At 49.0% G+C, this 71,303-nt stretch overlaps 1 protein-coding gene and 1 long non-coding RNA gene across 3 annotated transcripts; both read right to left on the bottom strand.

Moving 5' to 3' along the window:
- Positions 1-31,642: 31,642 nt before the first annotated feature.
- LOC114701256 lies at positions 31,643-62,374 on the bottom strand. Of its 2 annotated transcripts, XR_003735803.2 has the most exons (7): positions 62,229-62,374; positions 37,595-37,790; positions 35,528-35,594; positions 34,080-34,172; positions 33,044-33,126; positions 32,395-32,949; positions 31,643-32,282 (listed from the first exon to the last, which is right to left on the bottom strand). It is a non-coding gene; the product is annotated as an uncharacterized LOC114701256 (long non-coding RNA). The 2 variants fall into 2 exon arrangements; XR_005093070.1 differs by having other exon boundaries at positions 34,080-35,594.
- Positions 62,375-64,246: 1,872 nt separating this feature from the next.
- On the bottom strand, positions 64,247-68,456 carry Sox1 (SRY-box transcription factor 1). The gene has a single exon (XM_028881297.2). The coding sequence runs from the start codon at positions 68,432-68,434 to the stop codon at positions 67,259-67,261; it is 1,176 nt and encodes a 391-aa protein (XP_028737130.1). The 5' UTR covers positions 68,435-68,456; the 3' UTR covers positions 64,247-67,258.
- Between the last annotated feature and the right edge of the window lie 2,847 nt (positions 68,457-71,303).

Genomic DNA, 71,303 nt, shown 5'->3' with positions numbered 1-71,303 from the left:
CCAATGGCTCCAGAATCCGACCAAGTGTGACTCCCCTGAGATTAAATCAACATTTCATCTGTCCCTGGTCAGTCACACTAGTAAACATCAGTGGCATTTTCATCGAGAGGGGTGGTTGATATTCTTTTGCCTTGCTTTGCAACTTGGGCACTCTCTGTGTATCCCGGCAATCCTCCAGTCTCTGCCTCATAGAGTGCAGGTGGGAGGCCATGATGCCTGCTGCTGGTGTAGCTTTGTGAAGGTCTGATATGGGCTAATGAGGATATGGGCTAATCTCAGTAGGGGAGCAGCCTCAGGTGGGCATGTTTGTGCAGTCCATGCTTTGGGCAGGTATTGTTTTTAGCTAAAGGTCAACCATTTGTTAACATCCACACTAGGAACAGGGGAAGGCCCTGCTATTCCCATGAGTCTGAAGCACTGGTGTCCTTGACATGGCCGAGCTCATGTCAGTGACACATGCTCACTCAGGACTTCATCTGCTCCCCACAACACCTCCTCGTCTAGATAATGCTCTTGACAGTCTGGCTCCTTCACTTGCATGTATGATGTACATATATACCACTCTCCAAGCAATGCACCTAGCAACCTTGGACACCTGCTCCCCACACACACTTATGATGGTTACTTGTGCATCCATTTTCAACAATAGTAAGAGTTTATTCTTTCCTAGTAACCATCAAACTTGGTGTGTATTCAAATACATTCTCAATGTATTCAGGTACGAAGAGTGGAAAGGTCAGTTCGGCCTGAGCTGGTCTTGGCTATATGTGCAGAAAGACAAACTGTCCTCAAAGTTAACTTAATAATCTGATGTTTATCATCTTATGAATCAGATGCATCATGGGAAAGGTCATATAAGGAGAGCAAAGGTCTGTATGATCTAAACTTGTCAATCAGAATGAAGAACCCGGATCTTAGCAGATCTCAGCAGGTAAGTATTTGCTACCAAGTCTGATGACCTGACTTGGATCCTTGGATCCCACATGGTAGAAGGAGAGAACTGACTCCTGCAAGTTGTCTTTTGACCTCCACATCCTCGTGGAGACACACATGAACCCTAACATACAAACATACTCAAAATAAATAAATACAAAAAAATTAAAATGTATTTTAAAAACGACTCCTTCTCTTGATCCCCACAAAAGGGAACCCCAAACAATGATCAGGGCCCTTGAATGTCTTCACTCATATGCCCACTTTCTTCTTTTTTGGTTTTTCTAGACAGGGTTTCTCTATGTAGCCCTGGCTGTCCTAGAACTCACTCCATAGACCACGCTGGCCTCAAACTCACAGAGATCTGCCTGCTTCTGCCTCCTGAGTGCTGGGATTAAAGGCGTGTGCTACTACCACCCAAATGGTTCAGACTTTTGTTTTGTTTTGTTTTTTGTGGCTTTGCTCTAAATAAAATTCCCTTCTACTTTTGCAAATCCATGTCAGTCTTTATTTGGATTCTTGGAGAAAGAGGCCGAGAACTTGGAAATACCTGGAACAGTGATAATCAGAGAGGCCTTTGAAAACTCTCACATCCGTTTTTAAGCAGGCTTTGCTGCATTTCTTCTGGGTTCATGCACAGAGACATCTCCAGCGTCTCCTGGCTCACCAGCAGGATCTCCCACCAAGACCTTGAAGAAACACTTTTAAGGGTAGCTTGGGGCCATTTGTAGGACAGAAGCTCTCTAGCTGCTACTGCTGGCTCCTGTTGCCTCTGCTTTCTTCCCCCTCCTCCCCCCTCCTCCTCCCTCCTCCTCCTCCCTCCTCCCCTCCTCCTCTTATTCTCCTCACTGCCCCTGCTATTTTGGGGCCCCACTGAGCTGCCGTCACATTGGTGCTCGAAAGCTGGGTTCCTGCACACACCCCATCTTCCCCAGTTCAGTGTGTTTGTTGGTGTGGCCACGGCTAGAGTAACGGACTTTCTTTGCACAGGAAAGACATTGAGACAATGTCTTGCATTGAGACAGGGGACCACGGTGGTTTTGCTGGCTTAACTGAGCAGCCTTGCTGACCATGGAACGACCAGTGCTGCAAACAGCCTGTGTGTCCATGGTAACAAGCGGTTCAACATTAACTTTTCAGGATCTAAAGGAGGTAATTACTTTCTTCTCTACGTTTGTGTGGTTCATAATAGCAATAATACTGTCCCACCCCTAGGCCAGACAACTCCTGGTGACTAATGAGCAAGTGGCCATTTTCATTTATGTGTTTTTTTCTTAAGGGCCTTTGATTTCACCCCAGGACTTTAAACTCGCCTGGCCACTTGCTAACTGCCAGAAAAATGTCCCTGTAGGTCGTGACTGCCTCCACACTCAGGGTTTTAAAACAAAGAGCATCCTGCTGTGTGGCCCAGGCCTGCTTTGCGGTGTTTATGAAGAACTGGCTCTAAGCACTTCTGAGAGACAGCAAGTGAGGTAACCGACGATAACAAAGGAACAAGTCCTGTCAACTACCACAGTACTCAGCATTGGAGAGTTGTCTGGCCCTCAGGTTCCACAAAGGACACCGGGAACACCTCTTCAGGGTGCTCATCCACCACCCATGACGCACGCAGTAATCCAAACTCTCTTAGCACGCGCACCACCATCAGATGCATGCCAAGTGTGGGGCCAGCCGTAGGGATGCGTTCCTTCATCAGGAAGGCTGGGTACTGTATTGAGTCACACACTCCGTTGAGGGACTCAGTGCCTGGGACATGCTTGCAATCTGTTGAAGGAGACCACCAGGATGGCAAGGAATGGAGAATCCTGTTACAGAGCCTGCATAATCCTTCCGAATGTTGCCGATACAGGCACAGGATCCTGAGACTGACCGGATGTTTTTATCTCCATTGCTGAATCAGCCACAGCAGTCCACACTACTCTCCCTGACTGTGCAGGATGCTCCCCCCCAAGACTCCTTAAGCTGCTTGAAAGGTCAGGGTCGCTGTCTGCTTACAGATAAGCCTCTAGGGAGCTGGAGCAGACACCTGGGAGATCTGCAGCTCTTATTTTTTCATTAAAAGAGCCTAAACCTTTGGGGCTGAGTTTTGTGGGCCAGGTAAATCTCCCAACTCCCAGCAGGGTTTGCGATAAAAGCCTTTTTCTACATATGGTTTGAATATGACATGTTCCCTACAGGCTTAGGAGTTGAATGTCCCCAGCTGGTGGCACTAATTGGGGAGGTGATAAGAACTTCAGGTGGCAAGGACTAGGGGGAGCAACCAGGTCTCTGGGGAGCAAGCCTTCAGAGGTTCTTTCTGTCCCTGGGTCTTCCTTTTTCTCTGCTTCCTGCCTGTCATGATGTGAGCCATATGTTCCTACAACACATTCTGCCTCACCACAGGCCCAGAACCAAGAGCCAAAGATTATGACCAAATCCAAAGATAATGACCCAAACCTGGAAGCCATGAACAAAAGCAAACAGTTCTGATATGTGGATCATTTCTTTGTCAGGGCCACGAAAGCAAAGGTACCCACACTCCATCACACATGTCCACGAGGGTGGGGTGAAGAAGGGTATGCATTTGCCCGTCCTTCTGACCTCACGGTATGTTGGTGGAGTAGCTGCGGGCCTTGGAGAAACTCAGATAGACAGCATGCTCTTTTGCACAGTTGGTACTTAGAGACTGTTAGCTCGTCACACAAGGAATCCCTTCCTGAGAACCCGAAGGAGCAGCATTCACCAACACGGGAGACAGCTGCCCCCAGATCAACACTTGGTCCTCAGGTGTCCTAATGGAGTTGTTACGTGGCACTCGTAACTCTGTAGAAGCTGCACCTACCCGACCCTCCCATGGGCGTGGAGAGATGTGTGAGGATCTCTTGTCCTGTTTCCTGGAGAGACACTAATGAACATCTATTTACTCATGATAGGATGCCAACAACAAACCAAAATAAATAAATAAATAATAAAAAAAGAAAGAAAGAAAAAAGGAAAATTGCACCCAAGTCTAACTTGGTGGATAGGATTATAGAATCATTTGTAAGAGGACTGCTGAAGGGTTGACCCTATGAACCTGCAGGAGCATGATTGGTTACACCATGAAGAGAAGCCCTGCCCTCAGCAGCCGCTAACCTCTTACACACCTTGAACAGGGGTGAAGGCCTCATGTGTCTACAGCGCTGTCTCTTAAGCCCCTCCCTTCCCTCTATGATTGAATACTAACAGGCTCGGCCTTGGGCAGCAGGTCTTGTGTGGGTAATCACAGCTGCCGAGAACTCAAGATACCCAGAGGACAGTGTTCTACAACACTCCATTCCTTCTCCCAGCCCTTACATCCTCTCTGTTCTCTCTTCTGCAGGGATCCGGGAGCCTTGGAGGAGATGACACAGGCATCCTATTTAGAGTTGGGTATTCAACAAGTGCCTTTTCTCTGCACTCTGACCAGTGATGGGTCTCCATGGCAACTGCTATTTACTGCAAATCTTAGTTTCCCTAAATGTGGTAGACAGTAGCAACCATCTGGGGTCATAAATACAAATATTTCAAAGGCAATTTCACAGATACAGCATATCCCTTTACTAAAACGACAGTGGCAGTTTCCTCACTGTGTCCTCTGGTCTCCCAAAGCACAGACTATTGGCAGGGTTTACAGTACCGGGTGGGGATTCCATCCTGTGGCACAGGCCTCAAATCCAGTTGGAAAGCAGTCGGTTATACGCCTAACAGTCACCCCACCATTGCATCAGTAGGCACAGCTTTCCAGGCATGTCGATAGTGTAGCATGCAAGATCTGCAACCCAGCAGGGCTGTTTTTAACAAGTCTCCTCCAGCAGCCTACAGAGTGCCTTCCAGGAAAAACACAAGCCAGCCAGCAAGGAGGGAGCCCCCAGTTCGGTTCCAGCTTGGTTTCTCATGTCCTGCAATCAAAACACATGCATGTATTCAGCAATAGAACCTTGCCATCTAGTTTTGGTGGGCAAAAACCAGCACTCTTATTTGGGGGGGGGGGCTCTGGGGCCAACAACACTTAGGGAGTAGCCCATCTGTGGCACTGGAATTTGTGGCTTCTGGTAGTGTCTTTTTGAACATACACAGGGCACTTTTTTTCAAGCTCCTTAACCATTGTTCTAATGTTTACAGGCACAGACAAGCTGTTGGGGGATTTTCCTCATTCACCTTGTGGGGTGTCATCTGTGTCCTACAGAACCATCAAGCTCCCAGGAACACTCTAACTATGTTTGGCCATAGCAGCAGTCTGTGGGATTTAGATGTGCTTGCACATCTCTGAGGTGCTCTCCTAAATCTGTCCAACATGGTGGAGCGAAGCAGGGCAATACTTTGTAATGAAACCTTTTTACGAAGAGTGGGCAAGTGCAGACCACTACCCACCCTTGCAAGCAAGTGTTGCCTGGTTTCTGGAGTCAGCAGCTAAGAGGCTCCTAAAGGAAACATTAGCAAGATCTGACACATTGTGAAAAGGTTCACCGTTTGCATTGTTTCCCCAAAAGACCCTTATTCAGGCTGATAGTGGTGCCCCAAGCCTTTATTAACCTCAGCGCTTAGGAGGCAGGGGCAAGCAGATCTCTGTGAGTTCAAGGCCAGCTAGGACTACATAGTGAGATCCTGACTCAAAAGAAAACAACCAGACAAATCAGTGTTCAGTATAGCGACATGGATAGCAGGCACTCTCTTAGTTAGCCTTCTACAATCTATTCATTCATTCCCCATGATCTCCAGGGGATTCATAACAATGTTTTGAAAGATTTATTATATTATATATGTATGCATATTTTGCTTGCATACCCTAAAAGTCCAGAAGAGGGTACTAGGTGCCCTGAAACTGGAGTTACAGGTGGTTGTGAGCTGTAAGGTCACATACATACAGGTGGTATGGGTGCTGGTTACTGGACCCAGGTCCTCTGCAAGAGCAGCAAATGCTTTTAATCATTGAACTATCTTTCCAGTCCTCAGAATAAACCAATTCTGGATTGTCGTCGTCTAACTCTGATGCATTCTTCTGAGCACTGGATACCTCCCCTGTGCTTGAACGTAGAAGTGAAAACTGTGTTTGCTCAAAGTGACTCGTTCTTACTCAGTGCCAGCTGACAGACTCAGAAAGGGGATATTGAAAGTCTTAGCTGCCAGATCTGGGACCCCTTTTATTTATCTATTCATCTGCTGCTAAACAGTCAATTGATTCCAAACCTGGGTTGTAGTTAGTAATCAGGAGTGAGCCTTTGGAGTCTCTTCAACACACAGGTTTTCTGGATGCTGGAGTAATCTGTTTTTCATTTTTCATACAGGACCATATTATGGTATGTTCTCCAGCAGCTGTCTGCATTCTGCCAACAACGGGCAAGAGTTCCATCCTCCCCAACAGTTCTTGCCCTGTTTTCATGTTCTCCTCACTCCCTAGATGACATTTTAGTTGATTAAAATGCTTTTAGAACATTCATAAGGCATACCAGTTTGTTTAGACAAAAAGTTGGAGGCTAGCCTAAAGAATCTGTATCTGTATCAGTATGCATTTGGAGAGCTGTGAGGACAGGGAATGCATTTGGAGAGCAGTGAGGACAGGGATGCATTTGGAGAGCAGTGGACACAGGGATGCATTTGGAGAGCTGTGAGGACAGGGAATGCATTTGGAGAGCTGTGAGGACAGGGATGCATTTGGAGAGCTGTGAGGTCAGGGATGCATTTGGAGAGCAGTGGACATAGGGAATGCATTTGGAGAGCAGTGGACACAGGGATGCATTTGGAGAGCAGTGGACACAGGGATGCATTTGGAGATCAGTGGACACAGGGATGCATTTGGAAAGCAGTGGACACAGGGATGCATTTGGAGAGCAGTGGACACAGGGAATGCATTTGGAGAGCAGTGGACATAGGGAATGCATTTGGAGAGCTGTGAGGACAGGGATGCATTTGGAGAGCAGTGGACACAGGGATGCATTTGGAGAGCAGTGGACACAGGGATGCATTTGGAAAGCAGCGGACACAGGGATGCATTTGGAGAGCAGTGGACACAGGGAATGCATTTGGAGAGCAGTGGACATAGGGAATGCATTTGGAGAGCTGTGAGGACAGGGATGCATTTGGAGAGCAGTGGGGACAGGGATGCATTTGGAGAGCAGTGAGGACAGGGATGCATTTGGAGAGCAGTGGGGACAGGGATGCATTTGGAGAGCAGGGGGGACAGGGATGCATTTGGAGAGCTGTGAGGACAGGGATGCATTTGGAGAGCAGTGGACACAGGAATGCACTTGGAGAGCTGTGAGGACAGGGATGCATTTGGAGAGCTGTGGACACAGGGATGCATTTGGAGAGCAGTGGACACAGGGAATGCATTTGGAGAGCTGTGAGGACAGGGATGCATTTGGAGAGCTGTGAGGACAGGGATGCATTTGGAGAGCAGTGGGGACAGGGATGCATTTCGAGAGCTGTAGTGGGTAGCCATTCCAGCTTTGGTCTGGAAGTTCCAACCCCCATTGAGGCTTCGGTAACTATCACACCTACAAGGCAGGGCCAAGGGAGGGCCCTGAAGAACCGAGATCAGGATGCCCCGCGCTCTCTTCCTGCTTGGACCCTGGACGCTAGAGGTGGACCAAGGAGAGTTCTCCAGAGAACACCACCAGACTCCGCTGCGTCTTTCCCAGAACCCGCAACCTACCTACCTCTTCATTTGTAAGTTACGCCATTAAATAAATCTCCCTTTTAAGTACGTGGAGTGGCCTTAATAATTTCACCAATAGAAAGCAGTGGGGACAGGAATGTATTTGGAGAGCTGTGAGGACAGGGAATGCATTTGGAGAGCAGTGGACACAGGGAATGCATTTGGAGAGCAGTGGACACAGGGATGCATTTGGAGAGCAGTGGACACAGGGATGCATTTGGAGAGCTGTGAGGACAGGGATGCATTTGGAGAGCTGTGAGGACAGGGATGCATTTGGAGAGCAGTGGGGACAGGGATGCATTTGGAGAGCATTGGGCACAGGGATGCATTTGGAGAGCAGTGGACACAGGGATGCATTTGGAGAAAAAAACATTAGAGAAGGCAGAGAGGGAGGAGTGAGACTGACCAGAGGAAGGAAGATAAGGAAGCAAGGCCGAGGGAAAGTGAAGAACACACTAAAAGAAGCCCCTGAGCCAAGAAGCCCTGGCTGCGCGCTGAAGTTCTGTCTCCGTCACACCTGGAGACCTCACGGTGCAGCTCAGTACAGTAACGAATTACAGGACTGTATACCCCGGAGCAAGGGGATGGTTTACTATTGGGGCAGCTGGGAAGGAATCAGAAAGGGAAATCTTTCCAGATGCTTCGAGGCCTCTTGCTCCACGTCCTGTGGTTCAAGGTTCGGTAGGGTGTTTGAGGTCTGTTCAGCCCAGGTCTTCCTGAGGCTGGGGTACAGAGACAGGACACCAGCATGTCAAGAAGCCAGCCTTGTGCTCACAACGATAGTGCTTTGTGAGCACACCAACAACAGTGCACTCCACGTCTCCATCTCCCATGTGTGACTTGAAGGCACAGAACCACACCATCCTGCCTGCAGGGAGAGCGTTGTTGACAAGGACCCAGCTCAGAAGGGTTAGGGCGAGAAGCAGGGAGATGGGCATGAACTGGAACAACCTCCTGGGTTTCTTCAGGCACCAGTGAGGGATATGGTCAGGATACACAGGGCCGGGCCAGCCTGTGTTCCAGGTCCGGTGACGAGTGGTTAAGCAAAGGTCAAGGGCTATCCATGGCAGTAACTCTCCTGAGGTGGCTCTGACACTCTATATATGAAGGAGGGATAGCAAGAGAAACCAGAGTCTCAATCGGGAGAGAAGGAATTGGAAGAAATTGGCCAGGCTAAGAGGTCAGACAGGGATCCACACATCCCAGAGCCGGAGCATTGTCCTGCCATTCCAAACCCATATATTGTCACATTAAGACCCAACATGGAGAGCTTTCTAGGCAAGTTTTTTTTTTTTTTCTTTAAGATCCTTGAGTATATTTCTATATTACCTTTTCTAAAAGCAGAAAGTAGAAATGAGGCTATGGCACATACACTTCTTTAAAAGAAGTAGGATAGATAAATGGAACATAAAGAGAAGTGTCTACCCCTGTGGCCGGTGGGCGATAGGGCTGTCAGATGGTCACTCTTTCCCGTGAACTTGACTACATTTGGAATCACTGTGGAAGCGCATATGTGGGTGGGCTGTGGTTTAGTTAGAATGACTATTTGCTCTTACAAAACACCGCTACCGAAAACAACTTGGAGAGGAAAGGGTTTATTTCATTTACACTTCATATCACAGTTTATCTTGGACATCAGGACAGGAACTCAAACAGGGCAGGAACCTGGAGGCAGGAGCTGAAGCAGAGGCCATGGAGGGTGCCACTTACTGACTTGTTCCTCACGGCTTGCTCAGCCTCCTTTCTTATTGAACCCAGGACCACCAGCCTAGGGGGGTGGCACCACCCACCATGGCCTGGACCCTTCCACATCAATCACTAATTAAGAAAACTCCCTGCAGCAGGAACTTATGAGGCATTTTCTTAATTGAGGTTCCCTCCTCTCCGATGACTCATATGTCCAGTTGACATAAAACTAGCCCCCACAGTCTGCGAGGGTGTTTTCAGGCAGAGACAGACCTACTGAGAAGACCTACCTTGAGCATGCTCAGTGTCATCTGGGGTCCGGGAGTGAATAAATGGGAGGAAGCCTGCTGCACATGCATGTTCGTCTCTCTCTGCTTCCTGACTGTGGATGCAACGTGGTTGGCGGTCTCGTGTGCCCACCACTGTGACTTCCCTGCCGTGAGCATCACTGTGAGCCAAAATGAATTCTTCCTTCGTTACATCGATTTCGTTAGATATTTGGTCACAGCAGTGAGAGAAGGTGATAATACAGGTGGAGACGGGATGAGAGGGGTGGGGAGGGGAGGGGACAGGAGGGGAGGGGAGGGAAGTTTCTTGGGTAGCTTCTCTTTTAAAACAATGGTTTATTATTCTGTGTGCGTGTCTGCCGATGCATCCCTCACTCGGTGCTTCCTCTGCTCCACACAAAAACTGGCAGGCATGGTTGTCCTAGGAAAGGCTGAGGAAGCCCTTGACCAAATACACCAAACCTTGATAGAGAGCCTCAGCAAACCAGGAAGTTTTGTTTTGTTTTGTTTTGTTTTGTTTTTACCAAACAAAGCCAGTCTGTAAGCCTGCAACCATCTTGCTGTAGACTCTGGAAGACTTCCTTAAAACACTGGGAACGGGCAGGATGTGGAGGCCAATGCCTGTACTGTCAGTATGGGAGACGCCAAAGCAAGGAGATTGCTGTATGTTCAGTGCCAGTCTGGGCTGTACAGCAAGATCCTGTCTTTAATAATAATAATAATAATAATAATAATAATAATAATAATAATAATAATAATAAAACAATACAAACCAGACCAGAGCCAGGTAAGGCATTTAACCTCACCACTGTTTCTATTCAATATTATATGAGAATCTTTCCTCCTGAGAATAGATAAGGGAAAGAAAAAAAATGCATGGACTGTAAATGGTAAAAACCTTACATCTCTTCACCAGCGATGTGATCACTTTCATAAAAATGAAACATTTAGGTGTTTATATCACAGAATAGAGGGCAGAACACGCGTGTTAAAAACCTCAGGATGATGAAAAAGGCTTGCATGTACAGTTCAGTACCTGTGTGTGGATCAGAAGGCAATCTCAGCTGGTCACCCCTTTGGAAACTCATCTGCAGATATGAAACTGGTCCTGATCAAGCCCTGGCAGGTCTCTTTTGTGGCAGACAAGCTGGTTTGAAAGTTTACGTGGAAAGGCAAGTTATTAGAATCAGAAAAATAATTTTGAAAAAGCACAAAATTAAGACTACCTAATCCCCAAACTCAGTCTTACAGCTGCGACCATCAAGACAATGCTGTATTGGCAAAAAGACAGACAGGGATCGATTCCCAAGGACGGAGTCTAGAAATAGACTCACACAATTGATTTTTGACAAGAGTACAAAGATAATTCAATGGAGAAAAGAAGGTCCTGTCAGCCAGGGGCTCCACAGCCGCTGGACGCAGCATGGAAAACAAGCCCTCTATCTATAGCTAGAAATTGATCACAGACATAAATGTAAAACACAAAACTGTAGCAATTTTAGGGGAAATGTAGGAAAAAACATTGTGTTCTTGGTTGGATAAACTGTTGTTAAATATGATGTGAAAAGCATAATCTATAAAGGAAAAATTAAAATTATCAAAATTGAAAAGTTTGACTCTGCTCAAACCACTACTAACAACACAGGTGAGAGGTGCAGATTATCCCAAGATGTTTTTAAATTACTCCCCGACAAAGAGCTTATGCAAGATATAGAAAGAATTGTCAAAGTCATCAATAAAACCAAGCTGCCCAGTGCTGAAGTCAACTAAATATTTGAAGACACACTTTACCAAAGAAAAGTCAGACAGAAAAGCAAGCCACACCTGCACAATACCAATGTCACTGGTTCATGAAGTGCTGCTGTGTGTAATACTCATAGTCTGCTTTCCGATGGCTAGCTTTCTTCCTCGCAGTGTGAAGTGTTGGTGGGGTTGCAACGTGACCAGAATTCTCATGCAAGGCAAAACATGTCTCCAAAATACTTTCCAGAATTCTTCTGAAATTAAAATTAATCTTGCAAGAACTTGTGGTCTCGAATCTACACAGTTAACCAGAAGAAATGAAAGTATGTGTATACACGCACACAGGCACACATACACATCACTTTAACAAATGCTTATGACAACTTTTTAAAAGCTTGTCTTTTGGAACTATCTCTGCCGCTCAAGTGCTGGGATTAAAGGAGTGCACCATCACAGCCAGCAGATTTTAATTTTTTTAAAAAAATATATATATACCCAATGGGGAAAATTTTAGGGGGAATATAGAAACAAACAAACATTGTATTCTTGGTTGGATAAAATGTTCTTAAATACAATGTGAAAAGCATCATTGATAAAATAATAATTAAAATTATCACAATTAAAAAGCTTGGCTCTGTCCAAATCACTACTAACAGAATAAAAGTAAGACACAACCCTAATTGCAGAGGGGGATGTGCTCTGTGAGAGAGTGAGGCAGTCTCCCAGGTAGGACAAAGGAAATTAAAGGCTGTTTATGCCCCCCCCTCCGTGTGTGTGTGTGTGTGTGTGTGTGTGTGTGTGTGTGTGTATGTGTGTGTGTGTGTATGTGTGTGTGTGTGTGTATGTATGTGTGTGTGTATGTGTGTGTGTATGTGTGTGTGTATGTGTGTGTGTGTGTGTGTGTGTGTGTGTATGTGTGTGTCCTCTGAGACAAAACATTCCATCTTGGAGGGAAGCTGTGAAGACTCAGGATGTTCTAAAGGGGGGCTCATCAGATTTGGGGATAAACAACTTAGAAGTTTCAGAAAGTCCCTGAAGCCAACCAAATCCTCTAGATCCACACCTCCCCAAGCTTATGTGTACAGTATGGACTGCTTAGAGACATCCTCAGACAAGCCCAGCTTCATGGAGGACTCTCTCTCTCCAACCTGAGCTGCCTGCAAGCTGTGCAGGATTCAGGCTTTTGTGAGCTGTCACCCACAGCAGGGTGGGCTTTGGGGGTTCAGCTGAGTCACTTCTGCTTCTGTAAGTGACCCCTCACCCATGCTTCTGTTTAAAAGCCCAAGAAACTCATTGGTTCACCATGTTGGGTGTTGTTATTATTATTACCTTGGCCTGTCATTGGTTCCTGGTCTGCTTTGCTTTCTGTTGCTGTGATGAAATATCATGAACAAAATCAACTTGGGGAGGAAAGGGTTTACTTCAGTTCAGAGTCCTCCATGAAGGAAAGCCGTGGAAGGAACCCAAGCAGGAACTGAAGCAGATGATTCCTTATACCTCCCAGGACCACGTGCCCAGGTGTGGCACTACCCACAATGGGTTGGGTCTTCCCACAACAATCATCAATCGAGAAAATGCCTCATAGATTTGCCCACATGCCCACCTGATGGAGGCAGCTCCTTAATTGAGCTCCTCTCTTCCTAGATACAAGTCTAGGCTTGTGTCAATTGGACAAGAACCGAACAGCCTCGTTCTCTATGTGGGGTGAGTAGATGTTTGTCCATGTCTGTCCAGGAATTACTCCCCAGTGTGGAGAGTCTTGATTTCACTATGCTCACATACAGTTCACACTCACAGAAACATCTGTGCATGCTGACACAGTCCATTGTTCTCACTCACCTACACACCACACATTCACGAAACACTCGCCCCTGGCACAGAACAAAACTTGGGTTTTGGAATTGTCATAAGAGCAGCCTCATTATATCCATCATCTCTTCCTGCTATTTCCTAAAAACAGCTGCAAAATGCACTCTGTGCTGCTTGATGCAAATATCCAGAAGGCAGCAGCAATTACGCGGCTCTTCCACACGCCTTGAAGTGAGCGGGGCCAGAGAGCGCCGTGGCTGTTTCTTCCTAAGTGACTGTTTTTGGAGAATCTAACAATGACTGTGCAAATCTTTGCACTGGGGGTTTTCTAGAACAACCGTGGTACCTGTAGCACCCATGGCATAGAATGGCAGCTGGCGTCTGAACTCTTGGAAAGAGATGCCAATGGAGGATGGGGGAGCTACAGGAAACCGGCAAACCCCAGGACCTGTCTGTCCCCAAAGTCTTTGGCCACACATTGCCACTCACACACTTCCTGGAAGGCCCACCTGCTGTATGCAATGACTGTGGAGTCAGAACTTCCAGAGACAACCCATGACCTTGAGTCAAGAGTAAAGTGATCGACGCCTCACATCCATGAGAGCCTTCATACCCATACTGCAGTACCACAGCTCAGGACTTACACTAGGACTTCAGGGCCTGGAGAGACGGCTCATCCCTTACCAGTGCTCACCGTTCTTCCAGAGGATGTGGCCACACGACGGCACACAACTGTCCAGTTCCATGTGTATCTGACCTCCTCTTCTGACCTGCCTGGGCATTGGGCAAGCACATGGTGCGCATACATTTGTGGAAGCAAATGCTCACACAGTAAGTAAATCTAATAATAATAATAATAATTATTATTATTATTATTTTAAACAGAGGCTTTTTAGCTCTTGGCACCAGAGTTACAGACTAGAGGCAGACAAGTTCCCACATACGAAAACTATGGATGAAAGTAGAGTTCATTTTTCCAAAGACATTGACCAAGGCAATGTACTGCTTTTTCAAGTTCACATACCCTGTGTCTGTTTGCCTGTCTGTCTATCTGTCTATCTGTATACCTATATCATTATGCTTCTCACAAGTTGTACCTGCAGCCCTGGCAGCTGGCCTTGGCCTCCTGGGGGAGGAGATGCATCTGTAAGGGGTCTGGTGTGCCTTGTAGAAACTGCCCCTTCAGGCGGCACTGGGTGATAAGGTCAGACCTATGCATGCCACCTCTTCCAAGGCCCCCGAAATCTGAGACCCTGTGGTGCCCTGTGGAAAAGGGATTAATCTCTCTCTGACATTGCAAGCTAGAGACCGAAAGCCACTGCTGGCAGATTTGGGATTTAGCTTCATTTCTAGTCCTCGCTTTCCTTGGTCTCCCTCCTCCCTCCCTCCCTCCCTCCCTCCCTCCCTCCCTCCCTCCCTCCCTCTCTCCCTCCCTCCCTCTCTCCCTTTCCTCTTCCCTCCCTCCCTTCCCCTTTCTAACTCTTCCTCTTCTTCCCCCTGCTCTCCTCCCTTTATCCACTTTTCTTTCCCCTCCCTCCCTTCCCCTCCTCCTCCCTCCCCCTTCCTCCCCCTTCTCCACCTTCCGCCCTCCTCCTCCCTGCCATTTCTCCCTCTTTCCTCCTTCTCTCCTCCCTCCCCTTTCCCCTTCTCCCCCTTCCCCTTCTTCCCTCATTCTCCCTTCTCCCTCTCCCTCTTCCTTCCCCTTTCCCCTCCCCCTTTCCCCCTCCCCCTTCCTCTCCTCTCCCTTCCCCCTCCTCCCCTTCCTCCCTTCTCCTTCCTTCTTGCCCCTTTCCTTTCCCCCTCTCTCCCTTCTTAAGGTCTCCCCCTCTTCACCCTCTCAGCAAGTCCACCTTGTGCAGAGCGCTGCCCTCAGTGTGGCAGACACAGGTCACATTAAGACGGGTCCTGCTTTACAGCGTGAGAGACAGAAAAAGAGCTCATGATCACACCGTTTGACAAACCCCGGGGAAGCAGTCAGAGGCCTCTAAGTGGGTCAAGTGCGAGCCCGAAGCAAAGATCCTGCCATAGGTCTGAACACGGAGGAAGAGGACAGGCCACGTATCCCCAACCATCCCGGGGGGAGCAGGGTCCATCCACCCGTTGAATGCTCCCCAAAGTCACTGGCGCCTCTTGAGTTTTCGTAACCAGATTGCCCATTTTGAAGCGTGTCTCCACAGATCTATTTAAAGTCCTGTCTGCTGTGCAGTTCGCATTTGATATACGAGGAGTTTTGATTTCATGTCTCATTTATTAGCCTTCATATTCAAATTCAGAATGTGTGATTTCGCTCGGAGATCTGCAGAGGACTGGGAGTGCAGTGGGACGCCTCTCACCTCAGGTGGTGTCCCAGTCTGAACCCACTGGAGGACGGGCAAACGTGGCCAGCAGCAGCCCCTAGGCCTGCACCCAGCCCGGGGCCCATCGTGTCAGCTGAGCCCTGAAGCTGCAGCTGATGTTGAGCTCATTAAGGACCCCGAGGCCATCCTGGCCTCCCCTGCAATCTCAGGAAGGGGCAGCTTCCCAAGAGGACCCTGATTGGGGCTGGCAGGGCCCAGCGGGGGTCCAGCAGCTCGGTGTGACAATGCAGGAGCTCCTCTGCCTCTCTGCTCTGTGAGTGGCGGGCTCAGGGCCTGAGTGGCAGTAGCCAGTGCGCTGCCTGCTCCGGAGGACTCCAAGGTGGGGCTGCCCATGATGCAGTTCTGAATCTCATCTCCTTCGCCTGATTGGCAATTACACTGCCCTGCTTGCTGCAATCAGATCTGAAATCAGCTCTGCCTGTCACCGACTTGCCTTGCACCCCTGGAGCAGCGGCCCGCGATGCACCAGAACTGAGGGCTTAGAATAGGTAGCCCGTTCGGTCCAATTTATTCTAAAAGCCCACCACCCAGGAAAGAAGACCAAGTAGGAGGGTCAGGAGCTGATGCCTTACCTGCTGGCGCAGGGGACTAGGGAAAGGATGTTGATGCTGTGTCTGTGTGTGTAGATAGATGCAAATACAGTGAGCACTGATACAGCTTTCTGTCATCAAAGATCCCCCCCCCCCCCCGCTTTCCTCCTTCCCTCCCTTCCTTTCCTTCTGTATCCCAGAATGGCCTAGAGCTCACTATGTAGTTGAAGGTGACCTTGAACTTCTGGGAATACAGGTGTGTATCACCTGGCTCTAGACAGTGCTGAGCCCAGGGCTTCCCGCATGCTGGAGTAAGGACTCGCCCGACTGAGCACCAGCTCCAGCATCTGCCTGTGCAGAGCTTCCTAATGCCTCTTGAACCATGGGCTACAGAGTCCTCGCTGCTTCTCTGTCACCTGCCAACAGCACCCAGGGTGGTCCAGCCTCCCTAGCTCACCCACGCTGGCTGCTAAATGCCTCTCCTCAAAGGTCAACTGGGGCATTTCACACTGTCTGTGTCCCCCAGGGCATCCCTGAGTGGCAGATGGCATGGAGGTGTACCCTGATCAGGCCTGTTCAGCCCCTCACCTGGGGAGGTAAGGACGTCAGCTTGCCTGAGACCTCCCTGCCCCAGAACTTGAACCAGGTGTGATTTGGGGAACATCTCCTGGCAGGTTGCAGGGGTGAAGCCAGCTGTCCACTTCTTCACAAGCCACTTCTCTCAGGCTGAGGTCAGCTGCCTTCTGTCCTGGGAGCCCTGCCCTGGGCACTGAGTGTTCCACCCCTGCCTCCAGTCCTGGAGACTATACATCCTCTAGCCTCCCTGAAACCAACCCGCTTTTCAAGATGCTGCCTTTTCTCTTTGAGACCATGTCTGTGGGGGCCCCAGCACAGTGCTGCCAGCCCACAGTACTGATGCTGGTCCTCCAGGTTCTGGGAGTGAAAAATCTTAGCTTAGGGAAACAGAACCAGACCTTAATGCGTCTGGGGAGAAGTTTCGATGGCTTCTGAACACCATCCGGGCTTTGTGGGCAGTTTCTGGCTGTCTAGTCCCTGCTGCTGACCTCACATGGTCTTGGCTCTTCTGTGTGCCCTTGATCTCATTCTTAAGATGTCATTCATGGCCTGAAGAGATGGCTCATTGGCTAGAGAGATGGCTCTGAGGTTAAGAGCACCGACTGTTCTTCCAAAGGACCCGGGTTCAATTCCCAGCACTCACATGGCAGTTCACAACTGTCTGTAACTCCAGTTCCAGGGGACCCGACACCTTCACACAGACATACATGTAGGCAAAACACTGATGTTCATAAAACTGAAAAAAGAAAAGATGTCAGTCATGCTGCATTGAGAGTTGCCTGCTCAGAGGGACCACATCTCACCCAGACTAATTACAACCGCACTGGTGGTGTTAATGGGGGCCCACTTTCTGAGTGTGGAGCAGGGGTGTTAAGATCTTGTACCTGGAGGGATTTGATGACTCAGCCCAGAAGTATGCTGCCCTGCCAGTCAGAGCTCCCAACTCCCTTTCTCTGCTGCTCTCTTAGTTCCAAGCCTGGAAGTCCTGTCTTGTGTGAGAAAGTCCCTGGTCCTGACAGTGCACTTAGGAGCTCCGCCCAGCCTTCATCTTTCCATCCTCTTAGGATTGTCCATATGTGTGGTCCTACATGTAGTTAAAGTTTTCCTGGTCTGGCCTGGCTCGTGGTCAGGACAAATCTCTCTCACCTGTCAGTCCTGCAGTCGCTTGGACCCAAATAAACACACACAGGCTAATATTAATTAAAACTTCTTGGCCATTAGCTCAGGCTTACTACTGACTAGCTCTTAAACTAAACTCTTAATTTATATGTTGTCACGTATTCTGTGGCTTTACCTGTGTGCTATTACATGCTGCTTCCTGGGCGGCAGGCTGGCGTCTCCTGACTCAGCCTTCCTTTTCCCAGAATTCTCCTTGTCTGCTTATCCCACCTATACTTCCTGCCTGGCTACTGGCCAATCAGCGTTTTATTAAACCAGTGTACAAAAGCATTATCCCACAACATTTACCCTTTTCTGTTTAATTAAAAAGGAAGGTTTTAACTTTAACATAGTAAAATTACATATAACAGTTATCAAGCAAGAATTACAGTTACAATATATAGTCTATTTGTATTTGGCAAAGTCAAAGAAAATATTTTGTTTATCCTGTATTTGTGAGTCTAAGATTTCATATCTATCTTATCTTTTATCATAACCAAGGAAAATTATAACTATCTAGTCTTCAATTACATCAAAGACCTCAGAAGGATATAATACTACCTAAGTAAATAAGAAGTGCATTGTAAGGAACTTCCAAAAATCTAGAATGACAGAGACAGCTGCCTGCCTGGACAGTCATCCAAAGTTCCTCTGTAATGTTGGGGCATCCATGTTCAGTCCATAGGCCTAGAGTCTCTCAGTCACTTCTCTCTGTAGAGTGACTATCCTTTAGAATGTCTGGCAGTTTCTTCTTTGAAGCAGGAACCTAAAGGACCATATCACCTTGCAAAGTTCAGTGGTCACCTTCCTATGGGTCCTGCATGTCCAGTTGATACATTTTGTCAAGCAGTCCAGGCAAGAACAGTTTCTTGTCCAACTGGCTGTTTGTGCTAAGAAGATAAACTCCATGTGGAGTGTCTTTGATGCCCATCTTCCTCTTTGAAATAAATCAGTGCTGCCAGGAGCAGACGTGTCTCACTGTCCAGAAAGTTTTTTAAAACATTTAAAGTGCCATATTCTGACATTTAAAGTGCCATATTCTGGCCGGGCGGTGGTGGCGCACGCCTTTAATCCCAGCACTTGGGAGGCAGAGCCAGGCGGATCTCTGTGAGTTCGAGGACAACCTGGGCTACCAAGTGAGCTCCAAGAAAGGCGCAAAGCTACACAGAGAAACCCTGTCTCAAAAAACCAAAAAAAAAAAAAAAAAAAAAAAGTGCCATATTCTGTAGGTCTTTGAAGTATTTGAAGATTACCTACCTAATTGAAATATATCTATGTATACCTAGAAAACTTAGCTAATATGACTATAAGTTTGATTATCATAGACAACTAATTATTAATTTCTATTTCTCAATTATGCACTACAATTTCAAATGAGTTGCACAAGCAAAATAAACAAGAGTAGAAATATACATACAGTATAACAAAATTAACTTTAAATATGTACCAATAAACTAAAATCTATAGCAATTTAAAACAAGTTGCTCTTTAAAAGTAGATTCAATAACCTACCCCCTTATCCTATCCTATATATATCCTATATTTCTATATCACCTACAAGCTGATGCTGAGTCAGGGATAGAGGTGGTGTTTGTATCTGGATGAAACTGTATGGGGGTCAGGGTTCTGTGTGAGTTGACTATGGGGGTCAGGGTTCTGTGTGAGTTGACTATGGGGGTCAGGGTTCTGTGTGAGTTGACTATGGGGGTCAGGGTTCTGTGTGAGTTGACTATGGGGGTCAGGGTTCTGTGTGAGTTGACTATGGGGGTCAGGGTTCTGTGTGAGTTGACTATGGGGGTCAGGGTTCTGTGTGAGTTGACTGTATGGGGGTCAGGGTTCTGTGTGAGTTGACTATGGGGGCAGGGTTCTGTGTGAGTTGACTAGGGGGGGCAGGGTTCTGTGTGAGTTGACTAGGGTGGGCAGGGTTCTGTGTGAGTTGACTATGGGGGCAGGGTTCTGTGTGAGTTGACTATGGGGGGGCAGGGTTCTGTGTGAGTTGACTAGGGTGGGGGCAGGGTTCTGTGTGAGTTGACTATGGGGGGCAGGGTTCTGTGTGAGTTGACTATGGGGGGGGCAGGGTTCTGTGTGAGTTGACTAGGGTGGGGTCAGGGTTCTGTGTGAGTTGACTAGGGTGGGGGCAGGGTTCTGTGTGTGTTGACTATGGGGGGGGCAGGGTTCTGTGTGAGTTGACTATGGGGGGCAGGGTTCTGTGTGAGTTGACTATGGGGGCAGGGTTCTGTGTGAGTTGACTATGGGGGGGCAGGGTTCTGTGTGAGTTGACTAGGGTGGGGGCAGGGTTCTGTGTGAGTTCACTATGGGGGTGCAGGGTTCTGTGTGAGTTGACTGTATGGGGGGCAGGGTTCTGTGTGAGTTGACTATGGGGGCAGGGTTCTGTGTTATTTCTGGGGCTGTGGTGGGGAGCAGTGGAGGATCAGAGCTGCTCACCTATGGGCAGCCAGGAAACAGCAGAAGAATGGACCAGGGACAAGGACACGTCCTCCATGACCTACTTCCTCCAGCTGGGTCTGACTTTCTAGGTTTCAACCAACTTCTAATAAATAATGCCATCAGTGAACAATCAAACATGGACTTTTGGATCATTCCAGATCCAAACCAGAACTGTCTGATTCCACCTCACTGAGGAATTCTAATTTCAGGGGCCCCTTCTCTCAGCATCTGTTTATTAAGGACAAAAATATCCATGTTGCATTAATTTATTTATTATGGAGACAGGGTCTCATGTAGCTCAGGCTGGCCTCAAACTTATGTAACCGAAGATGACTTTGAAGGATGGACTGACTTGATCCTCCTGCCTTTATCTCCCAGGGGCTGAGATTACAGGCATATGCCACCATACCCAGCCTCATTTACTTATTTACTTTTGTACACACGTACATCCTACCAATACTTCAAATATTTCAAATCATCTCCACATGTGTACTTTAGAGATGTTGCAGGCTGGCCTCAGGCCACTGGGATAAAGCACATTGGATGGTAAAGGAATTTTCACACAATGGTTTGGTTTCCCAGTGCAAATAGAGCACATGTTTGCCCCACAAGTGTGCAAAAAGAGAAACGGGCGTATCTTAGTGCAAAACATTTTTCAGCTCAGAAGAGCCAGCAGTTAGCCAAGCTTTGGGGCAGATGACAGCCGTTCCTGGAGCGGCTGTTTCCTGTGTATTTCTCGGTTCAGCATTGGCGGAGCACAAGTCCTCCTCCCAGTCACTTCACGCTGTCATCTAGACACCACCGAGGGTTGGAGGACAGTGGATGACACACACTTTGGGAAGGTGGTTGACTGTGGTGGTACTGTGTTCCCCAAAATATTGTGCACCCTAATAAACTTATCTGGGGTCAGAGAACAGAAAAGCCACTAGATACCTAGGATAGGCAGTGGTAGCGCACGCCTTTAATTCTAGCATTCCAGTGGCAGAAATCCATGTGTTCAAGGATACAGCCAAGCGTGGTGACTCACGCCTTTAATCCCAGAAAGCGAGCCTTTAATCCCAGGGAGTGATGGTAGAAAGCAGAAAGGTATATAAGGTGTGAGGACAAGAAACTAGAAGCATTTGACTGGTTAAGCATTTGGCTGGTTAAGCTTTTAGGTTTTGAGCAGCACAGTTCAGCTGAGAACCATTCGGATGAGGACACAGAGGCTTCCAGGCTGAGGAAACAAGATCAGCTGAGAAGTTGGTCAGGTGAGGTTAACTGTGGCTTATTCTGTCTCTCTGATCTTTCAGTTCACCCCAATAACTGGCCTCAGGTTTGATTTTATTAATAAGAACTTTTAAGATTCCTACTACAGTAGACCATTTAGTACAAGGGAGAGGAAGTTAAGTCACTGGGGCCGCATCCTCACAGGGGGTGTTGAATCCCCAACCCTGCTGGTCTTCCTCTTTTGTTTCTGGTCACTGGGCCTCTCCACAGGCCTGAGGACCACCGGAGCCCCTGAAACCACAAGCCAGAATCTCTTCGTCTCATTGGCTGGAATTATCCAGGATTCTGTCAGGGAGAGGAAGTTGGCTAATGCATGTTTGTAAAGCAACATGGAAGACAGGGAGAGTGGAAAACAGGCGTTGAGCCACGTAGATCCTGGATCCTTTGAGCCACGTAGATCCTGGATCTGAATCCAGTGATGCTCCAGATTCTTAACCAGCAAGGTCAGGATCTGAATCCAGTGATGCCCCAGATTCTTAACCAGCAAGTCAGCTTTTATGAGGTTAAAAACTGCCTTGTGGGGCATCTGAGAACTGGCCAAGGTGACCCAGCTGAGGGCACAGGAAGTGCTGGCATGTTGACTAAGATCATGTGACCTGAGCACCAGCTACAGGTCTGAAAGAAAAGCTTCCCAACTTGCCTCAGCTCAAACACGATGAGCATTGTTTTGAAATGTGATAATTAAAACACCAAAAAAATTCAACAGAGGGCCTGGAGAGATGGCCCAGTCAGCAAAATACTTGTCAACTGGTACATGCTTCACTTCCAGAACATAGGTTAAAAATGGCAGTACACACCAATCAGGAGGCTCTCAGCCCACCACTCCGGTCAGTAAGACTCAGATTCAGTGAGAGACCCTGTCTCAAAAAATAATGTGGATGGTGATTGAGAAGGACACTCTAGGTTGATCCATGACTAACACACACACACACACACACACACACACACACACACTCACAGATGAAATCAACAAAAATAACACAAGTGAATATTTAAACGCAAATTACACATTTGTGTTTTAGTACCAGTTTTTAATTTAAAGCCCATCACAGTGGGAGAAGCACTTTATTTTACCAAGATAATAACCTTAGTAATCAATGTTTTCATTAAAAGCCTGGAAAGCACTTCTGAGCCAGCGTGGCACACTCACGCGGGCCCTACTCTCTCCACCCGCTCACAGAAGTACTTCAGCAAACAGAATCACATTCAATTAGTGAGTGCCATCTTTGAGACTCACCCTCTTCAAGTACACGCACGTGGAGGTCACCCTACCGTGCCCCCTCACGAGCTCCCTCCCGACCTGGCACCCAAGTGTGTGCCCCCTGTTCCACACTGCCCTCGCGTTAAGCCTGACTTCACTTCCCTCCTCCAATGAATGGATCAAGACACACAACCTCCCTTTATGTGTCTCCGTCTGTCTGTCTGTCCAGCAGCATGAAGTCCAATCTCTCTCCCGATCCCAACCCACCCCTTCCAGAGAGACTGCCCTCTCCATTCTGCTCTGCAGGCTTGGGCTTTGGCCCTGCACAAACACGGCCTCCCTTGATGCCCAGCTCCAACCATGCCTAGTTCCCCCTCCCTCACAGGCTTCTTAATGCTTCTCTTCCTGCCCACCCACCCCGTAACAACTTCCTGCAGACGCCTTGCTATCCACGCCTGCCTCTGTGCCTTTGCTAATGCTCTTCTCCCGCCTAGAATGATGTCCTTCTGCCTGTCCCGCTTGGCTGAGATTCCCGGAGCTGCGGTGCCACCAGAGCAAGGTGACCATGTTTCTCCTTGCCCCCCACAGAAGCGCTCACTATTACAATCGTTCTGGAGTCCCTTAACCCATATACCCTCCTGTATTATCGAAATGAAAGCAGACATGTGGGGAGACACAGACAGCCTCGCAGGCGGGGCATCAAAAGGCCTTTTAAACCTCAGCAGAGAGCCGGGCGGTGGCGGCGCACGCCTTTAATCCCAGCACTCGGGAGGCAGAGCCAGGCGGATCTTTGTGAGTTCGAGGCCAGCCTGGACTACCAAGTGAGTCCCAGGAAAGGCGCAAAGCTACACAGAGAAACCCTGTCTCGAAAAACCAAAAAAAAACAAAACCTCAGCAGAGGTGTGGAAAGCCTGGACGGAGCCCACAGCCCTGTGCCGACTCTTAGACGAGGTCCTGGTGTTGCTGCATTCGGTGAACCAACCGAGAGGTCACAAGATGGCTTAGGAAGGGCCCTGCCAGTGAAGCCCAGAAAGGACAGCAAAGGCTTTGATTCTAGGCTTGCCCCTTGGAGTCTCCTGAAGATGTGACTTTCTTCACAATACTTAATTTTCGTTAAGTAAGAAGAGAGATTTCTGCCAGCCCCTGTCTCACAGACTCGTTGCTCCCCACATGTGAGGGACGCAGGTGGTTAAGCACAGACACCTAGACACTACAGTGGCCCCAGAAGAGACGCTAGGTTTCCTAAGGACATGGGTTCTCCGAAGCCAGTTTGCAGCAGACAGGAAGTAGAGGCCTTCAAACCTAGCTGGGGCAAATTTGAACTGTCCAGATCCTTTCCCTACCCAAGCAATCGGGTGTTTTAAGTTTTAAATGTTCTTTATTCCAGACCCCAGCCTCCAACTTCTTTGTTTTCTATTTCTGTCCTGGCAGCTGTTTCTGCAGCATCCACATCCACCGCAGCTGTGGCTAGTTGCTTCTCTCGCCTTCCTGCCATGGTGCCGCCGCCGCCGCTGCAGGAAGCTCAGTGGCCTTCAGTGGATGCTGCTGCTCTCCTCCATCGCTTCAGCTCTCACTGCACGGTCAAACATTACCTTCCCATCAGAAACACAGTTTGGCCCTGAAGGGGAGATCATAGTGCTTCGTGCCACTCAGACACACAGCGGCATCCTCCAGGGTCCTAAGCTCCCGGGCCACCTGACTGCGATCTTGACATATTCTCACTGATGTCTGTTGTGTTGATGTCTTGAGAAATAATACCTGTGATCATGAACAATTCAAATACCTCTGGAACATGGAGCTAGTTAAGTTTGGTTGGTCAGAGAACAGGGACTAACTCCAACTAGGATTACTGGTTTCCCAAAATGTTACTAAGAAGCTGGCTAGTGAAGAAAGGCCACTGGCCTCTGGTCATGGTAGGAAAGCCTGGAGAACAGTCTTCCGGGCCTACACAAGCTGGTCCAGGTTCCAGGTCATCCTTGGGAGAGACATTCTGAGGAACTGGTTTGATGCAGATGTCGTTGATGAGGGGATTCAAGGCCAGGGGCTCTCACAGTGGTGTTGGCCTCAGGGTCTTGATCAATCTCTTCCAGAATGAGAACAATTATCCAGGCGGCGTATCCTGACTCTGCTGAGGATTCTGTCCTTACATGGAATGTGACTTGGGGTGGGGGAACACACACACACACACACACACACACACACACACACACACACACACAGAGAGCTTGGTGAACACTCGAAGTATATATAGCTAGAATCATGGGAGCTTTAGATATGTCTGCTTTCCTATGCAATTTATCTTACTTGCAAAAACATTTATAATTTGCTTACTGCCATATTAAAATCTAGATAAGACCCGTTTACAGGAGGCCCTCGTTCCTTTCTTATCTGCTTTTGAGACATCTTGTAATAAGACTTTCCCCCCCGGTCTGTAGTGCTTTTTCAATTTTTCAATCAATGTAGCTGACACCAGATAATTTCAACACAAGGGACATATAACACCGGCCCCATATGAGCGGTGACCTAATTTAGTGAATCTTGGGCTGTTTATCCACACTATCTTGCCTGTGAATATTTGAAAGTGCATAACCATTGTAATCTCCGGGGAGAAAAGGAAAATGGAAGGCCCACAGAAGTCTCCCTGGTCTTGAAGGTGATGAAGCAAACGGAGGCTGTGATGCGCTCGCTCAACAAACCCGCGCATCAGTTAACTGGAATTTTAGTATGTGGGATCTGTACACTGCCCCTCTGGTGCCTTCTCCCTTGCTCTGTCCTCTGTCCTTGCTCAACACTCTGGATGCTCTCAATCTTCCATGGTTCTGGGAAAGTGGGGCAGTGGGATGGGCAATGGTTGAAGTCTGGGTGTTTTTCTTGGCAGTTATGTGGGTCAGCGTAAACGAGAGCAAAGATGACGTGTCACGGACAGAAGCACCTTGCCCAAGGACGTGCCAGCCATCCTGTATGTCCAAGGCACCATGTGGGCTGCTAATAGGAGGCCAATGTCTTCAGCAAGACATGTGCCCCATTTGAAGGTATTTCCTTAGCAACTACTAAAAATGTATAGTGTGGGGCTTGGGTTGTAGTTCAGCTGGTAGAGTGACTGTCCAACAGGCACAAGGCTCTGTGCTCCATCCCCAGAACTGCCTAAAACTGGGCATGGTGGAATACACTTGGAATCCCAGCACTCAGAGGGGGAGGCAGGAGGATCAGAACTTCAAGGTCAGCCTCAGCTGCACAGTGGATTAGAACCCAACCCGGGACACTTGAGAACCTGTCTTCTGCAAACAATAACACATAGACAGACAACAGTGTGATTAGAGACTAAGATACTTCTATTCATTTCTTACTAGTTAAACAGAAAATCCCAAGAATAATATTTGGCAAGGAATGCATTCCCCAAAGAAACCATATCAACTCATCTATCCATAAAATGTTGACAGTGTTTGGTATTTTATAATTTTTCTCTTAGTGATACAGAATTCAGCTGAAATCAGAAGAGTAAATGGATGTACAAATAATGGACAACAGAATAGCTCCTTTTATGATGAAGAATAATTTTAATTTTATTCAAATCATATCTGAGATATTTCCAGTTATTGGCATAGTGGACTTAACTTCACATTTTCCTGAATTGTTTGATATTGATTATACAACGCCCAAAATAAATATGTTGAATATATTGTACATACTCCAAGCCTTATGCATGTAAAATTTTCATGGCGTATTTTAGTAGAATATATTATAGACAATAAGCTTGGAGCAGTTTTTTTTTTCATTTGTTATTACCAAATGACAAAACAAAATTTCTAGTTTTTACAAGTTCACTTCCAGACATCTAGTATCTAAAATATTATATAAAAGTTTAATATCTTTAGCATTAAAGTTTACTAGGACTAGCAAGATGGCTCAGCATATAAAGGCACTTGATACCAAGCCTGATGAATTCAGCTAGATCCCTGGGACCTACAGTGGGAAGAAGAGAAATGACCGCTGAAAATTATCCTCTGACCTCCATGTGTACCATGGCATGTACACCTCCCCAAAAATGAATAAATGTAAAATAAAAGTTTACAAACATGTTTCCTTGTGGCCTCCTTGGCCCATGTCTGATTTCATACGTTCTAAAACTTTAAGTTAGCCAAGAAAAGAATTTCTAGAAGGAACTCATTCCTGGTTGTGATAGACCTTTTTCACAGAAGGCAAATTGCTCTTCAGAATTCTTGTTTTATTTGAGTTAGACCTGGTGATACATTTTCAGGAAAAAATTAAAGCCAGAAGTATCAACTGCTGACTAGAAGTTTGGAAATAGCAGAGGGTTTCCTTATAACGCCATAGAACCCACAGAGTGACTCCGACAATCAATATTCCTCCACCATGCAGCATTAGCAGCAAGATTCTTCAAAAGTTGCTGCAGGGTTCATGGATTGCTGGCTGAGATCACAATGTAACTAAACTGAATTAAAGCTAAAATAGAAAGAATATGATTTAAGCAATAAATATGAGGCTCTTTTGCCTGGTCCTGAAAACAAGGAAGCTTTGATTGTTGTAAGAATAACTTTGAAAAGAACTGGGAGGGACTTCAGCTGCCCCCTGCTGGGTTTCAAGCCCAGGCCTTTTCCCCACTTCTTCCTTTTCCATTTCCTAGAGGATCCTGGGAAGACCAAAGGAAGCGGGCAAAGGACACAGAGCCAGTGAAGGGGAGTTAGCAAAGCCACATTGACTTCCAAGTGCAGTGGCCAGTGACGCTCACTTTAATAATGCCTTTTATTTAATTCAATATATCTCACGCACAGCCATTTCTGTAGCCAACATCACAAACAGTCAGTGAGCTCTTCCTCATTCCAAATCTTTAAATCCAGGGTGTGTGATATTCTGAATTTTGGGTGCTTAGGGACTTTAGGCGGGGTGGCCAGCTGCCCTTGTGAATAACATGGAGTCTGTGTGGCATTCTGAGGGCAAACCCGGAATAAATACAGATGGAGAGGACAAATCAGGAAGGACAGGAAACAATCTGACAGGCCAGTCAAGTTCTAGGACAAAATCAGATCCTGAAAGGATAGAAGGAAAGACCCTTAGACTCACTCACTCTGCCCTGTGTGCCCAGCCCAGGGTTCTTCAAGTTCTGCAGCCTGGAGGTCAGGTACTGAGTCCCGATGAACCATCCAGGGTTCACCTGGACCACAGCTGTGGCGCTGGGGAATGAATGCCCTGTGCTTGAGCGGGAGTGAATTCACTTGTGAATCTCAGGGTCGATGTCTGGCACCTGTGTGTGCTAGTGTGCGTGGCCAAGTGAGGAAAAGAGCCCACGTGTGTGTGGAAAGGGGAGAGAAGCCTGGGTAAGCCCAGGGCAGCTCCCCAGAAATGGGGAGGGTCCTTTGGCAGAGACTTGTTCCTGGCTACCAGCCCTACCAACCCTCCTTCCCAGGACCCCTGCAGCTCTTCAGTAGACATCCTGAGCATCTACAGGGAGCCAGGTACTGCTACATGCCTAGAGCCCGCCTTGTCCATGCATTTTATATCACGCTGGCCTCTCGTGGCAGTGGTGTCCATGGATGCCCTAGTCTCCCTGGTTTTGGGCAGCCTGGAATGCCCAGAGACTCCAACCCAAATCAATAAGCCTCATGGTCTACAGGATCTCTTCTCTGCTTATTTTTCCACCATTTTTCTCGTGTTTCTAAAACAATATTTTGTTGAACTTTGCATGTATCCAAGCCCTCCCCATTCAGGCTATCAAGAATTGGGAAGGCTCCTTGGTAGGGTTGGGTACACGGGGGAGGCCATACTCAGTGCAGGGGGACATGCTCTGCAACCTTCCTGTCTTGGGGCTGATCCCTCTAGAATCAGTCGGTCTGGTGGGTTTCTGGTGTTTCCTGGGAACTTGCTCCACCCGGGCAGAAGGCAGAGAGAGAACAGTAGCAGAGTCCTGTGAGGAGGCAGGGGACACATCAACAGAGCAGGATGCCTTAGGCAGGTGACACTAACATTCAGTAGGCTGAGACAGGTGGATTGTACTGCGTTCTAGGCCAGCTTGAATTACAGAGTGAGACCCGGTCTCAAAACAAAACAAACAAACAAAAACAAAAAAAGAAAGAAAGGAAGGAAGGAAGGAAGGAAGAAAGAAAGAAAGAGAGAGAGAGAAAGACAGAAAGAAAGAAAGAAAGAAAGAAAGAAAGAAAGAAAGAAAGAAAGAAAGAAAGAAAGAAAGAGAAAATGAAAATGCAACACACTAGAGGTCCCTGGAACCAGTTATTGAAGGGGAGGTGGAAGCCGCCTTACCTGGACCTTTGGGTCTCCTCGGTCTCCCTGAAATTCCTCCCCATTGGGCTGGGGGCCTGGAGACTAGAGGGATGTACTCCCAGGTTCTGGCAGAAGTCAGTTGTAGGCCACCCACTACTGGGTCCCCATGCTCACCTGCCACCCCAGGAACCACCAACCTCTGGCCCAAGAGCATCCTTTCCTGTCTTGGTTTGGGGGTCGGGGGCAGGGAGAGAGGATGGATGGATGTGAACTACATGAGCCCCCGAGTCCCCCTCTGAAGGGACTCAGAGTTGAGGTGGTTTAAGAGTGTTGAGCCAGTCAGTCAGCCTGCTTGCTTCTCTAGAAAGTACAGCTTGGCGTTCAAGCTAATAAAAAAGAGGTCAGCACCTGTGGCAGGCAGGCAGGCCTGCTCCATCTCCTCATCCTGACTCCTCTCCACGCATCTAAACTTGCAATAGCAGCAAGAGAAAACAGAAAAGCCTCAAATTCTCAGTTGTTGGAGCCAGACACCCCCCCCTCCGTCCCCCCTTCAGAAGCCCAGGGACAGTTTGCAAAGTTTTCAAATCCTCTAGTAAGAAGCAACCACAGACTTTCTCCTGCCCACACCCTCCTCCTGTCCCCGACAACAGAAGCAGCTTTGGACTTTGCAACTTGTCACAGACAGAAACACTCAAGAGAAGGCTGTTCATGAATTCGGGTCGTATAATTTTCAGAGTCTGATGTCTTGCAAGGATGACATGGCTGTGGCAGCCAGGGGTCCGGGGCGGCAAGTCTGAGCAGCTGCTCCGGGCTCTGAAAGGCCCTGGACAATGGGCGCACTGTTCCCAGGGCAGGCCTCCAACATTTGCATAGACGGTTCTGCCTGGTTGACCAGGGGCTGTCCTGCTCCGCATTGTCCACAGATCACTTCGAGATGGCAGAGGTGACAGGACTCAGGTGAGAGCCACAGTGGGTTGACGTCCAAAGGGCATGAGGAGGAGCTGTCCTGGGAACCTCGGCTTGAGCTGGTTTGCAGGGAGTCACGTGGTCGCTTCTGGAGATTTCCTCCCACTGTTGGTGGGGGGGAACACTGACTTTTAAGAGGATCTTGCAGGGTCCAGTTAGGGGAGCATCCCCGGGTACCCCTTCGTCTCTAACAATCTAAAAACGTGACGGACCAATGGGTGTTCACTCTTGGAACGCATGTTCCATGTGGAACTTACTATGCCGCCGAAACGGGGGGGGGGGGGGGGCAAGGCTGTCACAGTGTGAAACGGAATTTCCTCTTCTCCTGAAATGACATCTTGAAAAATTGACACCAAGGTGGGGGTGGGGGCGGGGCGGCAAAGCCGAGATGTGAAAATACTCCACAGCAGAGGGTTTACCTCCAAGCGACTAACCAGCCAGGCCAGAAGCAGTGCTGGTTTTCACAAACCGGCAATGGGTTTTGACACCTCCAGAGAAGTCGCCCCGGCGCAGCACCTCGGGCACCAAAATGATTTTTCCCGCGGAGCTGATGTTTTGATCTCAGCTGAGAAAGTTTTTGTAGGCCCATGCTTCCTCTCTGGAGCTTTGATACCACAGCCCACCACCTTCAGCTCCAGTAGGTAGGATGAGGGGCTGGAAAACAAGCATTTATTTCCACGCCCACAGTTCCTAAATATTGCCAGTTCTTTGCTTAGAGAAGCAGGACTCTGAAAGAGGAAATTCCAGGGGAGGGGCCTAAGGCGGAGCGGCGGGTGGGGGTAGGGGGGAGGTTGGAAGATCAAGATGGGAGGGAGCATTTTTCTGCATCTAAATAGGCCACGGTCTGAAGCGTCTACAGCATCATTTCTGTCAGGTCAAAAGGCTTTATTCCCACAGGCAGTTTTGTGCCTCTCGCAGGCCGGGGTCCCCACAGGTCTGTCTCCTTCTCCTCCCCCACATCCTCTGTGCGCCTCTGTGCCTGCTCATCACCACCCGAGTCCAAACAGGTGCTAGCAACGGTGCCGCGTTCAGATCTGCAGGGAGCTGGCCGGCTGCTGGCCCCGGGAGAGCCTGGCGGATGATGCTTTCGAGTTCCCACCCGTTTTGCACTGCGGCTTGCCGCACCGCTCATCTTGGGAATATAGCGATTAATCCAGCCGCAGGTTTCCAGATAAGTGACTGCAATGGAGACTGTTGGCGAGAAAATAGACAATTATCCGCTGTTAGCTTTACATAAAGATCGCATTAACTCAAATTAGTTATCAGACAAAAGAGCGTCGGCAAGCGCGCCCTGCCCGCCCGCGCCCTGCACGCGGGCACCTCGGGGTGCAGCCGGGCAAAGCCTGGGGTTGGGCTGGGGCCTCACGACGTGAGGCTGGGAGTGGGAGGACGCAGAGGGGGACCTAGGCTGCTGTGCTGACCTGGATGCGGTGGGAAGGGGCTGCCCACAGGGTCGGATTAGCCCGCCCCTGAACTCCAGCGGTCCCACTTCAGTCCGTCCCACGCTCGTCCCTTCTGCAAGCTCTACGCGCCGAGCCAGCCTGTCAACGCGGTCGGTAGTTCTTTCGTCGCTAGCAGGGATGTGATTTAATTACCCTAGACGTGGCTCCGCGTTCTCCACTGCCCTGCTAGGTGCACCGGACCCACCTGGTGATCCACCCCTTCCGGGCCACTGTCCCTCCCCACCGCACTTTGCGGAGCCCGCTCTCCGTAGGATTTGCAGAGAGGAAAAACGAAGAGCTGAGGGCGAGGGGATGGGGGTTACAAGACTTGGGGCGCGGGGGGGGGGGGGGGGGGGGCTGAGAGCGGCCTGCGGCAGGCACAGGCCAGTGCGCTCTCAACAACCGAAGTTACGCGCTGTCGATGCACAGCGCATCTTCGCCACCCTGGTTCTCCTGTACCCCCTTATCGTGGACACCAGCTTTCAGGAACAAGATAGATTTCACGGACCGCTGTCGGTGAGAACAAACACAGCGCCCAACATCCCGATGGGCTGCAGCGCCCAGCGGGGTCCCCACTGCCGTAGGCGCACACTGGCGGCGGTGCTTGCCGCCCGACCGGCCTACCCGGCCCCGGGGTCCCCGGCCCCGCTGAATAGGGCGGATAATGACCCCCGGTTCCCAAGGCAGGCTCTCTGCTGCCTGGTGAGCCTTGGATTTGTGTGGTCCAAGCCTTTCCCAGCTTGTCCCATTCTGTCACCGGGATAAGGGGCTCCCTCGGCTCGTTTGCACCTGCGTCGCTTTTGGCTCCTTCAGGAATGCGCTGAAGCTTGTAATCAGCTTTGTGAAGCCATTGAGTGCACGGCTGAGCGAAACTTCCAAAGCTCGAGGAAAACTGGCCGGCTGAATAGGAGCCAGCATGGGGCTGCTCTCCAAGCCTCCGCGCTGCCAAATTCCAGCAGAGCGCCTCACAATCGCCTTCCCCACACTGAGAAAAGTGAGAAAAGAAAAGCGAAAATACCAGTCACCGGGGTTAGCTGTTTGTTCCCAGATTAATGGCAAGCAGCTCCCTCCTACTCCACCCCCTCCACAAAGCTCACCAGTTCAGGAAATATGACAGGGAGGGAGGGCAGTTATTAATAGCTCCCCAACTGATGTCACTCCCCGGGCGGGGGTCTTCTGGGGCTCTGGAGGGTCCTTCAGTCTCAGTTGCTGAGCTGAGCTCCAGCGGCCACGTGTGCCTTAGGCCTAGTAGTTGAAGCGCATCTCGGCTTGAGCAGAGAGCTGTGGCTGAAGCCGCACAGAACTCCCAATCTAGCCTGAAGGCTCCAGAGAGGAAACACCACTGACCACCTCACTCCTTCTACACCGGCCCAGCAGGGGCCCGGCCACTCTGGCCCCTCAGCAACAGGTGTCCTAGGCCTCCCTTCAGAGGAGCAGGGAGGTAGCACTCCAACTTCCAAGACTCTGTGCTGGTCTTGGTGACTCCAGAGACGGAGGTGCCTGCAGGGGCACAGCCACAGCAGCTGTGTGTCTCCCTGCTTCAGGCATCTGTGCTGTGGTTTCTAAGAGTCAACTCCTTCAGACAAGTATCTCCATGTGCCTCACAGGCCGTGGCTCATTCTCCCGCACTCCAGATGAGTGAAAGCTTCCCTCTGGAAAACAAAAAATCCTTGCCAGCCAGCCAGCTGACAAAAGACCAGGCCACTTGGAAAAGGCAAAGCCATCCTTCTCAAGGTCCAGGCATACCTGCATTCTGGGTGGTTGCTCATCTAGCCAGGGCTCCTCCTTGTGCAGCAAAACCAGGCTCTAGAACGGTGCATGCAGTGTTCCTGTGGAAGAGGCACAGATGCCCGCTTACTGCCTGGAGGCTGCCTGGTCCCTCTCTGAATGTGGCCCGCTAGGAACCTTCGGAAAGGAAACCTAGAACCCTTTCTCTGGATTGCTCACGAGACCCTCTACTCAGTAAATCCCTGTAGGAATCACCTGGAGAAGAGAAAGCCGAGGCCACATCGTGACCTACACATAAAAACTTGCATCACAATGGCTGTGGACTTTCTTAGCTAATTAATCCCTTCCACCCTTCCTGGGAGCACAGATCTGGATGTCCGTGTATGCCTTCCAGCAAAGAGAAGTTCAGTCCTGTGGGGTTCTTGCTGTAATACCTTGCTTCTGTGGGGGCCTCATGATGTCTGACTGTGGCTCTGTGCTATAAATAGTCCCCTGGTAGATCGAAAGGCTTAATGGGCCTCTTTAAATACCTAACTTATTATAAAGCCCTGGGGAGAATAACATTAACAGGCAGGGAGGGACAAGAATCACGATCCCCCTGTAGAAGTCCTATTACAGTGTTCTTGGTTGTTCTCACGGTGCAGAGTGGGCCGGCTTTTCCTATTTATACACCTGAATGTGCGGTGGGGGATAAAGCACACCAGAGAGTGTGAGAGACAGCCTGTGTGAGCAAGGAGGAAAATGAACTTAAAGAGGTCGAGGGGACTGTCCCAGAATTGCTCAGGGGCACCCTGGCTGCTGTCGGCTCAACGCGAAGGAGCATCACCTGGAGCACTGTTTGGCTTCTAAACACGCTTCGCTTCGTAGTCTGGTGGACAGGCAAGGAAGCCCTCCCTTTCAGACAGACCAGGAGGGGCACAGTCCCCCAACTTGGCACCGAGAGCGAATGGGGGACTCAAAGAAAAGTGAAATGACTCTGAGTGCCCAGACGGTGTGTGCTCACTCCACCGAGATGACACGGAGCTGTTTGAACATCCCAACGCGTGCCACCCACCTTGACATCCAAAGTTTACTTTTTTATGGCGAAGTTCGACTCGACATGTTCGGCAGCACCTCGTCTCCACTCTCAGTAACAAGTCAGGAGGATCTGCAGCAATTCAGAAATTAGTGAAATTTTATTCCTGGTGGGGGCACTGGATTAAGAGGCCGGGAGAGTGTGAAGCTAGTCAACGTGTAATTGCATGATAAGGCTCTCACGAGGAATTTATTGGCCAAGTTGCTATTTCTATTCCTTCCTAATCTCGTTTAGCACATGCGTTCTCTGCAATCTGTCTTCATAATCTCCTGTAGCAGAATGGCAGCCAATGGAAGCCCGCGTGTTTGGAGAGTAGACGAAATATGCAGAAGTGCGATAAACTGATGCTAATTACCCGTATTTAGGACACGGAGTGCAGAAGATCAAGGTTTACAAATAACTAACCAGAGCCAATGATGATGGCTTCCTTGTGTGGAATATATCGGAGGGGACCAGATAAGGGTTTCACGGGCAGCAGGGATTTATTGGTCAAAGGCTGTACCTTCTACTTCCCCACTTTTATATGGCAGTAAATTATTTCGGCTAAATTCACCAGGACATCACTCTTTCATTTGGCCATGTGCCGCGACTTGCTTGCTCTTTGTGTCCATTCAATGCAAATCCTTGTAGTTTAACATCAGCTGATAAGAAACAAATAATTGAAGTCATAGGTAATTCCCTTTAAATCGGGCATATAGGAGGGTCCCAGGAAAATTGAGACGAGGTGAAGGGCAGGGGCTGAGGGGAAGCAGCATCACCTTTAGCCTCAGACCACACGCCAATCACCATGAGCTCACCGCCTTCGCTTCTTCAGGCAGCATGGTCTGCTTGCCGACAAGAAGAAAGACCCACTTCCAACATTGTACCAGCCGGGGCAATGCTCCTGTCTGGAATCCTGATCATCTAAGGATGACCACCAAATAATATCGAAGTACAGTATTTCTCCCCTCACCACCCCAGCACGACTTAGTGTTTGCCACTGGCCCTGTTCCTCTGTAACTCCTGGCTCAGAGAACAGACACGAGAGGGCTCAGGCTGGCGAGCTGGTGCCAGGTGGAGGGTCGTGGTGAGTTCTTGGCATCACGGTGGTTGCCTCCCATGGGCTTGAGAGGACATCGGGCAGTAACCCGCTGCACACATGCAGGTTCATTTTAAAACCTGGGTGTTAACTAAGTATAGCCAGTGGCTCGCTTCATTCTTGGAGAAATTCGAGGTTCTTGTCTGTAGCTCTTTGAGTTGGTCGTGGAGACCGCAAAGTGTATTCTCTGCTAGACCCATGTGGTGAAACAGTATTGAAATACAAGGAGTCGTGCTTCAGTTTGGGGATATGATCTTACAACACCTACATAAAAAAGGTATTAGGAAGGGAGCTGATCAAATTATTTTTCATTCTAGATCACATGGACCACAGATTATGTTGAGCTTACCTCCATGGGCACACACCTTTCCTCTGTATTCCAACAAGCCTGGGGCATGTTTCTATTCCATGTATCGCTGTGAAAGAAAAAAAAAATTCCAGAGACTTGTGCTGAGGCTAAGGGTACGTCAGTCTCTAGAGGATAAAAACATTTCATATGTGTATCTTAGAACCCAAGGCAACTGGGATGAGAGGTTTAATTAACTGAATAATGAGTCTATAATGTGTTGCCAAAAAAATATCTTTAAAAACATGTCCATTGTTCTGTGAAAGTTAACTTGTTATGAATTAACAACTGTGCTAACAACAGTGTGTGGTTAAAAGGCCGTTGTTGCACATGCATTCTAAAATCATTCATTCAGCTGGACATGGTGGCATGTGCCTTTAGTCCCAGTACTTGGGAGGCAGAGGCAGGAGGATTTCTGTGAGTTTGAGACCAGTCTGTTCTATTGCATAGAGAAACCTTGGCTCTAATAACCAAACAACAACAACAACAATAAATTATTCATTGAGGAAAACAAATATTTTCCCATCAGCAATAGTCAAGTGGGGGGTGTGGGGGTGGGGGGGGAAGTACAGGTTTTCTGGAAAACTTGCCGATTACAGAACAAGTCCATTGCTCAAGGCATTGCATAAGTTCACATTCTAAGAAGCCCATCACTCCACACAAACATCCTGTGCCAGAGTGAAGTGAGTTACCTGGGCCTGAGGTTGGCTTTTGATTTTGACTTAGATCTCCAGAGCCAATGGGGTAATGTCGTCCCTCGATCCGATCCATCAGCTTTCCTCTCTCAGCTACAGGAAGTTAACTCACAGGTCTGACTAGCGTCCAGCTCCTCCCTGTATGTGTGTTTTTTTTTTTTTTTTGGTTTTTCGAGACAGGGTTTCTCTGTGTAGCTTTGTGCCTTTCCTGGAGCTCACTTGGTAGCCCAAGCTGGCCTCGAACTCACAGCGATCCGCCTGGCTCTGTCTCCCGAGTGCTGGGATTAAAGGCGTGCGCCACCAACGCCCGGCCCTGTATGTGTTTTGTATGCATCTCTGAGACATCTTCACCACTCAGTGCTAGTTGTCTGTGAAAGTTAGTAACCATTATTTTCAAAATATGTTAAGTTCGGAAGACATTAACCAGTCGAACTGTACCAAGTTAATTTAAAAATTGTTTTTAAATAAATGGTTTCTTTCTGTGTTCTTGAAGACAGACACAGAGACCAGCTTTGACCTCACCAAGTATCTCTGGGCAGACATGAAAAAGCACAAAGAGGGGCTGGAGAGATGGCTCAGTGGTTAAGAGCACTAACTGCTCTTCCAGAGGTCCTGAGTTCAATTCCCAGCACCCACGTGGTGGCTTACAACCATCTGTAATGAGATCTGGCTCCCTCTTCTGTATTCATAATAAATAAATAAATAAATAAATATTAAAAAATAAAAAGAAAAAAGAAAAAGCACAAAGAGAGAAAAGTTACCAGATTATTATTATTATTATTATTATTATTATTATTATTGTTATTAATGCCTCTGCAAGTGTGTGTGCCTCTAAAGAAGTGAGCAGGTGTGGGTGGGTGTGAGCATGTGTGTATTCTTGCAGGTGTGTTTGTTCATGCAGGCATGGGCAAGTATGTATATCTGTGCAGATGTGGGCGTGTGTGTGTGTGTGTGTCCCTGAAGGTGCATATATGTATTTGTGTGTATCCCTATAGGTTTGTTTGTGTATGCAGGTATGAGCAAGTGTGGGCAAGGGTGTACGTGTGTGTGTACCTGCAGGTATGTGCAGGTGCGTCTGTGTGCAGGTATAGACAGTTATCTGTGCAGGTGTGTATCCCTACAGGTGTGACAGGTCTATGGCAAGGTGTGTGCATGTGGCCACAGGTGGGTCTGCACCAGAGCAGCCTGCCGCAGCTGGCACTTAGCATTCCTGCCTCAGTGGAGCCCAGAGAGGGGCAGAGAGGAGAAAAACAGAGGAAGGGTCTGGGCTGATTTCTTTCTGGGGACCAGCTGCTCCCCCTAAAGCTCCCGAGTGTTCTCAGGGTTCACCTTGCAGGATTAGAGTGGGGGTGGGCCCCTAAGCTGTTCCTCATACCTCGTCCACTGTCCACTGTCTCTGCACCTTCAGGAGCCCACATTTACTCAGCACAGGGTTCGCGCTCATCGGCTTGGCTTTCAGGGACCCTGCCTCCTGCCTCCCGCTAAACACTCTTCACACACGCCCAGGAGGCTTTGGGTCTCTCCTCTGGAATCACAGCCTTGCACACGCTGACAGCGGATGTTTGCAGCATCTGAAATAGACAGGGATCTCTGGTGATTGGCTAGGAACTAGCCAGGGATGACGGCGGATAACGCATAAGTGCTTGGAGTGTTGAAATACCCGTTCGGCTCCAATGAGCTCAGAAGAGCTTCCAGCCATGTCTCCTTATTTTTGAAGAAGTAGGAAGGTTCTCAGATCTTAGCTTATGGAGCAATTGGCCCTTGACTCCTTCTGCAGCTGCAGGGGCTGAAAGGTCACCACAGGGTCATCTGCGGACACACGAAGCTCTCCCCGGTTCTGCCACGCTTTAAAGGCGGAATGAACACCAGGCCGAGTCTCGCCAATCGTTATCTCTGAGTTGATGTGTTAAATGAGCCTGCTGCCTCCGAGGTTGCAAATGACGAGATTTGTGCCGTTAGGGTAATTTCTACCCGTTTCCTGTTGGATGTGTCAGACCCCCACGGAAAGTCCAAATCTGCCTGCCTGACATACATTTAACACTTCTCTCCTCCAGATTCCAGCATGCTTAACTACTGTTTGCCCAGATGTCAGTCTACACCTGTGGGGTTTACCTCTTGAGGCCTCTGAGAGGTCCCCAGCCTCAACTCCAGACAGCACTTGTGTCTCAGCAGCTAAAGTGGGTGATTACTGGCATATTTACTGTAATTGATAAAAATCACAGGAAATGACATTTTTATTAGTCATTGACTCCAAACCAACATCTACAATGGATGTCATGCCTACAGATCTATTAAAAAAAAAATTATTCTTCCAACACCAGAACTTCATGTTAGTTCTTAATTCCATGGATTTATCCGGCCTCATTTTAATGTGCTATGAGGCTCAGACCTCAGTGAATTCCCTAGACTTTGGACCTGCTGTGTGGGGGCTTGAGGGAGCACAAGGAAAGCATGCTCAGAGACTGAGGATGTAGGAATGGTCTGGACAGGATCTGAGAGGCAATGTGGGCAGAGTCTGCTGTGCCTGCTGCCTGGTGCAGACCGGTGTCTACAAATCCCTTCTCTGCCATGGACTGCTGAGCCATGCAGCCTACGCAGATAAAACAGCCTCTGAGAAGAAGTAAACACACTCTCCTCCCCACAGATCCGGCTCCTTAGAGGGCCTTGCTTACCTGCCCACAGACCCAGGCTGAGCCCCACGGGGTGATCAGTGCCTATCTGCACAGACTGGGGTGGAGAAGGAAGTTGCTACCAGCCATGGTGTGGGTCACAAGGAAAGGCATTGATGTTGGGAACTGACTGGGCTGCAGGGGCTTGGGAGGGGGCTGCAGGAACTAAGACGGAATCTTTCCACAAGAGGCCTAGAATGCGACCCTGTGGGTTCAGCGCTGTCCTGTGAACAGTCCCATGCACATACAGTCAGGCTTGTCCATCACAGGACCTGGGGGCAGTAGGCTGAGGAGGAAGAGGAGGGAGAAGGTTACAGTGTGGGGGATGGGCTTCCACAGAGGAGAGAGAAAAAAATGCAACAGAGACAAGGCAAGAGGAGGGCCGCGTGAAAAAAATTAAGAGATCTGGATGAGAAGGGGGTCAGCCATTGTGCAAATACCTAGGCAGCCAGGCGGGAAAGGCTTCCAATCATGTTCACTGCCGGGGAATTAGGAGTTCATAGGGAGCTAGGAAATGCCAGGTGGGTTGCCATGTGCTGTGGATATCACTCTATATAAATAAAACACTGATGGCCAGGCAGGAAGTATAGGCAGGACAAAGAGAGAGGAGAATTGGGAAAACAGGAAGAAGGAGGAGAGACACTGCAGCCACCGCCAGGATAAGCAGCATGTAAAGACGCCGGTAAGCCACCAGCCACGTGGCAAGGTATAGATTTATAAAAATGGGTTAATATAAGATAAAAGAACAGTTAGCAAGAAGCCTGCCACGGCCATACAGTTTATAAGTAATATAAGCGTCTGAGTGATTATTTTATACATGGATTGTGGGACTGCGGGGCTTGGTGGAGCCTGGAGAGAAGCCCTCCAGCAACAGCCATGTGAGGTGAGGGAGAAGCAGGGTGGCCTCCATGGTAATGCTTGGCTCTGGCCAGGCTGGGCACTGGTGTGGATATGAAGGAGGAGGCTTCGGGGTCTGAGAAGTTGGAAGGGGTGGAGAGTGGAGAGGGATGGAGGTCTGGGAAATGGGCGAGGCTGCTGTTGTCTCCACAGGCCCCTTTGATCTTTAGAACAGTCCTGTTCTTGCCCTTGTCCACATGGACGGTTCTTGCTCACCCTGTGTGACTTAGCCATACAGTGCATTTTCAGCCTTGGACCCGGACCTGGATGGGTCTGGCTCACAGTTCAACCTCTTGTCCTAGTACTGAGGACCACTGTGAGACCAACCAGGTGGAAGATTCAGGGAAGGATGGAAGGACCACCTTTATCTCAGACAGGAAGGAGGGGGAGGAGGGTGGACACATGACTGAGACTAAAGCATCCCAGGCACCAGACGCTTTCAGTTTGCTGTTTGTTCTCAGAAGGGTGCCAAAATGTAGTCGGACTTTCTTTGGACCACCGACTCCCAAATAATGACACAGAGACTTCATTCATTATGAAAGCCTGGCCTTAGCTTAGGCTTGTTCCCGATTAGCCCTTAAAACTTGAATTAACCCATTCATATTAATCTACATTCTGCCACGTAGCTCGTTACCTCTCCTCAGTACCGTACATCTGACCTCCTCTGCATCTTGCTGGCAATTTTCCGCCTCAGACTCTTTCCCAGAGTTCCTATCTTTCCTCGGAAGTCCCACCCCCCCTCTCCTGCCTAGCTATTGGCCCTTCATTAAACTAACCAGAAGGGGCCTTAGACAGAGACACATCTTCACAATGCACAAACAAGATTATCTCACAACAGCGAGGTGGATGTTTTCAATGTCAGTGCTATCAAAAAAGGAAGCCAGAGTTCTGGAAACATGACAATGCACAGACAGGCTCACACAGCATCCTACATATACATTCCACACATGCATTCACTCAGAGAGGCTGCTTTCTGCACAGAGGCCCAGCCCAGGAGTTTGCTCTGTACTTGGAAAACTTAAGGGCAGTCTTGAAGGATAAAGCTTAGGTCTGGGGAGTTGTCTCAGTTGGTAAAGTGCCTGCCAGGTAAGTATGAAGACCCAGGTTCGAGCCCTAGAGCCTCTGTAAAACCCAGACATGGTGGTGTAGCTGAATTGGTGAGCTCCAGGTTCATTGAGGGATCCTGTCTCAAAAAATAAGGTGGAGAGGGATTGAAAAAGGTCCAGGGTATTGACCTCTGACCTCCATATGTATATGTGTGTATAAACACACACACACACACACACACACACACACACACACACACACACACACACGTGAGTGCACACACACACACATGATCAAGCTAATCAATACTCTATTAAAAATTCAGACATTCTGTAATGTGATGTCCACTATGTCCGGCATACAATAAAAAAGTATTAGCTATATCCAGAGACAAGAAATGAGAGAAACCTGTCAAACGTAGCAGAGTTGAAAAGGCAGAGGTGGTGAAGGGATCTGCCACTATAAGGAGGGTGAGCACTTGACGGGGTAAAGGAGAGACAGGGACCAGGAAACCCTGTGAAATTTCAGCCTGTGACTGCTCGGCCTGCAGCATTCGCGTCAGTGAAAACAAGTGTGCGAGAAGGCCGTGCTGCGTTTACTCCCGCCTCCTCCCCGCAAGTGAGCTTGGAACTTCCCAAGTGTCTCCCGGGATGGCTAGTCTGGGTGGTCAGGTTGACAGCATCTGGAGTCAACTAAAGTGCAGGCCAGTGAGCACCCATGAGAGATTTTTGTTTTGTGTTTTGAGATGGGGTCTCTTTTTGTGTAACTCAGAGATCTGCCTGCCTCTGCCTCCCCAGTGGTTGGTCTTCCTTTCTTCCTTCCTTCCTTCCTTCCTTCCTTCCTTCCTTCCTTCCTTCCTTCCTTCCTTCCTTCCTTCCTCCCTCCCTCCCTCTTCCTCCCTCCCTCCCTCCCTCTTCCTTCCTTCCTTCCTTCCTTCCTTCCTTCCTTCCTTCCTTCCTTCCCTCCCTCCCTCCCCCTCCCTCTTTCTTTCTTTCTTTCTTTCTTTCTTTCTTTCTTTCTTTCTTTCTTTCTTTCTTTCTTTCTTTCTTTCTTTCTTTCTTCCTTCCTTCCTTCCTCTCTCTCTCTCTCTCTCTCTCTCTCTCTCTCTCTCTCTCTCTCTCTTTCTTTCTTTTTTCAGGATGATGTTTCTATGTGCAGCCCTGGTGCTGTCCTGGAACTCCCTATGTAGACCAGGCTGGTCTCAAACTCACATAGATCTGCCTGCCTCTGCCTCCCGAGGTCTGGGATTAAAGGCATGTGTCGTCACCACCAGGCTTCTAAGTGCTGTTTCTTTTTTTTTTTTTTTTTTTTTTTTTTTGGTTTTTCGAGACAGGGTTTCTCTGTGTAGCTTTGCGCCTTTCCTGGAGCTCACTTGGTAGCCCAGGCTGGCCTCGAACTCACAGAGATCCGCCTGGCTCTGCCTCCCGAGTGCTGGGATTAAAGGCGTGCGCCACCAACGCCCGGCCTAAGTGCTGTTTCTTAATCAGACTCTTTCAAATAGGAAGACCCACCCCGAATGTGATTGACACCTTCTGGGGGCAGATGGGACAGGAAAGGGACCAGAGAGGTGGCTCAGCAGTTAAAAGAGTGCACACTGCTCTTATGGTTGCAGAGGACCTGAGTTCAGCTCTCAGCACCCACTGAGTACCTCACAGCTGCCTTAACTCCAACTCCTAGGGATCCCACATGGCTCTTGCACAACCCACATGCATACATACACATGCTTAAAAAAAACCAGGAATGGGAGAAAGAGGGTTCGCTCTTTGTCTGCTTTCCCTCGCTCTCACTGATGACATCATCTCTGCTGCTGCTCTGCGCTCCTCCTCTGACATCAGAACTAACTTCTTCAGCCTTTTGACGTAGACTGGAGACCAGCAGCTCTGCAGGAACCCTCCAGGCCTCCTGCACTAGATTGGGACTGCTGAGACATCTGGTCCCACAGATCGAACAACTACCAGATTCTCTGCCTTCCTGTTGTGAAATAGCGCTGCTGTTGGGCTACCCAGAGGTCACCCTGTAAGCCGATCTAATAGATGACTTTTTTTGTTTTTTGTTTTTTGTTTTTTTCGAGACAGGGTTTCTCTGTGTAGCTTTGCGCCTTTCCTGGGACTCACTTGGTAGTCCAGGCTGACCTCGAACTCACAGAGATCCGCCTGCCTCTGCCTCCCGAGTGCTGGGATTAAAGGCGTGCGCCACTACCGCCCGGCTAGATGACTTTTTAATCTATATATTAACTCTATAAGTTCTGTTTCTTTACAGAATCCCTACTAATACAGATACTGTGTGCCACAGCCCTAGTGACCTACTGACACTATGCTCACACTCCCAGACCTGCCGGTAGGTCACTGTCCAGTGAGGGAGCAGCAGCCACGTGAAGCCACCAAACTGAACCCCTGATAGGACAGCTGTGGCAGTCAACACATTCTGAATGGTCTCAGGATAGCTCCATGGTTTTGAGGTCTTGTAGTCAATTTTGTAAAAAAATCTTTTTTTTTTTTTTTTTTTTTTGAATCAATCTGAGAGATTTGACTCGACCTCTGGAGTTGCAATGACTCGGTGATTCATGAAGGAAGGGCTTGGGAGCCGGGGAAGTCAGCTGGGATTGGTTTCCCTTCGCTTTGTTAGCTAACATGTAACATGTTGAGGTAAACACAAGGGCTGAGCCTATGCAAGAGGTTCTTGGAGTTTCAAGAGCAAGGAATTAGTCAGACAGTTTATTATACATGCGGAGGGCTGGGGACATGCCCACTCCTCATGAGGTGGCCATGCTTGGGTATCTGCAGAGTTCGGGGGCATGCCCACTCCTCACGAGGTGGCCAGGCCTGGGTATTTGCAGAGTTCGGGGGGATGCCCACTCCTCACGAGGTGGCCAGGCCTGGGTATCTGCTCCTGGGAAGGAAGCTGTTTTTCCAGGAAACAGCCCCAGTGAACGCAGTGTGCACTCCTTTAGTTGAGAAGCATTTGAGGAAGGATGCCACACTGGTGGGTTGGCTACTACACAGAGTGGACAGTTCTCTCTCTGCTGTTTGTGTTGGTGCTGACCTGGTACTGACCCAGTACTGACCCGCTGTGTTCTTTTTAGATATGCAAAAACATTCCTTCCCATTTTTCTTTATTTTATTGAAAGCAAACTATACCATCCAATGACTCAAAATGTCATGCTTGGCTGGGTGTAGTGATGCATGCCTTTAATCCCAACACCCAAGGGACAGAGGCAGGCAGATCTCTTTGAGTTCAAAGCCAGCTTGGTCTACATAACAAGTCCCAGGCCAGGTAGGGCTATATTGTGAGACCCTGTTCAAAAAAAAAAAAAAAAAAAAAGTCCCGTATGCATGTTAAAACACCGGATGCGGTAGGTACCACTCACTGGTGTGTGAGGGGAACAGGAGGCGGGCATCTTAGGGACACCAGCTTTAAGCTGTGAGTCCTGATAAATTCATGACATAGGAATGCAGACACCTGTCCCTCAGCTGAGTGCTCCTGGTGGCAAACCTGTCCTGGAGAGACAGTTCTAGATCCGTAGGCCTTTCATCTGCGTAAATAATACATAGTCAGAATTTTACTCACACCGAAGTGAGTCCGTGGAGTAACTGAAGAGCCTTTCTTCACACAGTAACAGATGCTGTGAGCAGGTCCCCCTCAGGGAATTCATCTTTTTGCAGATCAGATTGGGAGACTCTCTAAAGAACATCATAAACCTTTGTTTGATCTCTGATTTCCTTCTGACTTAGCAAATGAACCCTTAATTCTATGAGTTCATCCACTCCATTTCTCACTGAACTACTGAGTGACCTGAACTTCAAACTGAAACTCCCCTTGTGGGAGACTTATTTTCTTTTTGATCTTTTGAGAAAGGATTTCTCTGTGTAGCCCTGCCTTGTAGTGGGTAGCTGTTCTCACCACGATGTGAGGCTTCACCCCTACTGAGGTAGGTGGTAACTGTTCCACCTGCCTATGACCTTGAAGTACATGCCCTTAAGGGTAGAGCAGCTGGTGACCCTTAAGACCTGGAATGTAAGTACATGGCTTTCTCTTCACTACCTCATGATTTTGGATGCTGGGACAGACCAGGGCAGATCTCACCAGAGAACAGTGTTGGACCATGCCTCACCCTTCCAGGATCCTGCGACACATTCCTCTATTTGTCTTGTGAGTTTTCTTTCACAGATAAATTCCTTTGCCCATTAAGCAGGCTCTGTAGATTGCTATCGATATAATCCCATTATTGGCTGTCCTGGAACTCACTCTGTAGACCAGGCTGGCCTGAAACTCACAAAGGTCCGCCTGCCTCTGCCTCCCAAGTGCTGGAATTAAAGGCGTGCGCCACTGCCTAGCCCCTTGTGTGAGATCATGTGCCTGTGATTTCTAGAAGGTTTTTCTGATCTCATATTAATAGGAGTTTTGGTTTCCTTACTTAATTAACCTCCACATGTGGTTGTGAAAGCCAGCCACAATTGCTTCGTGTTTCAGCCTTTGTGTTCTTGCTGTGTGGAGAGATGATATTTGGGAAAGCGATGTGCCTGTGTGTACATGCCCTGTGACACACTCGAGGTTGGGTATCATCATAAGATGACACCCCACAACTGGCTGCCCCTCCATTTGCCATCTTTGTAAGAAGGCAAATCTGGGGAGCAGCTGAGCATGGTGCCCTTTTGGGCTTGCTGCTCATGTGGATTGTGAGGACAGGACTTTTCTTATTCTCTATTCAAGTTCTGAACCTTGACCAGTGTCTTGCCATAAAAGACTTCCAAAGTGCTCATTTTGATTTTGAGATTCCCTAAGTCCATTCCAATTTAATGTTCAGGAAATTTATGCAGGTTTTTAGCCACAGCTGTTCCTTTTGACTTTCCTTGGGGGTCTTTTGCTCCAATGCCAACCTTTTTCAGTGATGGAGAATGCTGCTGAATCAACACTGTGTAGACACTGGACAAATTTCCACTCTGAAGACTTTTAAATATGAATTATGAGTCACTGGGTTTTTTGAGACCTCTTTCTATGGTGATCTCTTGGCTGACTCTCACCGCCTGAGAAGGTCTCATGTCTGCAGATGAACTGAAATGTTTATGTGCAGCCCTCAACCAGCCCTGACTGGCTTGTGTCCTTTAGGCAAGTGCTGGCTCCTGCCACCTCAGTCTCTCTTGATCACTTGCCTTTCATGGCTCCTATTGGTGGAGGTGGTGGTGTGGTCTGTTACCATGGTGCTGCTTATCACTGTGGTACCCGTCATCACTGTGGGTCTGCCATCCACTACGGTAGCGTCTGTCATGGTGGTGGGTCTGTCACTTTGGTGGAGTGCTGTGGGAGGTCTTTCTGTACGCTGTGAATATGTATTGCTCTGATTGGTTGATTAAAAAAAAAAAAGCTGCATTGGCCTATGGCAAGGCAGCTTAGAAGCAGGCGGGGAAAATCCAAGGAGAGAGACAGGAAAGAGAAAGATAGAGTCTAGAGAAACGCCAGCACCGCCAGGAGAAGCAAGATGTGAAAGTACCGGTAAGCCACGGCCACATGGCGACTTACAGATGAATAGTAATGGGTTAAGTTATAAGAGCTAGCAGCAAGAAGCCTGCCATAGGCCATGCGATTGGTAATTAATATCAAGCCTCTGAATGATTATTTTATAAGTGGCTGTGGGACCTTGGGGCTGGGCGAGACCGGAGAAACCTTCCAGCTACAGAGGAGCCTGTCACTGTGATGGGTCTGTTATCATGTCCCACCTCTTCTAACTCGTGTATAGAGCCCGTGAGAAGCCTTCCATCACAAGCTGTGTGATAATCCCCCGGGTGGTAGTGTCATCATGAGTGCTGGCTGTCGCCGTTCCTGTGCGGCCATACCTCCCTTCCTACCTTAGGTCAAGTGGACCAAGTCTCCTCGTGTTGAAGGGAGAAGTGTGAGAACTGGAGTATTAAACCGTGGGGTAAATTAAGGACAATCACAGCCACCATGAAAACATGTGTGAAGGATCCTACCATCCAGGGACTTTTGAAGTGACTGTGCATGGACTCAGGCTGCCAATCCCAGAGGTGGGGGTGAATAAGCAAGGGTAGCAGACCCAGGACACTTCTCCAAGCCTAGATGGCCGTCAGCGCACCTCTAACGTGGCGGCTCCAAACACCTCATGATTTAGCCTTGTGGAGTCCAGATCTCTTCCCTCCCTGCATGGGTTGGTTGGGCTGAAGGTCAGATAGTGTGTTATAGCATGGTGAAGGCTGATGCTTGAAAACACAGAGGTAGAGGAACCAGAGCTAGCCTGCCTTGATCGTGGGGAGTCAAGAATGTGGGAGACAAAGGGGGAAAAGAGAGAATTGTGTGAGAAAAACGGAAGATGTCTAAGACTCAGTAGAAGAGAAAACCCCAATGCAGCCAGTCACGCAAAGCCTAAGACAGACCAGAGGACAAAGAAGCGAAGCCCGAGCAGATTTGTTTTTCCTTCTCAGAAACCACATGATGTAAGAATTAGGTGATAAGAAAAGTGAGGAGTAAAGGGGTGGGAGCGATTTATGAACAACACGTTTTGTGAGTATGAGGGATGAGGAGGGATGAGAAGACTTAGGAAAACCAAGGAGAAATGCACAGAATCTTAAGAAACACCCTAGTTCTTACAGCAGAGCCGTGAGAGGCCCAGATAACAATATTAGGGTCTGAAATGACTGTCTGAAGCCCAGATGGAGAACTGTTGGTCCAGAAGGACCCCCCCTCCCCCCCCTGCCCGCCCCGGCCTGGTATAGGCAGCTATCCCACTTCCAACACGGCAGGTTTATCTGCAGAAAACTAGGCAAACGGGCAGTCGATGCCGAGACCACAGGCACAGACTAGGGACAAGGAGGACACAGGATGAAAAGGACGGTTAAGTAAAGTCCAGGGGCTGGACTGCAGGCCCCTTGATCCCACGCTATTCAGCACCAAAAATGCCTATTGGTGAGTACAGAGTTCTCTACAGAAGAACTCATGGCGCAGGGGGAATAATAAGGCAGAGAGATATCGGAACTCCTGCAACAAAACAGTTAAGTTGTGGACTACTGAAAAGCTTCCAAGCGTCCTATAGCCCACACCCGAGGCTCCCACCAGATTGTTGGTGCCCTGCTTTAAAATACGAAGACACACTAAGGGTAGCCAGACATTCTCAGAAAGCCTCCATATGAGAGATCGCATCTGAGACTAACAGGCAAAGGAGATTCAGAAAAGGTAGAACAGAAAGTATTTCCTAGAAAAACTCAGAAAGGAGGTATTTAATTCATAAAACAAAATCAGTACAATGTTTAAAACAAAAAAGACAAGCAGAGGGAAAAAAAAAGGTCTGGAGGACACAAGCATGATTACCAAATAAAATAGACATAGAACAAGGGGAAAGTTTGAGAAACTGTAACAAAATGAAACCAGAAGAGAAAGAGGAAAAACAGTAGAGAACACTATGAAAATCACAAGATGGTACAGAAGTTATCACCCTAATAAGAATCTTACAAAAAGAGAAACAGAAAAAAAAAACAGGTTTTAAAGACATAATTTGCACATCAGATTTCTCCGAATTAAAGTGTATGATTTTCAAGATTGAAAGGGCACACCAAATTTCCAGCGCAATGGATAAGAAAAGACTCGTGTCCATGCACATCGCCGTGCAATTTCAAAGACCAGAAATTAAAGAAATAAAAACCCAAGAAGGCTGTAGATTGGATTTTAAAACCAAGCAAGAGAAACGAAGTAGGTCACATGGAAAGGATCAGGAATCAGTCAACAGGCTCATGGTGGCTGGCAGCTTCCCACCAAGAACCAGACACCGGCTGTACTCTCCCTCTGCCCACCACGCTCAAGCCCCCGTGATAACAGAGAGAGAGGTGGTACCCTCTGCCTCCAGCTTAAAAGGAAATAGCCTTGGCAAGGGATGCACAAGGCTGCTCACTGAAAACTGCAAAAGATAACTAAGAACAGGTAAAGAGTGTTTAATAAGGGGGCTAAAGATGAACGTTGTAAAGACAGCAATTGCTCCGAAATTCATCTATAAATTCTAGGACATCTCAAAGTTGCAGAGTGTGTGTGTGTGTGATGCTTCTGACTCTTCAGTCCCGGGGAGTGAACCCAGAGCCTGGTACATGCCAGACAAGCGTTCCACCTTGACCTATGCCCCTCTCCTTTAAGGAAAGGGAGGAGAAGGTCTTGGTAAGTTAGTTAGGTGGTCTTCCTTCCTCAGCCTCCTGAACATCTGGAAGCAGAGGAGTACAGCATCATGCCTGGCCAAGAGAAAGAATGTCTTTGCTTATATTTATTTGAGGGCAAAGTTAAAATTTTTGTATGAAAATTCAAAATACATGGAAGAACTAGAACACTATTTTTTTGGGGGGGACAAAAGTGGGTAACTTACACTACATGTCTTTGGTACTTATTGCAAACACACACACACACAGACTGTATGATGCTGGGACCAAGATGGATTCATTGATCAATGTGCAAACTGAACCATAAAAGTAGACCTAGGCACATATAGCTTATTGATTTGGAGGAACAGTGTTTTATTCATTCATTCATCTTTTCATTTATTTGTTTGTTTGTTTATCTATTTATTTAAAGGCAGAGTCTTAGTATGAAGCCCAGGCTAGCCTTGGTCAGGCATCTACTCCCAAACTTCTGATCCTCATGCCTTAGTTCACAGGCAGGGATTATGGGTGTAGGCCACCATATCTGGCTGTCCCAATTGATTTTTTAAAAAATATTTTTATTTATTTTTATTTTATATGTATATGAGTGCTTTGCTTGCATATATGTCTGTACATCACATTTGTGTCTGGTGCCCAAAGAGGTCAGAGAAGGCCATCAGATCCCCTGGAACTGGAATTACAGATGATTCTTAGCTGCTTTGTATGTACAGGAAAAATCTAACCAGGGTCCTCTGCAAGACAAGTGTTCACACTGTGAGCTGTCTCTCCAGGCCCTGGACAAGTGTTCACACCCTGAGCTGTGTCCCCAGCCCCTGGACAAGTGCTCACACCCTGAGCTGTGTCCCCAGCCCCTGGACAAGTATTCACACCCTGAGCTGTGTCCCCAGCCCCTGGACAAGTGCTCACACCCTGGGCTGTGTCTCCTGCCCCTGGACAAGTGCTCACACCCTGAGCTGTGTCCCCAGCCCCTGGACAAGTGCTTACACCCTGGGCTGTGTCTCCTGCCCCTGGTCTCACTGATTTTTGACAGATGCTGAGGCAATGGATGTCTAAAGGATGATGATGTCTTCAAAATACCAGACTAAAACAAGTAATCCTGTGCAAAAGATGCACCCTTCCCTCACACAACGGACCACTGCGTGAGCAGGGACTACATGATGCTCAACGTCATTTGACAGAACTCCTATGGGGTGACAACTTTGTCCTGACCACGGGAGAGCCCATTTGCCCATGGGATACTGAGAACTTAAAATATGGCTGCTGGGAGGTGATGCTACTTTATTTTATTTGTTTTGAGACAGCCCCAGCTAACCTAGAATTCACTGTGGAGAACAGGCTGGCCTAGAACTTATAGTGATTCTCCTGCCTCAACTTCTTATTTTAGCGGATTACAGTTGTATGTCATTATGCTTTGCATATTTATTTTGAACTGGATATCTGCTAAATCTTTGTTGTTGTTGTGTTTAGATTTATTTACTTTATGTGTATGTGTGTTTTGCCTGCAGGTGTGTGCTGTGGGATGTTCTGTGTGTCCTGTGGGAGCCCGTTCTCGGGTTCCTCCTGGCTTTACCCAGCAGGTCCACATAGAGGATGATTAGGACCACCGGCCTGAGTGCAGGTGTCTGAGATGGTCTGCACTTGGCTGTGCTGGGGGATGATCTGTATGGCAAATGTGTTGCTCTCATTGGTCAATGAATAAAACCTGATTGGCCGTGGCTAGGCAGGAAGTATAGGTGGGACTAACAGAGAGGAGAAATAAAAGAACAAGAAGGCAGAAGGGGTCACTGCCTGCAGCAGCCCCCAGGACAAGGAAGATGTAAAGTACCCATAAGCCACGAGCCACATGGCAAGGTATAGATTTATAGAAATGGACTAATTTAAGATATAAGAAAAGTTAGCAAGAAGCCTGCCACGGCCATACAGTTTGTAAGCAATATAAGTCTCTATGTTTACTTGGTTGGGTCTGAGCGGCTGTGGGACTAGCGGGTGACAAAGATTTGTCCTGACTGTGGGCAAGGCAGGAAAACTCTAGCTACAGGTGTGTCTGTGCACAACACTGCATGCTGTGCCCTCAGAGGTCAAAAAAGAGTTGGATCCTCTAGAACTGGGGTTACAGACACTTGTGAACCATGATGTGGGTGACGAGAACCAAACCCAATCTTCTGCAAGAGGCAAGAGTAACAACAGGTGGTCTTAACCACTGAGCCATTGCTTCAGCCCTCTACATGTCACATTTAAACAGCCACATATAACAATTGGCTACTGAATTGGACCACACATTTTGGGGTAAATTTGGGAAGTAAAACTATAGTAGCCGGGCGTTGGTGGCGCACGCCTTTAATCCCAGCACTCGGGAGGCAGAGCCAGGCAGATCTCTGTGAGTTCAAGGCCAGCCTGGGCTACCAAGTGAGCTCCAGGAAAGGCGCAAAGCTACACAGAGAAACCCTGTCTTGAAAAACCAAAAAAAAAAAAAAAAAAAACACTGTAGTAACTCGGAGTTTGGTAAGGATTTCTTAGTTACAGTACAAAATGCTTGGAGAATAAAAGGAGATCAGTCAAGGAGTCATCAAAACTCCTTAAAAATGTTTCTTTTTTCAAAAGATACAACATTTGCCAGCCACCTTCCTAGTGTTCAGAATCTGTGAAATCTCTAGCAAGGTAGGATTCACACCTGGAATCCCAGCATGGGATGTAGAGGAAGGAGGATCAAGAGTCTCCAGTCTCAGATACAGTAGACCCTGTTTAAAAAAATAAAACAAAGTAACCCTTAGGCAGGTGGTGGTGGCAAACGCCTTTAATCCCAGCACTAAGGAGGCAGAGGCAGGCAACCTTTGTGAGTTCAAGGCCATCCTGGTCTACAGCATGAGTTCCAAGACAGCTGGAGTTACACAGAGAAACCCTGTCTCCAAAAACAAGCAAGCAAACTAACAAAAAACAACAAAAAGTAACTGTTAAATTTCATAATATGCCAGGCGGTGGTGGCCCACGCCTTTAATCCCAGCACTCGGAGGCAGAGGCAGGAGGATCTCTGTGAGTTCAAGGCCAGCCTGGGCTACCAAGTGAGTCCCAGGAAAGGTGCAAAGCTACACAGAGAAACCCTGTCTCGAAAAAAAATTCATAATATAAAAATAACACACAAATATGGTTAAAACAGAACAGAAAATTTCCCCCAAGAAGATGTCAGGATAACTAATAGGCATCTGGAAAGATGAAGTCAAGGTAAGTAATAATTAGAAAAAATCAAATTAAAACTCCAGTTGGATAATGCTACATGATCCGTCACAGAGCTAAGACAAAAAAAAAAAAAGTGTGGATATGGATGTAGATAAACGGAACCCTCAGACCTGGAAATGCCATCACGCAAACTAAATAAACATGACCAGGGACGGGATGTGCTCAATTAGTAGAGGCCTTGGGTTGACTCCCAGGACACATATGAGCCTATGGTAAATACACTTGAAATCTCAGCACTTGGGAGATAGAGGCAGGAAGATCAGGAGTTCAAGGTCATCCTCAGCTTCATGGGTAGTTTAAAGCCAGCCTGAGCTAGACCCTGGCTCAAACAAACAAACACACAAAAAACCAAAACAACAACAACAAAAACAAAACAAAAAAAACCCCACAGTACAAATACTTAAATTTGGTTTTTGCAATTAAAGTTAAGCAAACATTATCATAGGACCTGCCCTTCTACTCCTGTGGGTTAACTGAAAAGAGATGAAACATGTGTCCTTACATGAACTTGTATTCAAATTCATAATGTAAAACTGAAGTGTTCACCGGTTGGTGAGCAGACAGACTGTGGTAGCCACGCAGAAGAATATTACTCAACAGTAAAAGGAATAACCTAGAGATATACGCTATAACGTGGATGAACCTCAAAATCATTGTGGTAAATGAAAGAAGCCAGATTTTTAAATATAAAGACAGAGTTTATAAAATTCCATTTGTAGAAACTTTCAGGAATTTAAAACATTCTGTAGTGAGGAAAGGCAGGCATGTGGTTGTCTATGGATGGAAGCATTGGAGGGGCCAAGGAGAATAAAATAAAACTTGAGGGTGGTAGATGTGTCCATTGTCTTGATTATAGTCTTGTCATTTTGTCAAATGGTATCAGATTTATACTGTATTTGGCACAGCTTACTTACAAATTAAGTATCCATGAACAAACTATATATAAACAATCTCAAGGGAGATTTCACCTTGGCTCCTATACCCAGCTAAAGTACCCGCTCTTGTGCTGCTGTGTTGTAGAAGACATAACCCACCAAAACAGAGTGGAAAGTAGGGTGACAAAAACAAGCGATCTTGTGGGCCTGAGGATGTAGCTCAGCTGGTTCCATCCCCAGCACCACTGGGTCTGAGGATGTAGCTCAGCTGGTTCCATCCCCAGCACCACGAAACTCAGATGTGGTAGCGTATGCCTGTCATACAAGCACTCAGGAAGTAGAGGCAATGGGAAAAAACATTCAAGATCATTGTAGCTATGCAGAGAGACCAATGTGAGATACATGAGACCCTGTCTCAAACAATATCAGCAAGGATTCCAGAAACTTAAGATCCACGTGGAAGAGAGATGAACCAGTGAGGGAGGGCAGTGGCTGAGCTTGAAGCAAGCAGACACACAGTGGCCCTGGAATGGCTGGCACCAGGAGGCTGAGCTGATGGTGTGCCTGCTCTTCTGGATCTAACTGTGTGACTCTGTAAGTAACCAAAATACCAAGCAGGTGAACGGTCTCACAAAACAGGACCATTAGTGACGTCAGAGGGCACAGACCCACAGGAAAGGAAATCCGATCCCGCTTTACCACGGGCTCAGCCATGAATGGTACTGTCTATTCAGAACAAACTCCGAATGTCAACAGAACAAGCCAGGGCCCACCTGCTCTGAGAAAGACGGGTTGGGGAAAATAGGAAAGAACAGGGGAGACTCGGTTGCTACAAAGGCCTGACTGGGTAATAGCTACAGTGAGCGAATCAACCCCAGGCAATGCCGGCGGCGGCGTGGAATGCAGAAATGTGGATAGAAAGATGTGGGGGAGATGACCAAAAAATGTAAGTAGCTGTTGCTAGAAAACGCAGTTGAGGTAGGTGGAGCACGGAGCTGCTGGGCGGGCGCCTTGAGAGCCTGGCCACGCTGTTGGCCTTTTGTACAATGTTCATGTGTATTACATTAATCATAAATACTAGACCCTGCCAGCTCCAGATTCCTTAATGACACGTCCTTTGGTAGATGACTTAACTCCTGGTTTCTTTTTAGGGCCTGGCATAGTTAAGTTATACTTAGCATGTTGGAGGCCCAGGGTTCAACCCAGCATATGGTACTGACTGCTCAGAAGTGTGGGAGGACGGAGGGAGAGCGGCCTCAGCTGTGAGGTATTGTCTCTGCACAATGTTCTTCCACAGGGATGGAGGTGACTTACAGTGGCTCATGTAATTCCACAAAAGAAATTGGACTGAGAATAAGGAAGAAAAAGTGAGGTAAATCTGGTCCCCTGGGGTCGCTCAGTTTCTTCCCTCTGTGACTGTGTCCCCGAGGGGTGAATTTCACGTATGGTGCTGCCCTGACATGAGGACCATCTTTCCCCTCCAGCCTCCTGCAACTCCCGCCACTCTGAAAGCAGATTATTAACCTGGGTGACTCGGGTCAGCTGGAGGGCAGCTGCCCAGCTGTGTGAAAGGCCTGGGAGACACTGCACTCTGTGAGAGCTGTGGACTGGAGTACCCGTTCTGGAGGGGAGAGGGGAGCCTCAGAACATACAGTGTTTACCAGGAGAGATGGTCACAGTCAACAGGGAACACCATGGCTTGAGTGGCATTTCCCAGAAAGAGCTGGAAACCCTGACCCAGGACACTTGGTGGCTAGCAAGGTCTTTGCAGGCAGATAGGTCTGGGCAGGGTCCTCTGTGGGGCCCTCGGCTAGTGACATCTGTCCTTTACAGAAGGGGTTTTGGGGAAATGTGGTAGTTCAGTCAGTAAAATGCTTACCACACAAGCAGAGGGACCTGGTTCCTAGAACCCCCTTAAAAAGACAGGTGGGATGGCACGGAGGTACAGTCTCAGTGCTGAGGAGTGGCTGACAGATCTCCGCTCACTGGCCAGCTCGCACTGCCTGCTCAGTGAGTTCCAGGCCAATGAGGTGGACCACACCTGAGGAGTGAACCCCCACATGCATATGTGTGTACAGAGGCATGCACACCCTCTCCTGCATACAAACATGTATACACACATACACACGCACAGAAGAGAAAAAAAAACAGAGATAAGAAAGGAAGGGTCTTCTGAGGCAGGCGTTCACAGGAGCCTTTACCACAGTGAAGATGGAGGCAGAAAGCCCCATGCTATGGCAAGCAATGCCAAGATCCCAAGGCAGCACCAGAGACCTAGGGAGTGTAGGCATGTCTTGACACATACATGTCAGAAGAAGCTACCATGCTAGTCTTGAGCCTGGAATTCTCCCCAGAACTGAAGATCATAGTTTGGTCCTTCAAGGCTCCCTGCATGGCACTCTGTGAGTCCCAGAGACCTGCCCAGGGGGTGGCTGCACAAGCATTTCATATAATCAATCCTCTGACTTCCAGGGGCATTTGGACAGCTGGATCCCAATTCCAGATCTGTTTGGGATCTTTGGTATGCTCCTTCCAGGCTGAGAAGAGGTCTCCGAGGACCTGGTGTCTGCCCAGAGTGGTCAGTTCCAGCTCTACCTTTCTAGTACGTATTCTTTCTTGGCAGTCAGTGGCTTCTTCCCTCATCGCTCTGCCTTTGACTATCTCCTTGCTTCCTGAAAACTTTTTTTTTTTAAATCCCTTTAACATTACAGGTGTTTCTTGGCCAGAGTTATAGTCCCTATATTGTTCCTACGGTCCGATCTTTGTGAAAGACACATCCAAGTATTTTAAAAAGTAACATCTCCTGGTTACTGCATGAGCAGTTAGAAGATAATGGCAGAGGGCGGCTCAGGTGGGAGTTACCACTCGTGACTCAAAACACCGAGTGTTTTTGCTGGACACTGGGGGAGGAAACAGAGCGGAGTCGAGGGCCAGACTGTCAGCTGTCTTTGTGGCTTGTTCAATTCCTGCTCTCCCTGAACCCGCCCTTTATTCTTCCTTAACTTTATTCAACAAAACAGAAGAAGAAAATACAATTTAAAGTAACAAAAAAAAATCTTTTGCAAAAAGTAATTTAAATATGCAATGTTGAAATTATCACTTTCAAAGGAAGTTGTTTTCTCATACTTGTATATATTTGCTGAACGTACAAGGTAAACTATTTGAAAAAAAAAATAAAAATAAAAACGCTGGTCAAACATTGGGGTTTGGGAGCAAAGATGACCCCCCTCCCCCCACAAACTCTCCCTTTCCTCCTGTGCTGGGGATGGGACTCAGTGGCTGGTGAATGGCAGGCAAGGGCCACCTTGTCCAGCCCTCTGCTTTGAATGTGCTCCTTCACCCTCTGAGCTGTTGGTCACATGACGCAAACACCATCTCTGCTGCTCACACACACTGCGCCCACACCCAGAAACAGACACTGCCACCATCCTGCACTCAAGGAAGGAAAGAACGCATCGGTCCACCGCTGTTTCTATTAGAGAAGATGGGATAAAATAGAAATAGAAAGTTGGGGAACACCACGCCACCTTTACGAGGGTCTCTCCATGCAGATAAACAGCTGTGGGGAGAGAGCAGACATCTTGGTGTGGGGAATCCTTTGCCTCCAAAAGTGACCGGAAACTAATGACACAAGTGTCTGGCACCAGAGTTCACACACTAGTAGTGCCTGTCACCCCTGATTTAAATTCCGTTATGTTAATGAGTACGATGCCAGTGTAAAAACTTTTCCTGCTCATTTAAATAAATAAATAAATAAATCATTTACTTCAGTCTTTACACCAAGAATACTATTAGAAATGTCATCTCGATTTCAAAACACTGACTATGAAATTTGGATAATAAAGTAAATTATCCACTCTGTAAGGGAAATTATATAAAATTCTTAAAAACTAATTAAACCAACACTTTATTATTCCCGGAATGAATACATCACCTCTGGCATTTATTTGCAGAAAAAAAAAAATAAAATTGTATTTCAAGCCACAGCTGAAATTAAGCTACGCAACTTGAGGAAGACATAAGCAACAACTTGTATTTCTAAATAACTCTGGGAGCCGAGGCTCAGCGCTGCTGCGAACGGCATACAATTTCCCACTGCCCACAGCTCCCAGGCTGACAGAGACGCCTGCTAGTTCTGTCAAGCACTCGAGACCAAACAATTTAATATATGTTTCTGTTATGATAGCTTGGCAATCGTTTCAAGGCAACATGCAAAGATTAAAATAAATATTTTTCACTTTCACTCTTCAAAGAATAGAAATTCTCTCTCTGCTGCAGGTATGTCTAGCCTGTGGCCCGTGGCTGCATGCGCTCCGTGATCACTGAGTGCAGCCAGACACATGTGAAGATCACAATGGCGTGCCACAGCACCAGAACGTTGGGATGTCTGCATTATTGCTTCTTAGCTACTTACACTGCTCTGCTAAGCCCCGCCAGGCTGGCGTTGGCCCTGGGTTTCCTGGTCTGCTCCATTTTCCCCACAGGAATCAGTTTAAACACTAAACTCTCTGTCAAAAACCCAGTTGCCTAAAGCTGGCATGTCATGAGCAGCAATTTAGCTCCAGTTCACATTGAGGCTAAGAACTACCTCCAGCCAGGTGTTTGCCTCACATGGCCTCTGAGATGTCCTGAATTGCTGATGCTCCAGGAATTAAAAACCCTGCACGGTTTCTCTGAGTTCACTGTGGGGTCCTGAGGAGCCTGCAGCTTGGGAACCCTGGGAGTAGCGAACAGCGTGGGAACATGTGATGTGCACAGCTTGATCCCGCGGCGTGGACCTAGCTGCTTCCTATGCTCCCTGCAGATGCCTCCACCGCCATATCCAGTTTTGTGTTTAGGGATTTCAAATCTGCAGGCCGCATATTCAAATTCACTCAATAAGGGCTAATAAACCAGATGCCTGGAGGTAAGTCCATTGAGATTAGCTGACATCCTATGTAGATCTCACAGCATCAAGACACCTCCATGCCAGGAACCCTCAGAACCCCTGGGGGGCTGAGTAGAACAGCAGTACAGAGGACTGACTGGATTCGGGCCATGGCAGCCTTTTCCTGCGTCCTTTCCAGGTGTCCAAAGAGGGGTCTGCCACATGGTCCTAAAGGAAAATCCCTTTTGACACACTGCCACTAGAGAACACCCTGAACTCACCAGGCGCCCAAGTGTGCAACAGGTCTCCAGGGGATCGTGGGGGCAAAGAGCAAGTTCCCGGGGGCTCATCCAGTATGGAGACCACAGCGGAACCTCCCAGCCCATTCTCTGGCTCTGCCGCTTGAGGAAGGAGGCACACCCCTGCCCAGCAGCGAAGTCAACCATTCTGTTCCCGCAGTTCTTTCAAATCAGCTGCTCCCTGCCATAACCCCAGGGCCAGCGCCGCAGTCAGGATCTCACAGCTCTAAGAACACACTCCGGAAGAACACCCGAGTGTGCTGTCCCACTGCCCCGCCTCGGTACGCAGAAGGCCGAAGGGCTCCCTGGAAGTAGGCCAGCCTTCTCTGCACGGGTCCTGCACCCCTGCATCTGCCCTGTGAACTCAAGTCAACGATTGATGTGTTGTCTCCCTGCGATGCGCACAGAACCCGGCTGCGGTCTAAGTCACAGCTTCCTAAAATCCCAAGTGAGACATTAGCTGCAGTGCTCACAGCATGCAGTTTGGTGGCATTGGGGTGTCTGTCCCCATGTGACTTCTGCACAGGGCACATCTGCCCCCTCGGAGCACATTCACTAAGGAAGAGTTTCACTGACACAGTGCCGGCCGCAGGGGCTGTAAGAGCAAGGATGGGAAGGCGACCCTTTGGGGACTAATTAAAATAAATCCTAAATCAGTCATCTGAGAATGTTGTCATAAATGTGCTCCTCAAATCCATTTGAACGTCCTCATAACAGTTCCACTTTAAAAATGTATGTTGTTGACATTAATATCAAACTTGTAACGTGTTTTTTTAAGTTCACTCATTTTTATTTATAGTATGTCTTGATGAAGCTGATTAATCTGACTTTAGATGGCATTCCATTGTTTAGAATGGCGACGCATATGACCTATTTACATTAGAATAATAATGTGCCATCTTATTTTTATGCTACATATAATTTCCCTTAGCAAGTAGATCTTTATCTAAATTTCATAGTATTTTAAAATCAACACTACATTTACACCCCTTGTTTTCCCCCCAGCCTGGAACACTGAAATAAGTGATTTATTATTTTAATTGAGCATTTTAAATTTTAAAATGGAAAAAATAAAACAAAACAAAACTTCCCATCCTCTCTTGTTTCAAATCTCCTTACCTGCCAATCACTGACTGAGTTCTTCCTTGGGCGGTGGCTGTACTTATCAATACAGTGAAGGCCACCCCACTGCCACACTGAGCCCTGCTGAGACAAGCCCGTTAACCTGCACATGGCACTTTCATGTACACAGCTCTTCCTGTGAGACACTCTCATAGGGCATACCCATTTCACAGATGTAGTTCTGATACATGTGGAGAGAACAATGTGGTCATTTTGTATGCACCGGTAAATGGTGCCTTTGCCATCTGGCTAGCAGGAATGTTTTGGTGCACACCAGAGTGGTTATCGATCCAGTTCATGCACATACAAACCCACTTGCTTAAAGGAAAGCATTGGGGAAGACTGTTCTGGCCCAGCAGGCCTTTCACTCGCTGATTTCTGAAGAATGTGTGTGTGCCTCCCTCCCCTGGTCTGAATAGACAACTCTTGAGGAGATGCCTGATATGTTTGGGAGTGGGGTAAGGTAGGCTGAGACAACCAGCCAGAAGTGGGGAACAGGGCCAGGCTTCATGGCTGCCTTCTAGGCACAAGATCCAAATAATGAAGCACAAAAAACTCCCTTCACCTAACCTTGCTTCCCCCCCACCAAAAAAAAAAAAAAAAAAAAAAATCACCAATTGAAGAACTAAATGAGCCCTTTATAAAAAACAAATTGCTACTCTGATCTTAATCATCTCAACATAGCCCTGGTAGTTGCCCACTGTACACACACACACACACACACACACACACACACACACACACACACACACTGTCATCTGCAAACACAGGCTTTCCAAGAGTCCTCCAGGGTCACCATCAGCATCTCCCTGACTGTGCCTGAGACAGGCCAGATTCTTGTGGCACCTGTGGTCAGCCCATCTGGGTCCTGGTCAGAGCATGGAGGCTGAGAGACCACTACCCCTGCAAAGCTCCAAGTCTGAGTCTGGTACTGAAAGTCCAGTCCAAAGTCACCCTAACAAAGTCAGCTCTCCTCAGGGTCACATCACCACTGCCACCAATCACAGTCCCACAGTGTGCAAGCCACACAGGGAGGACCGGGCAGTTTTGGGAATCAAGTGACTTCATGCTCTATTGGAAGGCTTTCTTGGACTTCCTCAGGCCAGGCCAGGTGCTCAGGGTGTGTCACAAGAGTGCATCATCATTCCTACCTGTGTGTCATGGGTCTCACCCAGAAGACAGTGAGCCCTGTCCCCTTGATCTTGGAATCATGGGCACCTGGGAACAGGCAAGATTGACATCTGCTGAACGGATAGGGAGTGTGACAGCCCTGAGAAGTCTCTTTGCACTGGGTGGGTCATTGCACCCTGCCTCTGCCACACCTGGCTCCTGAAGTCCCACTGCCTGACTTGGATTTCAAGGGCTTGCTTCTGCTTTACCTGACCATCCCTGGAGACCCCCTGATTGCTGGACTCTGAAACCCCGTATGGTATTCCTACCTAGGTGTTTGGTGACTCTGGTTTCACATCTGCGCCGCAGACCGCAGTTGAGGCAACTATTTGTTAAGTGTAGAGAGCAGATGTCCAGGTCAACCTTCTCTCCTCAGTTCAGCGTAGAAACAAAGGACTGGCGTCCAGCTCCCTCCGACAGAGGTTCGAGCCCCTCCATTTACTGAACTGTGTTTGTGGGTCCAGTTTTTTAAAGCCTGACTGTTACAGTTCTCTTCCTGGTTAAAGATGCTCACCTGGATGGCCCTGATCCTGCCATTTAGAAGCAAGACACTGGTCTCCGCTTTATTTTTCTAGAAGATCCTGATGCTGTTTCTAACTGCTGGATAGGTGGCTTTTTAAAAAAAAATCCATACTGTGCTTTTGCCCGTGGATTCCCTGACTCATGTGGAATTGGGGTCAGGTCGCACTGTGCATGTCTCTCCCCACGCAGTGTGCCACCGCTGCCTCATAACATCTCTTGTTAGCATTTCCGGGGTGCTGGGAGAGAAAACAACGTCTGGGTGATGGTTCCTGTCAGTTTCCTCATTGTCAGGCCCAATCTTACGTTTCTCCACACTCACAATATTTCCCCACTGGGAACACGCCTGACATTGCAATTTCTCACAACTGCGGCTCTGCCGTGAATGCCTAATTCCCGAAACTGCAAAATCTAACAAAAGCTGATTTTTCCACTGATTTGACTGGCTGACTATTCCGAGGCATTGCGTGTGGTGACCTGCTGTTCTCCACAAACAGCGTCTTTAATGTACCCACACGGCTGTTCTGAAGTGGCTGAGGGCAATTAAATCCTCACGAGCTGCCCGCAGGGCATTCAGGAAGACTGGATGGCCAGCGTCCCTGTCACAGACTAATTTCCCCTAGAGGTCATTTAGCAGCTGGTCCTGCAGCATTCTGGTCTTCGATTTTGAACTTTGAACTCGGAACATACTTTCCACCTCAGTGCGTGTGAAAGTCCACACCGTGCCCACTGTGCAAGGATGTGTGAGCTCACCAAGAGTTGTATCATTTAAACACACACACATACACACACACACACACACACACACACACACACACACAAAACAAGAAACACCTAACTAAAACCGGCTCTGTCCTTTCCCTGCTGGTGGTGTTTGCTTAGGTGGAAGTGAAATTTTAGAAGATCTGGCAGTTTTGTGCTTTTTGTTTTTACTTCCAAACACATGCTCTTTGTCTATGGACACACTACTTCCTTGAGCTCTTCCGTATTTTCCACACCTGTCAAACATGAGCAGCATCATCTCAGTGTGAGTCCGCAGGGCTCTAAGGAAGGTTGAGCCTACCTCCTTTATCATCCAGCTTCCCTCCAGCCCGCCGCTCCGCGTCCCAGGCCTCTGTCATTCTGAACAAACAGTGGGTTTTGCCCATTGGTATTTCACTCACCCCGTGTAGAGAACCAGGTCTGGCGTCAAAGCGGCAATAATAACGTATTCTTTTCAACACCACCTCACCCACAGCTCCCAACGAGATGATGTGAAGAGCGGGCAGAGTCTAAAATAAAGCAGGGGTTCGTGAAAGGACCGCTAAGTTCAGCTTTCAAGGACTGGGTCTTATTTTTTTTTAATTCACTTTTTTTTTTTAATTGCTGCTTAAGGATGCTGAGTGGTGTTTATAAAACCTCTGCCTCTTGGGCAGAGGCCTGGGAAGCTTTCTCCTGAGACTCGAATCCCAAGGAGCAAGCAGCAGGCTAGTGGACCCCCAGACTTGGCCAGAGCAGACACTTCCCTGAGATCGAAACCTTTGAAGGCAGATTGCCACTGTCCAGGCCCAGACCGAGGCCCAGGCGATCCCGCCTGTGCCCGCTGGTCCGGGCCGAACTAGGCCACTCTGCCTCATCCATGTCTCTGCTTTCCAGGAGACCCTGTCTCCCCTCCCCCTCTCTGCGCCCACTTGTTGCGGTCTCGCCTGGGACCTGTTTGGTTCCCCCACTGATTGTGGAAGGGTTTGGCTGGAGGCTGACCCCAGGCCAGGACTTTCTCCGCTGTGATCCGGTAGTCTTTGACACAAACCCTCCTCTCTTAATTCCCCAGCGGCCTCTGGGCAAGCGTGGACATGAGTAGGGTGGGCGCCAGGCCCTGACTTGCCACCCCGGCAAGGATAGAGGAACTCGAAGAGAGGATGGATATCGCTCTGAACCTGGGCCTCCGACGGGGCGGCTATGCTGGAGAGCATGCGTGGGGAGAGGAGCGGGGCCTCGGAGGCGGGAAGCGGACTGAGCATCAAGACAAAGAGAGGGCCTGTCAGCGCACGGAGGGAAAGCCCAGCGCGAGCCCAAGCTGCAGGCCGAGGGCGAGGGGAAGGGAGGGGATGGGAAGAAGTGATGGACCGGGGAGAGGGTGCAGAGAGGGGCGTGAGAGAAGAGCGAGGTGCGGGGCTCAGCGGAGAGCAGAAGCACACAAGCGTGGCTTGGGACGCCGGAGGCAGAGCGCAGAAGTCCGGGCACGAGCGCCACGGGAGGCCGGCTCGCTCCCCGAGGGGTCCTGGCCCCAGCACCCGGCCACGTCCGTGGCCGCACTGCCCCGCTGGTTGGTTCTGGGAGGGGGGGATGAAGCCAGGTCCTGCGGGGCTCAGCTGGAGAGGAAGAGCCTCGCGGGAGGCGGGGGGAGGGAGGAGGGCAAGAGGAGAGGGAGGGGTGCGGCGCCCCTAGCCGGAGAGGCTGCCTGGCTGCCACCAGTCCACCCGCCACCCGGCACAGAAGGACTCCGGCGCTCTCTCCCGGGGACCCGCGCTGCATCCCTCCTCCCCATCCGCCGGGGCCTCTCAGTCCCGCCAAGTAGTCCCGGTGCCAAGGCCAAGTCTGTTTTTCTCCTGAACTTTCCCAGGACTCTAACCTAGGGTTGGATTCCACCGCTGGGCTCCCGGACACCCGCTGCGGAAGCTGGGTGGGGGAGAGGGCGTGACCAGAAGAGCCCCGGGGCCCCAGCCAGCGGAGCTCGACCCCGGCTGGACAGAGCTTGCTTTCCTGCGTCCCCAGGGCACGAGTGCTAGGAGGGCTTCTCGAACTGACTGGAATTTTCCGGAGACAGAGCTCGGCAGTGCCCAGTCTTTGTCGGGGGAAAATGAAATGCGTGAATATGAGTGTTATTCTTCTCCCACACGCATGATTTTAATAGACCTATCAGTCACATCCCGACACATCTGCAGATCAGGCGCGCTGCGCCCGCAACTCCTTAAAAAAAAAAATTAATTCGTTTCATCTGCCTACTAGTGGGCTTGAGGGAGGGCGTCAAAGTCTCAGTGGCGACAATAAAAAGGGGCCAGTGAGTTTTTGTTTTTTTAAAGTGAGGAAGAAAAAAAGGGGAAGAGGAGAGAGGGAAGGAGGGCAAGGAGAGGGGGCGGGGAGGGGTGGGGGGGGCGAGACCGTCAAGCAAATCATCCTGCTTAGTTCACCGGTGAGTTTAGAAGCCACCCAGGTGCCCTACACAAAGTTACGCAAACTTTATCCAGGCTTGACAAAGATTCTGCCCCGCTCTCCACAGAGATTTTAAACAAAATTGCACCAATGGAACGGAACGCCGCCCGTGCATTGGAAGTGAATTATCATGTAATAATGACCACAAAGAATCTCACTTGAACACCAACGTGCATTGCTTGGTTAGGAACTGCATTTATCCTTGAGTTGTGTGCTCCAAGTAAGGCCTAGGTGAAAATCCTCTCCACTTACTTAAACTGGAGAGAGCCTGCCCGGATCTGGCCCCCATTTGGAGAGGAGTCCCCCTTAATCCTCCTGCTTTATTTTCAAATTAAGTCATTAGAGAATTTCTCCTCGTCTTTCACACCAGCAGAACCCAGAGGAAGGTGGTGTGGAGGCCTGGCACAAAGCATCCCAGCTCACTGGGTGGAGTTCAAGCCGGGAACACACAACACACACAAAAAAATGAGGGGGCTGAGCCGTCTGGTGATCGCTAGATGACTAACTTTATGTGTGGCGCTTCACTTACAATGGGCCCTAACTCCTATGGCGATGAGCCCTGGGCTAGCTGCCTGCAGCCAAGGAAGCCCAGAAGCCCAGGCTTGACAGAGGTGAGTGTGGCTATTCCTGCCTCCACTACAGAAAGAAGACCTTGGTGTTGGGGACCAGTCAGCAAAGGCCCTTGTGTATTAAGGGGAAGGTGGGCTGGACCCCGAAAGTACCCTAGGATTTCCCCAAGGAGGTTACTGGGCTCTTCTTCCCGGACTGCCCGAGTGCCTCAGCTCCTTCTTGGACTCCTAAGCAAGCAAAGCCATTCTGGAAACAACAGAGCAAAAACCCTAAAGGAAAAATGAAGAGAGGAAAAACAAAAACAGGCGTCCTTTTAATACCTCATCAGAAAGTAGTGGGCAGTGTTCTCGGAGCTCTTGCAATCACTTTAAGGAGTGAGGGGTTTAAGCAAAATCATCAAAATGACTTTTTTTTTTTTAATCACACATGTCGCTTTGTAAGATTAGCATTTATACGGAAAGATATTCTCCAATGTAGGCTGAGCTAAGGTCTTGCTGAAATGATAGAGTAAGTCCACTCTCAAATGGCTAGTTCATACTCATTCAAAAAAAAAAAAGAAAGAAAGAAAAGAAAAAGAAAGAAAAAAGGAAAAGGAAGTGGGGGGAAATGAGGGGAAAGGATTCTGAAATTAGTATTATTTCTCATCTGGACTTAAGGGAAATTTCCTTCAAAAATAGAATTTCATTCTAATGTCATGATTAATTTCAAAACATATTTACTGCAGTATAGCTTTTAAATGCAATATTTAATGCTGTCAGATTACTTGAAGACGAAGTTTTACAGAAAACTTTAAATTCCAGAAAAAAAAACCCTGCAATGTACCAATAAACACCTAGAAAAAATATAATTAAAAATATTTAAAGCATCAAACAACCTCAAGATCTGGTCAGGAATAATAAACACCGTATTCTGTGTTTACATTCCCTAGCAACCTGCATCCCGTTTCACACAGGAGAGGGGGTGGTCGGTTCTTTCTCTCTCTCTCTGTGAGTGTGTGTGTGTGTGTGTGTGTGTGTGTGTGTGTGTGTGTAAGAAAATCAGCGAAATCATGTTGCATTTTCCCAGAGAGGAAGGGGGAGATGTTTGGGTAGGATTTGGGTGAGGGACACTCTGGTGGTGCGTTCTGGGTCAGGATTGCTTCCTCGAACCACAGGAAGGTAATTTCACTTACAATCCCAATTACAGAGCTATCAAAGGCACGCTGTCTTGGTGGTGGTCGTGGTCCCCCATCCCTGGCCTCTTCCCACCAGTCCCACCATTGAGTACTGTCCTTTCTCCTCCCAACCAGGACCAAGCTGCCTCAGAAACTACTACAGTAGGTGAAGGGCAGAGCCACAGCAAAAATAAAATGCAAAAACTGTGCCAGGGCCGCGGCGGTTAAAATGTGAAACCATTAGGAAGGGTTTTGTAGTTTCTCCCTTCTGTGTTAACGTCAACTCACAGAATAATCCACGGAGTTTAGCTTTCTCTTTTCCCACTGAATAAAGCCACTGAAGCGCTGCCCTCCGTTCAGCGGGGCTCTCTTACCCTTGGGCCCTATTGGTAATTTTCCTCCAACAGATTGCTAATTGTATTTTGAACTCATAAATCATGCATATAAAATTAGCACGTTTCAATTTCATAGGGAAACGGGCTTCTCTCTCTTCAAAGTATTGATTCAAATTTTGATGCATTTTGGTGGTGGTGGGGAAATCTCTTGTTTTTCTTTTCTTTCTTTTTTTTTTTAGATGAAAGACTTGCAGGCTATGTACATAATCTGACTCCTCTCCCCCCCGTACCGCAACGCCTAAAATAAAAATGTCACAACGCATTTACAAGAAATAATACAAAACAAAACAAAAAAAATGGAAATGCTCGGATACAGAGTTTTACAAAACCCAGAATATATCTCCACCGTCTGAGAGGGGACCGCGGTATAAATGAACCAACCAACCCAAAAGAGCGGTAACAGCTACAAAAAACTTGTAAATGTTTGGATCTGCCTTACTACATTTGTAACAAGTGAGAACAGCTCGAGGTCCGTCACTTGGCCTCAGGCAGTAGAGCCGGCGGGAGGTAAAGCCCGGGGAAAGTTACAGAGCCGGCAGTCATACAAAAGTTGGCATTGCCTCGCTGGGTTTTGTCCTTTGTCCTCCCGAGCCGAGAAAACGCTGTGTGCCTCCTCTGCGGACGATAAATACTGTACAAAAGGTCTCGTGAAAACACCAAAGTTCTGTCTCTGACGCCAGTCTGGTGTCAGCGCCTCGGAGTCCCGGGAAAAGGTGAGAGGGGGCAGGTGTCACCTAGTGCTCCGATCTCCAGAGCGGTCTTTTGACAAAAACGTGGAGACGTCTGTACAAAGTCGAGCTCTGGAGGCTCCGGCGCAGGCCTCACGCTCTTCGTCGCCGGGTCGGCGGCCTGGAGCCGCACTGTCCCCGGCGTCCCCGCGGCGCTAGATATGCGTCAGGGGCACCGTGCCGTTGACGCCCGCGCCCGCGCCCTGGTAGTGCTGTGGCAGCGAGTGCAGCCGGCTCTGGGCCGCGGCAGCCGCTGCCGCCGCCGGGTCGCCACCCTCGCCGGCGGGCAGGTACATGCTGATCATCTCGCGCAGGTCCCCGGGGCAGGGCGCCCGCGAGTGCGCGGGGGCCGGCGGACTGCCGCTGGGCTCTGACTTGACCAGCGAGCCGAGGGCGCCTAGGGCACCCGACGATGCGGCCGCCGCAGCCGCCGCGGCCGCCACAGCCGAGTTCTGGTGCGCGCCGCCCGCCGCGGCGGCGGCGGCTGCTGCGGCGCCATAGGGGATGCCGCCGTAGCCCGAAGGCGACGCGCTCATGTAGCCCTGAGAGTTGGAGATGGGGCTGTACTGCAGGGCGCCCATGTCGTAGCGGTGCATGGGCTGCGGGTTGTGAGGATGCGCGTGCGGATGGTGCGGGTGCGGGTGCGCCGGGTGCGCGTGCGGGTGCGCGCCGCCCGCGCCCGGGTGCTGCCCGTAGGCTAGCTGTGCCTCCTGCATCATGGCCGCGGCCGCAGCCGCCGCGGCTACCGAGCCGGGGTAGGCGCCGTTTGCCCAGCCGTTGACATGCGCGTAGCCGCCTCCCGCCGCGCCGCCGGGGCTCTCCAGGCGCTGGCCCACGGCCGCCGCCCCGACGCCCACACCCACGCCCATGGCCACGGCCGCGCCGCCGCCACCTGCGCCGGCCGCCAGCAGCCCGCCGGCCAGCGAGTACTTGTCCTTCTTGAGCAACGTCTTGGTCTTACGGCGCGGCCGGTACTTGTAATCCGGGTGCTCCTTCATGTGCAGCGCGCGCAGTCGCTTGGCCTCGTCGATGAACGGCCGCTTCTCGGCCTCGGACATGACCTTCCACTCGGCCCCCAGGCGCTTGCTGATCTCCGAGTTGTGCATCTTGGGGTTCTCCTGGGCCATCTTGCGCCTCTGTCCGCGGGACCACACCATGAAGGCGTTCATGGGCCGCTTGACCCGATCCTGGTTGGCCTTGGTGCCCCCGCCGCCGCCGCCGCCCCCGCCCCCACCACCACCCCCGCCCGCCCCGGCCGGGCCCGAGAGGTTCGTGGGCGCCTGGGCGCCGCCGGGCGAGTGCAGGTCGGTTTCCATCATCATGCTGTACATCTGGGCGGCTAGCGGGTTCACCGGCACCGCAAAGAGAGGGCCTGGAGCATAGACGGCCGGGTGGGGGTGGGTGGGTGGAGAGAGGATCAGCCCAGAGAGACTGGGGGGGGGGTGCCTAGCAGAGAGAAGGGGGTTGGGTGGAGGCAACAACAAAAAAGAGGCAAAAGCACACGCACTTAGCGCGGGTCCAGCTCGCAGGTGGAAAGTTTCTCCGGGTGCACAAACCACTTGCCAAAGGGGCCGTTGGTCAGGACGATCGCCGCCGCCGCCGCTGCCGCAGTCCGGGCGCTCTCGGCTGAGCTGTGCAAACAGGTGCAGTCGTGGCCAAGTTGAGGCTCCACTTTCTGGGTCTGAAGCGGTGCCACTGGGCCCGACACGGGGTTCGCTGCCTCCTCTTGGCGGCTCGAAGTCTCTTCCCTGCGCTGGCTTCCTTGGCGGCTTCCAACTCCGGGGCCGCAACTTCTAGCAGGGCGGCGCGCCGCGTGCGCTGGGCATGTGCTGGTCCCAGGTGCCTGGGGGGGAGCCAGGCGCTGAGGGGGACTCGGAGGGGGGTTCGGAGGGGGCGATCGCGGTGCAGCTAGGGAGGGGGTTAGGGACAGCGGTGGGAGTGCCAACGCGTGCAGAGAGCCAGAGAGCCGGGCCGCTGCGCCTAGGACAAGCTGTCCGCTGCCTGCCTGGGGCCGTGCGCTCGGAGCGGAGGCGCACGCGGGGCCGGTGGCGCGGGGGGCCCAGCAGCCATACGCCGGGCCCGGGCTGCCATTAAATGAGCGCGCCGCGGCCAATGGGAGCCGCCGGCGGCGGTGATTTGCATGGCGCGCTGGCGAGTGACGTGTGGAGGGAGTAGATACACTGGGCGCGGGCGGCGGTGCAAGGAGGTGGAGGAGGAGAAGGGGGGGGGGAGCAAGGGCAGGAAGGAGGGGGAAAAGGGGGCGCGGGGGAGGCGGGGTCACAGCCACACTGCTTCCTGAGCGCGCGCGCGCGCGGCGGCGATGGCGGCGAACCCGGAGCTCGCCCCCTTCTCCTCTCCCCGCCCGCGCGCTCCGAATGATTAACGATTGGGTTGAAAACCAAGAGGAAGAAAGAATCGCTGTCGGGGGAGGCGGGGGGAATACAGCCCTGGGTCGTGTTTAAATGCGCTCATTGGAGACCCAGCTCCTCCCCTGTCCCCAGCCAGCCAACTCTGCGCCCGCGGGGAAAGGGAAAGTTGGAGATGGAGGCCGCACTTTGCACTCAGCCAGAGTGCAGAATAACAGCGGTGCGGGGGAGATCTTCCCAGGGGGAGCTTAAGCCGAATGCACCACTGCCGGTTTTCAGGCCAAGCAGTCTCTCCCACCCCCCGGCGCTCAGTGCATTCTCCAGAGCCTACTCTAGCAAAGGCCTTTCCAGATCCGAAATCTAGAATAATTCGGGTCTCCGTGGATGGAGGTGCGGCCGCTTTTGTGTGGTGCAGGGCTCATAGCTCCCTTATCTACCCTGAACTTTCTTTGCGGGGCGGGGGGGGGGATAGGGGTGTGTCTTTTAATGGATGGGGTGTTATAGTCAGGTACTCTTCCCAATTTACTTTCTCCTCTTGAATTTCTGCGAAGGTCAAAAACAAGATCTATTTGGAATCTAGTTACTCCAGCAGTCAAAAAAGTTTGTTGAAACGGCAAAAGAATACCTACCTACCCCATTCTTTCCTGGAATGATTCTCCAAGAAGCTGTTTGCCAAAGGACTTCGAAAACCGTGTGAACTCGGGTTTTGAGAGGGGATGCTGGAGTCCAGTTGAAAGGTGGTACCTCTGATCCGGTGACAGCGCTGCTGCCTTTTTGTATTGTTTTGTTACTTCCTACGTGGTGAAAGAGCAAGGCCGGTCCTGGGGATGATCAAGGCATACCGTAACACAGGGCTGTCATTCTTGAATCCCAGAACAAGTATGCTTCCGGGGTGTACAGGAGATTTCCAACCCAATCTCAGACTACATGGGTTCAGACTGCCATTCCCAAGAGAAAGATGGGGGCTCGATTTAAAGGTTTCTTCCAGAAAGACCCTTAGAGCGCAGAAGTTCCTCCGACGTCCTGGGGCCGGGTAGGGTGGAAATAGAGGTTTCTACTCCTGAGACGAAGGTGCCTCGGGAGATTGCTGGTGGGCAAGGCAGGCCTGGCTGAATGCCTGCAGACTGCCCGGTGTGTAATGCAAAGGCTCCTCTGACGCAGAGATAACGGATAATAACAAGAATAAGGGTGTTCCAGAATGTTGGGTGCTGACCATGTGACAGTTCCTTTTTTTTTCCCTGTTAACAAAAATATCTGAGGCTGTGAATTCCCGACCCCATTGCCCCCTTGCTATGATTATTACATATTTATTTTATTTCATTTTATTTTTATCCCAGGTTGTTATAGCGCAGTGCAGCAGCAAATCCATCCCTCTGCGATTGACCTTTCATTTCAGGCCATCCAGTACTTACTAGTAAACTCATCAAATAATATAGAATTGTGCTAGAAAAGAAACATTTCATATTTTTAAATAAACATCTAGGTTATAGAGTTAGTTTTCAGCTACCTTCTTATTTCAGCATCCAAGTTTATTAAATCTTTTGATTTGTTTCATGAACCACTTACAAATATCAGTTACATTGTAAATGAACAAAACGAACAGGAATATTGTTTAAGAATTTGGTAGAACCATTTTCCTTTAATAATTTAGGAGGCAATGGGTGTGCAGAGAGATCCACTGTGTTAGGGGAAGTCAGCAAGACTGAAATAAAAGAAACGGTTTACAAATTATAAACTATATTATCCACTTAGCAATTGAAAGATTTCTTTCCTGTGCTTTTCAATTTAGATTTTTAAACTAAATAGCCAAAGACCCCCTGAAAACGCTTTGTAT

Source organism: Peromyscus leucopus, chromosome 17 (genome assembly GCF_004664715.2).
Source record: "Peromyscus leucopus breed LL Stock chromosome 17, UCI_PerLeu_2.1, whole genome shotgun sequence".
Classification (NCBI taxonomy): Eukaryota; Metazoa; Chordata; class Mammalia; order Rodentia; family Cricetidae; genus Peromyscus; species Peromyscus leucopus.
This window is presented reverse-complemented; position numbering and strand designations above follow the sequence as displayed.

Excerpts from the sequence above, each read along its gene's own strand:
- Sox1 (XM_028881297.2), bottom strand. The coding sequence starts at position 68,434 with ATGTACAGCATGATGATGGAAACCGACCTGCACTCGCCCGGCGGCGCC.